Source organism: Pelecanus crispus, chromosome 2 (assembly GCF_030463565.1).
Source record: "Pelecanus crispus isolate bPelCri1 chromosome 2, bPelCri1.pri, whole genome shotgun sequence".
Lineage (NCBI taxonomy): Eukaryota > Metazoa > Chordata > Aves > Pelecaniformes > Pelecanidae > Pelecanus > Pelecanus crispus.
In genome coordinates this window covers 143,035,941-143,108,029 of record NC_134644.1, presented here as the reverse complement: position 1 = coordinate 143,108,029, position 72,089 = coordinate 143,035,941, and the positions used below count along the sequence as shown (strand labels likewise).

At 42.4% G+C, this 72,089-nt stretch overlaps 1 protein-coding gene across 1 annotated transcript; it reads left to right on the top strand.

Moving 5' to 3' along the window:
• The first annotated feature begins 42,966 nt into the window (after positions 1-42,966).
• Positions 42,967-56,732, top strand: PAG1 (phosphoprotein membrane anchor with glycosphingolipid microdomains 1). Its single transcript, XM_009492594.2, has 6 exons — positions 42,967-43,082; positions 45,585-45,636; positions 46,184-46,280; positions 49,226-49,821; positions 54,395-54,454; positions 56,388-56,732. Exons 1-6 carry the CDS (start codon positions 42,967-42,969, stop codon positions 56,730-56,732), a joined length of 1,266 nt encoding a protein of 421 aa, XP_009490869.1.
• Positions 56,733-72,089: the final 15,357 nt, after the last annotated feature.

Below are 72,089 nucleotides of genomic sequence, written 5' to 3'. Positions count from 1 at the left end.
CTCTACAGTATAGACATTGTCTGGTTTCGACTGACTTCATTAAAGATCAGAAGATATAACCACACTTCACTCCTTAATATGAACATCTTTGTTCATCATTTCCCTAAAAAAATTAAATTTGACAGTATGATTTTCTTTCATTATTCACAATTTTGATGGATTCCTTCTACTAAAAATGGTCCTGGCTCACATTTCAGCCTATTAAAAAGAAAATTACAGCAGAATCAAACAGAGGGCTAATAATATTTAGAAAGTCCAATCTGCACTTAAATTTTTCATTATCTTTGATGATGTGTTTAGAAATTCTGTGTTTGTAGTTTTGAGCCCAGATTTTCAGTAGGTGTCAATGAATATATTTATTGGGATTTACACGTACTTCGTACTTGGCGGTATTCTATCCCCACAGGAACTTTTTTCTGCTGGACATTCAAATAATTATTCTTTATTCACATAAATACTTACACAAATACTAAACATTCACATTACATTAAATAATGTGCTTACGTTAATGTAATATATTGACATTAATCTCAATACAAATGTAAAATGTTAATTGCACGTACTTGAATATTCTTACTGCAGCACTGTGTTAGGTGAAGGATGCTACCGGGTATCAGAGGGGAGCACTGTTCCCAAAACTCCTTGACCTGGTTCACTGCAAGAAAGCAGTTAAAAGCCAAACGAGGAGATGAAAATAATCTTTCACAGCTGTGACAGCACAACATATGTTACTACATTGTGTGAAAATGAGCAGAGACAATTTAAACTCTGCATTTGGCCGATTAGTTTTATGGTGTCTTTTCTTTGACAATAAAGATGCCTTTGGCAAAACCTGCCCAGAAAGGATGGAGTGGGTATTCCTGCAGAGGCTGCCTAGTAGATTGGGATGCTTCTGGCATACAGATATTTGTAGCAGATGTTTCCAATGAACTGTAATAATTCTGAAAAATAAATCAACTTTCTTCAGGATCTCCTCTACAAATATTGATGTGGCAGTGGTCTTCCCAGCCTGGAAGGGCTGACAGTACTGGCACTCGGGGTGGAGAGGATAAAAAATTGAAAAGTGATGATTTGGCTCAAAAGCTGAAGGTCCAGGTCCTTACAAGGGGGGAGAACGAGGAGAGAACTTTTGTCTCAGTTTCTCCGTATTTCCTGGCTTTTCTCCTCCAGCGAGCCCTCCCTCGTGGTCAGCCCCGAGCACCTGCCAAGGAGGGCAGCCTGGGTCCTGAGGCAGAGCCTGGGGACGGCGGCAATGCCACCACCAGTCCACGATGCACCACGCCGGGGTGTCACACCGAGGAGAGACACTAATTTCTGCAGGCTGGTGTGGATGGTTGTCTTAAGCCCCTAGGCGAGCTTAGTGCCAAAATTAAAGGATGTTTTCCTTGGGTGCTGGTGCTTCTGGAGAGCGCTCTGTCTGTAGGGACTTGTGAGCTCCTCAAGGGTCCAGCAGCTCTCGTGGAGCTGCGTGGTTTGCTTGGAAACATTTTCAGCGACGTATGGAAAGCTGAACTTGGAGTGACAGTGCTATGGGACACCAGAGTGAGTGTGGAGGTTTCTGGTACGGATCTCTTCAGGGCCTCGGGACTTTTGTTATCTGCTGTCTGCAAGCAGATGGGAAGCTGCACTATTTAAAAATAAAGAAAAAGGCAAAGAGACTTTCTCAACCTGCACACAATTTCATATGACTTTATTTTAGCATAGTTACATTTCTTGTCAAGTCCATATTGGTTTATTTTCTTCCTTATAGGTGTATTTCTTTTCATACATGTAGCTAAGTCTAAGTAGTTTTAATTTGAACTTGATGATTTAAATATTTTTATTGGTTTTTTTTGTTTTGAGTGCACCAGTATTTTTGCCAGTACTATTTTTCACTCTTTTCGTAGCTTTGTTGCAAGACACATCTTTGCTCTGATTTCACCTAGTTCTTCCTACACTTCTAAACTCTTACGTTATATACTTAATTTTTCAGCTCATATGGTAGATTCCACTTTTTGGCAGTGATTGCAATCATCTCTATTATCATTTCTTTGCTTTTATTTCTGCTCCTTTCAAAAGTTAAAGCCATGAATGAGATTATTTGAACTAGGCATGCTCTGTTTTAAGATTCCCAACACAGGCTCCATGAGAGAACGTGAAAGCTTCAGCCTCCTGGAGCTCCTGAGTGTTTACCAGGCAGAAGCTGGATCTCACTGGAGAAAGGGAACTGATGCAAGGTTATCCTGAGGTTTCTGAACTTTTGTTCCAGTGGAAGTTGTTTCAGGGCACTTTTTCCTAAACTGTGTCTGGAAGGCTACTGGACAGAAAGCTCTAGCCTGGCGAATCTCAGGTGGCCATCCAGCCTAGCCACCGAGTGTGTTGATCTCACTGCTTGTCGTTTTAGCAGAGATACCCATCTAACCTGCTTATCCTGAGTTGCCTCTCTCTAGAGGCTCAAAGATCCATCTTTCTCCTTCCTATCTGCCAGACCCTCCTGCAGCGCTCCAGGGAGTGCAAGCTTGCAGGAAACGTTTCCACACTGGCGATGGAGAAGCGATGGGCTGGTCCAATGGCCAGAATCGGGTATCCTCAAGCAACAAGGAGAGTGCTGCATCCTCATATATTTTCCACATTCAGCTCTCCAAATCCTCTTCATCTGTAGTGTTTGCGAGGTGTCCTGCTTGCCATGCCACAGAGTCAAGGTCCCAATTTGGAGTGGGGAGCCAACCTAGCCATGGGGAACAAAGCTTCCTGGCCGGTGTTGCTGCTCTGATGGTACAGCTGTTAACTGTAAAAGCACTAGGAATTAATCTTCCCTTTCATTCCTGTTTATCGCTCCTGCCCTTTTATGCGATGAGGGTATTAGTGCAGTTGCAATGCAAACCCGTTGTGCGGGATCCTGCCTGCTGCTGTCCTTTGACACGAGCCTTCAGCTACTCCACGCTTCTTCTTTTGGCTTCTAGAAACTCAGCTGCGCAAGCGGTAAAGGGTCCATGTAATGTTTCTTTAGAGAAAGCCCAACTGACTGTGTATGATCTTAAGCCACTTCATTTTCCGGTACTTGACTTCACATTATCCACTTTCAGTAGGGAATTGCATGTTTAAGAGACAAAAACTTTAACACTACCAAATAGTTCCTTGCAAGGCTTTTTTAAGGGAATTGTTCGCCAAGCAAACATACCCGCTAGTTTTCACTATGTGGGAGTGTCCCTCATTTACCGCAGAGTCAGTAAAGCACAGAAGATAAGGTCTCTGCACTGATAGGAATCCTTCACGTTGCACATGTGCAGGTCTGTTCTGTTTTCATGCGTTCATCCGCCCTTCAGACGCTATTAGTAAGAACATAAAATTATATGGAGGGGTAGGGCTTTTGCTTTTATCTTTTTTACGTTCAGGCAGAATTGAGGATAGCAAGATGATGCTGAGTCAAAATAATCATGTCTGTAACTCTCTTAGAGCTAGTGCCAAAATAAGAATGAGACATGACAAGGGATCTTGAGCAAATGGAAATGATAAAGCTGAAAACGAAAATGTGAAGGATAAGTGGTTCCTATGAACTCCATACGTATTGAAAAAGACTCTGTCAAGAGCCGGGTTTAAATTTTTTTGGCTGCACGCTTGCATGGGACAGAATGTAGTTAAAACAATTCCTGGAAAAGCTTCTTCCTAAGCAGGCAGATGTCTGGAGAAATAAATGACTGACAGGGCACTGCAGGCTCGTGGCAGGCAAAGCAGTGGTGCTCCTGCGTGCTGGATCAGGTTCTGGGCTTATCCACCTGCACGAAGCCAAAGCGTATCTAACGATTTCAACAGAGCAGTACTGTACAAAGATTTGTATAGGCAAAAATAGGATTTAAAGTGGCAAACATGATGGGAATACAACCTTTCAGATTATTTGCAGTGGTTTTTCCCATCCATTTTAACCACTTCCTGGCCAGAGTGCAGCGAGAACAAAGCCATGGCCATCTGAAATGATTTTCTAGGCATTTTGAGAGATGCTCTTGCAGCATAAGTGAAGCACTAACGTAGTTTTGCTTTGGTATGCCTGGGGGATTTATGTTGTGTTGATTCAGTGATGAATCAAGGAGGTAATATCCAGTGCTGTGAGAGGTACTGCTGACGCTGTCAGCGGAGAGGGCGGGGGAAGGACGGGGATGTGGCTGCAGCAGAGGGGTGGCTGAAGAACAGAAGCACAGAGCAGAAGTGGGAGATGGTAGGTCACAGGTAGCAGCAGACCTGAACTGGTCTTGTCTTTGTATCTGTTAACAGTGCTTTTGTACGTGCAATTACACTCGGTGGTAAATATGTACTTTGGAGGCATGACTTCAGTTGCTTGTCCTTTTATGCCCTAAACTATGTTAAATATTGTTATAAAAACCCCAAATAGCACTGTGAGTGTTTTACTTTTTAAAAAAAGACCTATTGGCAATTATTATTATATCAGTAAGAAACAACATAAAGATCAAGCCACTTGCCACCTCCTGTGCTTACTGATAACATTAAATTCATGCAAAGAATGGCCTCCTGTTTAAATGAGCAAATATCTAAATGACTGACTAACTTATTCATGTTTTTTGCATGAAGCTCTTCTTGGTCGTAAGCTCATAAAATACAAGCAAAATAAGTTCTGGTTTATCAGGATTTGGAATTACTGGAAAGACTGAACTTAAAAAAAAAAAAAAAAAAGCTGCTTCATAAAGAGAGGCAAGGAGATTTCTCTGTGTATACAAGACCTGTAATTTTCCAAAGCCTATCTGCCAGCCCAGTTATATCTCTGTGCTAATAGGATCTCTTGAAGAAAATCTGTATATGGCTGGTATTTCACATTCTCAATGTCTGTGTTTCAGTTTTGAAGGGGCTACATATGGGAGATAACCCACCCTTATTTGAGTTTATTTTCTCTATGTTCTAGAAAATTCAGAAAGTGAAAAAATCAGGAGGCCCACATTAGTTGGCCCAATTGGGATTATTGGCTGTGATGCTTCCAGTGGCAGGGAATAGGAATTGGTTTCCCAGGGCATGCTTTCCCAGCTGATGTTCCTAGGAGATTTTGAGCAAAGATTCAGGCTTTGACTCACCGTGACTTCTGGTGTCTAGTACAGAGAGGATGCTAACAGCCTCCCAGAAAATCTGATTTTAAAAGTGATGCAAAAAGAGAACTAATGTTTTGTCTTTCCCATCCTCGGACAGTAAAACCAAAGGTGGGGAGGGTATAGTTACCGTTTGTTGAACATTATTCCTGAAACACTTCAGAGAAGATGGCACTTTCCTAAACATATTGCGTGATTAATTCATTTCCTCTGCCCCACTGGTTTCAAATGAAATGTCTCTCCTGCTTGCAGTGTGTAAGGCACACTCATCTCCCCGGCTGTAAGGTGAGCAGCGCTTTGCTGCCCGAATTCCCATGGCAGCAGCAAGTGATCTTGTCTGAAGTTAAGATGCTCTCCATCATCGTGGGACTATCGCTGATGTCTCAGAGGCAGCAGTCAGGGTCCCCATGGGGAAGTTCACAGCTGGCTGCAGCTGCTCCGGCGTCTTCCTTGGGGAGGGAGGAATGTGCATGAAAAAGGAGAAGAACTGTAATGAAATCCATTAACAACTGTTAGGAAAGAAACAAGCTAGGGAAGATCAATTTTAGTAGAACAAAAACTATTTATACAAAGCCGCCTTCTGCGTTGCAATAACTGATGGCTGTGGTACAGGGCAGCCTCTCTTCCTGGGGCCGTGCGAGGTGGCAGGGCAATGGAGGTGGGCAGCCCCAAGCTTGCTCCCTGCTCCGACACGGCACGGAGCGCCCCAGGAACACTTCCCGGCTGTGGCAGAGGTGCTGGCAGGAGTAGTGCCCCGCTGGCTGCCTGGCTGCTGCTTTCTACACGCTCAAGGGAAGGGAGCTTTGTGAAAGCCAGGCTCTCAGTATAGGCGGGGGGGTGTGCTTTGGGCGTGGGGGAAGCACATGGGGGGCTTCTTTACTTGTTCATCACCCCTCAGGCTTCACAGAAAATGTTTTTCTCACGTCCCTGTCTGTCCATCTGGCTGCTTTGGTGTGGGAGAAAACACATGCTGAACCCCATACAATTCCCATGGATTTAATGCAAATACTGAAGAAGAATTTCAGGATTTGGTTAAGTGTGGTGTTTTTTCTAAAGGTAGGCTAATGCTAACCTCTGCGGTGTGCAATTATATCTTCTGGCAAAGCTTGCTTGATTAAGCACATCCCATCTGTGATCTCTGTTTCAGGCTTTTACGCTAGCACAGTTCAGTAAGTTGGCGTAGGCAATACTGTTTACTATCTTGTCCAGTGTATTTTGTCCAGCATGAAGTCTGGAGGTGGTGAATAGGCTTCTGCTAACCCACTGGCTGTCTCAGCAACTTATGTAAAAACGACAGAGGTCACATTCAAAGATTTAAAAAAAAAATCCTGTCATCCACAAGTTACTGCAGGATTCCTTAAGCGTCATGTTCAGTTCCCGCTGGCAGAGTGATTTAAAAGGTTATTTTCCAAACACAGAGACATACAAATATTCTGGGAAGTCCTCCTTGTCTGGGCGCTGGTCAGGGCAGTGATGCTCTGCACTCTCTATCCATCAGTCCGCTCCGTCTGCCACCTCCCACACACGGGAGGAAGGTGGTAGGCGATGGCACACAAGCAGCAGGTAGCTGCAAAGCTCATCCACTGAAATGAAGGCATCACGGTAGACGAAGGCTTGTCCGTGGTGGTCTGTCTCAGCAGCTTTGATCTGGTGTCACATGCTTTATTGGGCCACGGTCCTGTAGAGGTGTCATGGTTTAGCCCCAGCCAGCAACGAAGCACCACGCAGCCGCTTGCTCACTGCCCCTGCCCCGATGGGATGGGGGAGAGAATCGGAGGAGTAAGAGTGAGAAACGCTCCTGGGTTGAGATAAGAACAGTTTAATACTTGAAACAAAATAAAATACAATAGTAGTAGTGATAATAACAATATAATAATAACAATAATAATAATATACAAAGCAAGTGATGTACAATGCAATTGCTCACCACCCGCTGACCGATACCCAGTCAGTTCCTGAGCAGCAATCACTGCCCCCCAGCCAACTCCCCCCAGTTTCTATACTGAGCATGACGTCATATGGTATGGGATAGCCCTTTGGTCAGTTTGGATCAACTATTCTGGCTGTGCCCCCTCCCAGTTTCTTGTGCACCTGGCAGAGCATGGGAAGCTGAAAAGTCCTTGACTAGCATAAGCAGTACTCAGCAACAACTAAAACATCAGCATGTTATCAACATTCTTCTCCTACTAAATCCAAACCACAGCACTATGCCTGCTACTAGGAAGAAAATCAACTCTATCCCCGCCGGAACCAGGAAAAGAGGCTTTCTTGACAATTCCAGGGCAAAGTCTCCATTGCAGATACTGGCTTTTATATATCAAAGGCTGGTGGAGTGGAGGCTCGCCGAAAGCTGAGCCTCTGCTTGCTGGCTGTGAGTGATTCTTGATGCTCAAGATAGTTGTCATGATGCTGTTATTAGTTATTAAAAAAAACCCAACAACTACCAGCTTCTGTCATAGCCATGCTGTGTGATCAGGGCAAAACCTTTATGAACAGATACTTTGAGAGCTTTCAGAGAGCTCTCCTGGCGGTCCGGCAGCTCTGGCTTACTGGGCCACTTCACTCTCAGAAGTGTTTGTTGAAAGTATGCTTGAAAATCAGGGCAGAGTCCAGTTTCTCAGCACCCTTGCATAAGCCTGGCTTTATCTAACACTTGAGAGATTTGCTCTTTTAATTTTCTTTTTTAATTACTCTCAAAATTCTTTCAGTCCAGCCTTGTGAACCAAGTTTGGGTGAGGCTTTCAGATATGTGCCAATCCATCCATGGCAAGTACGTCCAAGTGAGAACAAAGTATCAAAGGACAATATAATATTAGATATAAAACCAAGTCTGATCTCTTACAGGTAGCGTGGAGTCCAGGCAAAAAGCATAACCCCAAGACAACAGCAGTAGAAAGAGCTTGGAAATGCCTTCTCTTACTGATCTGTTGTTCATCTGCTTCAGGAATTTGAGGTGCCAGCAGCTTCTTTAGGCTGTTTTTTTTTTTTCTTTTATACCAGTAACATAGGTCAAACTTCAGGCAGTATTGCTGGATTTCAGGCTAGTGCCACGTGAAGCAGGTGCACAGCCAGCCAGCTCTCTGCTCTGTCCTCTGGGTACTTAGGAGGACAGCACAAACAGCCTTGGTTACATTAAGAAATGTTTGACATAATTAACCAACTTTATATTTATGTTTTGGAGGGGGATTAAGGTTGTTCATCCTGGTTTTCCTGCTTTTTAAACCAGTTTTCACTGTGAAGGATACAGTGATAATCAAAGAGACCAAGAATTGTTAGCTGACAGTCTGCATCCCATCCTGTTTTTCCTGAAATGAGTCTTCCAGTATTAAACACTATCTCAGTTCACCATGGTTAAATCAAAGTTTCTAAGAGTCGTTTCTTTTTCTTTTTTGTATATCCCTGGTTTTATGAATAAATAAATACTACAGATATCTTTAGCACTGATTCAATACATATATGTGTTTCCAGCAGTTTCTACAGAGCAGTAGCTCTGGTAAGGGGACTTGCATAGTTTGTGCAAATGCTTGTACAGACAAAATTACATCTGAGTAATTACTTTCCATATAATGCAATTTCCTGAATACAAACAGTTTTATCTGGTATGCTTTTGCTGAGTATGATGCCGCCACTCCTGGCAGCAAATCCGGGATAATTCAGACAGGTCCGACAGGATCAGGACTCGGGAATGCAAGTCAGCTGTAAGAGGCAGGATGCAGAGCAGTCGTGGCTGGTGATGAGGTAGTGACACAGGCATCCTTCTTCCCAGCTGCTTTATCGCAGCTTGTCAACAAATGACAGGAGGATGTCATTCTTTGTCTCTTGCATTTATGAGCTCAAAATGAAATCCTCGAATCGTAATTAGATTTATATCTTCTTGTGAATGTTTTGCCAATTAACATGGTGTCACTTCCATTTCCAGAACCTCTGTCCACTAGTATCCTATAGTCTGGCCAATTATTTTGAGCACACTTTAACCAGATTTGACATCTTTTTAAAAAAATGTCAAATTCCCTTGTGCATTTAGAGTTAGCAATTTGATTTAGATAATCAGATCTTGTCCATATATCCAAGTAATTCAAGGGAGTTTCTCCTCGTTAGCTATGACAATACAGGATAATGGATTTGCACAATTTTTTAACTAAATCTGAAAACATTTGAATGTTGTGAGTCAGAAAGAGCTTTGACCTGAAATTCGATTAAGGAGTGGAAAATAGGAGAAGTGGGAGGATGCAGGAGGGGATTAAACTAAAAAGAGAATCCCTGGTCATTCAAGACTTTTCTCCTGTTAAATGATCTAAAGAGCTCTTGTCATAGAATAGTTGGGCCTTATAAATGGGATAAATTTGAAGATTAGGAAGAGTGGAAAATGAAAACTTAGTAATCTGGTTTCTTTCTTCATTTTTAATAAAAATGAGCAAGCTGCAGGCAAGAATAAAAGGCAGGCTGAAGTCAAAGGAAGCACATTTGTAGCCATCCATGTCCTAATGAGTAGCATTAGGAAACTATATGTAAGTATTTAATCTTGACTGTAGCAGATTGAATACATTTGGTCTTGTCTGGACTAAGCAAGCCCAAATTTATCAAGTATTTGGGTGAAAAAACAGTTAGAAATTCTGGTTACTACAAATGGAAACCAAAAAGCCATGCTCAAATGCTTGATAAATGCTGGAAGCAGATGAGGTGAAAGTTTCAGTTCCATTATCAGTGCTAATCTGACAGGTGGGAAGAGAAGAAAGAAATTTGAAAATGACATCAGGTGTTCTTAGAAAAATGCTTTGCTGAATGTATAGTAGTTCAGAATTACTGTAATGCTGTAAACCAATTTCCGTTAAAAAAATTTAAGAAAATAATTTGCATTCTTGTAATACAGAATATTAAACTTAAATTGTATTGATATGCTTTAAATCTTTATAAGGCTTTGACTTGTCTGCTCTAAGAAGGGCCTTTAGATACATGATAGGTATTGCCAAATTAAAATCCACATGGCCGTAAGTCTTCTGTAACTTGTATAGATGATGTCTTCACCTGAGCTAGTCAAGAGCTTTTAATAGAGAACAGACCATCAACCCAAATGATCAGCATCCAAGTAAAATACTTCAGTAAGATAGGTAGCTCGAAATGGAATACAGCCCTCTTCAGCAGTGGATGCAGTCCGGCGTGTGCGTGTCTTCAGCGTGCACAGGAGATACACAAGTGCTCCGCAAGACTGACAAGCTCCCAGAGAGACCAAAAGGTGATGCTTGATTAAGGGTAATTATGTGTTTAGTCCCTGGATCTCCCGTAGATGGAGAGAGCATGGTGCCATCCAGCATTGGATGGAAGGACTTGATGAGGTGCACGTACTGATGCCATGCAGTGCTGCAAATAAAATTGTCAGTGGAAGTAACTCTCTTAAAAAGTTAATGTGGGAAGAAATAGCAGTGACGAGTTTGACTGGAAGAACTGTAACTAAAGGAAGTCTAAAATAAACAGTGTTACCAAACTGGTTTTCATCAACAGCTAATGCAAATTTAACTAAGATCTCTAGGGTTAAGGCTTCATTGTCACCTGATGCAGGCTGAACACATCTATCTTGGACTAGTTGAAGATTTGATGTAATACCTATTTAGAGAAGTAATTTGCAAGTGTCACTCTTATCTGTATGGACAGAGATGTTCATAATTTGCTTAAAGATGTTTACTTTATATTTGTAAAGACTGAATTTGATATCAGGGTATTAGAGTGACAGTGACTAAGTCTTGGCATTCTTCACTGGAGAAAGAAACTCTTGGTCTTGTGTTTTCTGAAAACTGAATGTTGTATCCTTCTGTCTCTTAGTTGTAGATGTAAATTAGGAGTGTGAACGTGTGTGTGTTCTAAAACACACTGTGAGCAAACCAGATTTTTCAGAGTAGCAGCATACTAAGAAATCTAATAATCCTTCTGCAGCTCCAAAGACACATACTGTACCTTACTGTCCCTGCCAGAGTGTGCACTGTGCTTTTGTGTATTTTTACAGAAAAGATCTTCTCTGAAACTTTCATTCTGTGATTCCTTAATCCATCCCTCCACTGAATGACAAAACTCTTTTGCCACCTAAACTGCCCTGAGCAGTATTTTTGTGGTTTTATACTCTTTGAGAGCTAAGGATATGTGAGATAGAGGTGAGGGACATTTCAGGTGGATGGTGCACATCCAAAGATACTGGAAGTTAATGGAATTACTGTGGGGTTACACCGGTGAAAATGAGGTCATCTTCTGTACTTTTAAAATAATTGTTAGAATAGTCTGAAAGTATTCATTTTTCATGTGACACTAAAAAATAATGGCTGGATCTTTACATGCCATAGATGTGGGGCAAAAAAGACAGTAAGGCCTTTAAAAAATCAAAATCAAATAGGATCACAAAGATCTGGAGAGAGAAAGATCTCCAAGGAAAAAAAATTATAAACTATGTCATATAAACCACATATATGTAGAAGATAAATCTCTATACATCTGCTGACCAATGTAAATACTATGAATTTCAATTTTCACGTTTGAGTTTGTGTACACTAAGTATAACATGAGCCCTTAAGTAAAATCTAGAGGTGCAAATTGTTAGAGATGAAGTGAGATGGCACAGGCAGACTGTAGCACTCTCCTCTGCTCCAGACCCAAGATTACCAAGAGAAGTAACCATCATTAATGTTCTTGACCACCTCCAAGCCAAAGTATACCATGCATTAGACATTTTGCATTAGGTAGCCTATTGATGCTATGTTGTGGTTCCCAAACGCTGCACAGTGAAGGAGGAAAATGGTACGAGAAGAGTAATGCCAAGGACTACTGATTCACGTGGACTAGAAACTTCAGAGAAGCAGAAAAGGGAGGAGGAATAAAGCTGGCCTGTAGGACATTGCTCTTGATTATACTTGACCTGTTTTAGTTGAAGTAATTCTGCTTGCCTCTAGCAACAAGCATTTCCTAATGTATTTTACCATTAGATACTGCATCCTTTACTAGTTATTGAATGGTGTATGTAGGCTGGCCTCCATGCAGTTCTCATTTAGGGCATCCTTTTGACTCTAAATAACTGCCTCAGCACTTTTTTTTGAAGGATGGAAGTATATGGATTTTTGAGATTACTTGTGTAATTCTGCAGAGTAAAAAGAGATCACATTTGAGATCCATCAGCTGTGATACCCTGAAAGCTACTCTGAAATACGTTTTAGGTATTTACAATGTTCTGTCAAAGAACGTCTGATTTTGTTTATTGCCACAAAGTCATGGGGCTCTGCTGATACAAAACAATCCTGATCCTGCTTAAGTCCATTTGGCAAGATGCTTAAGACAAATAACTTGATCTTATTAATGGATAAAAGGAAAAAGTTTCCTTAAGAACTGTTATTAAAGAATAAAATTAGAAGAGGTGGTTGCTCATTTACAGCTCTCCTTTCCCAGCTTAATTTTGAGTATGAGATGCAGAGTCTTACTGGGATGTTACTATCCGCTGGCACTGCCGCCCATTCCTCCTGAAAATGATGTTGGAGTTTGGCCTCAGTGGAATGCTTTGAAACAAGTTATTTTCAAAAAAATGTTTATAAATTCCCTCTAGAAATCTTCCTCTTATTTTGCTGTCTCATGTTACAAACTCATATACATTAATTTGGAAGTGGCATATTGTTCGTTACTCAAGATAACCCTTGCCAGTCCCCCAAAAATTTAACAGCAAAAACGAGCCCTGAGAGCTGGGGCACCAGTGATGGCTGCCTGGCCCCACTGATGATCTTCAAGCCTGACCTGGTAGGACCTGCTAAAAGGGTAAAATAGGGCCCTGCGGGATTGCCAGCAAGTCACCAATTAATACTAATTGCATGGGAAATTATTGTAACGCTGTGATGGTTCATCAGGGACCTGGAATGAGTTCGTAGCTGTGCTGCACCCTAGGGCTGCGTGTCCGTTCCTTGGTGTTTGCTTCTAGAAGAAAGCGCGTTGCTGCTTGCTGCTCTGTTTCGGTTGCAGTGTTTTAAGATCTGAGCTATAATTAACGTGGAGGCATCTGACACAGCTACCATCTATCGTGGAGCTTGGCTTGGGAATACTTGAGTTAAACTGTAACATTCCAGTTGGTTTCAGCGGGGATCGTCACCGACTCTTCTGGAGCCGGGCCAGATTGCTTCTCATTTTCTGATAGGAAAGAAAACAAAGCTGAAGTTACGTGAAATGTGTGCAACATGAACGTGATAGTCCTTTCAAAACAAGAAAAATACAGATGTCTGATTTTAAAAGGGCTTTCTGCTTTGCCTCTCCGATTTCCAAGGGGAGCTTTGCAGAAAACTGGGATTTAAGATGCTGCCGTCTACCCCTCTTCCTAGTGACAGCTGTAAACATCTGCTGAGGATGTCATTCATTGTCTCATCCTACAGCCGCTCGTCAAGATCGTGAAGCATCGTGCCTCCTTGACAATTAAACTGGTAATGCTGTGGGGAGGGAGCGAACAGCCAGCGTGCCCAGAGGCTCTCTGGAGTGTGGTTTCCAAACGGAGCGAGAGCAGCCGCTGCATCCGTGCTCCGTCCTGGGGACAACGCCTCCGCAAGGAGGGGAGCTTTCCCAGCCAGTTCGGGAGGGCGGGCGGTGGCAGGTGGGATGCGTAAAGCACGCTGCTGTGTCATCGTGCCGAGTTTTCGCCTCTCCGTCCTGCTTTCGAAAAGGCAGACAAGGCTTCAAGTCATAAATTGCATTTCGTGTAACTCCTCCCCTATTTCGGCTGCTTGCTCACGCAGCCACCCATGGATCTGAAACAAAAATGTGCGAAGCGAGGCAGGGAGCGCTCTCACCAGCACAGATTTCACCTCCCCTCTAGGCACCGGGGTGCCCGTCCTGTGCCGACACTGTCTGACTCCTCCTGCACGTAACGAAGCTTTGGCTAATCACAAATACATAAGCGTTTTTCTCCCATCCGTTCTCATCAGCCTGTACTCCAAGAAGAAGAAGAAAAAAAGTCCAGGGCTGTACATGAGCGTGTCTTTGTGCCACTGTTCCTTCGGCGGGCTGACAGAGGCGGCATTGTTCGCAGGCTGTGGCCGGCTTGGCAGCCGGAGAAGGTGGGGATCTGCGCCGCGCATACGGAATCGGCGAGCGGCCGAGGACAGGGGTCGAGAAACTCCGCGAGCTGCAGCAATGACCAGAGGGAGCTTCACAGCACCTCGCTAATAGCTTCTCCTGGTGCCTTCTGCGCAACGCAAACGGGGTCCGGCACGAGGAGTCCATGTTAATCGAGGGTAAGGTTTTTATCTTTATAGTAGCGCGGTAGCGATTGCTGCTGTTCGGTTATTAATTAAAATATGGGTGATACAACCGGAGGAGAAGTTGTGAAGTCCGCCGTACTCCTTAGGAGAATAAAGCTTCATGGTGGCATCGTGCTGCAGCTGAGGGTTATTGAAGTTTGTCTGTTCCCCTTTATGTGGGCTTAGTTTGCATTACCAGTAAGGAGAAAATCTGTATGCGTTCCCATCAGAGGAAGAAAAGAGCATTTAGTCTCCTTCTCCAGCTCTCTTACTTCTTATGCCAGAAGCTACTACATACATGCAATATGAAATGGATTTTGCTAATAGAAATACATTAATGTGTAGCCATTAGGCAAGGTAAATACTTCTTCCTATTACCAGAGACAGTTCCTCCCCCCTGCAGGTACTCCCTGGGATAGAAAACATCCTGTACAGATTGAAAACATCCTGGCAGAAAATTAACATTTGTTCCACACACCTCAGCAGAAAGAAAAATCGTTGTTGCATTTACTTTTTCAGCTTCTTTGTAATAACTAAGATTACACAGGCTGTGCTAAACAGATTTGATGTTGTTGTGCAGATACTTCTCCTGTGTTCTTACTATTTCGTTGATATTTTTAATAGTTTTTAAATTACTATTCTTTTTCTAGTTTTAAAGTAAAGGTGTATTTTGTCTGAGCAGTTCTGCAGGTCTTTTGCTGTTCTTTTTGCTGTTCTGTCCTTTGTAATTGTTAACAATATTTTTGAGAGTGTGTACTGCTATTCGGGGATGATAACAAACGTGGTCTTAAAAGTGCATGCCTTGTGGCTGTGGCTGGTGTTCATTTTGTGTGCCCAGGTTGACGTGCTTTTGGGGTGAATGGGCTCAGCTGCGGTGGGGACCCCCCGACACAACTCCAGATCTGGGGCTCTTAATGTCGCAAGTGACGTTTGAAAGATATTGGGGGGTTTTTTGTTGATTTTTTCCAAGGGGGGGGGGGGGGGTAAAAAAGAGGAGCGTATAATTTGTGCGCTGAAGGACTTTACTCTTTTCTGCCAGTGCAGCACCGTTCGTTTTGTGTAATTTGGGAGAACACAGCTTGTGCCTCCTGTTTGCCCGATGGCACGTAGCAGCCCCAGAGGACACACGCTGCTTTTGTGCTCCTGTTCAATTTTTAATCTTTAGAGAGCAACTGTTTCAAAGAATAAACACATTGCCTTGTAGGAGAAACTCTGGAAAACATCCTGCTAGTGACAGTGGCAGCCGCTGCCCATCACGCTGGACGTCCCTCTGCCAAAACTGGCGGGGCTTTGCTAGCCGGCCGGCAAAGGCTGGGAGCCGCAAGCTGTGTAACCACGAGGTGATGGGCAACGTGGGCCAGCGAGCGAGGATGGCCGGGGGAAATAACGTTCCTCCATGGGAAACTGCTCGCCCAAAACGCGGTACCTGGGTTTATCCTGGCCCTCGCCCCGGGGGTGTACGGGCCCCCCTTGGTGCAGGCGCGTCAGCCCTGCTAATCCCTGCGCAGCCCCCCAGGCTGCTCGGCCGCGGGGCCGTGTCGGGCACCGGCGGGCAGGTGACGAGCCTGTTCGCTCCCTCCACGGAGGCTTTCCCCGTGTGCCCCCCCTCGCTGAGGGAGCGGGCTCCCCGGCCGGGCGGCAGGGCTGGAGGGATGATGCTGGACCCCGCATCCCGCCGTTTGGACATCAGGGTTTTAACGAAGCCCTTCTCAGCAGGGAGATGCGTTCCAGACAACACCTGCTACAACGAAGAAGGACATTTTAAAGTAATAATAAGCATATTTAGACCCGTTTAATTTTTTTTTTGGTCTGTCAAATGAGAGCTATTTATGGTCATTACCTCTAGGAGAGAGAGAAGTGAGACCCTGGCTTAGATTCTGTGCGTCTGAATGATTTTCTTGTGCTTGTCAGGGACCAGCAAATGTGGAAATCCCAAATCAGAGCTTGTCTACACAGGCAAAAAAGTGGAACCAGAATAATTAAAGGGCTTGCAGTTCACACACGTTTTTCAGCGGATGCTTTACTATAGGCATTCTTATCAGGAAATAAAATATATGTGGATAAATGTGGTTTTGTGTTAAATCAAAATTGGTCATTTATCATTGTGAATACGCTGGCTTACACTGGTGTAGAGCCTGTTATTTTACTTTTACTGCTGTGTTTTAACTGACAAACACAAAGTTTCATTTGCTGTTAGTTTAAAAAAGTGGAGGAAATACGTCTCCCACAAATAAAATGATCTTGCTTAAAGTTTGTTTGCTAAATGCTGCGTGCCTCATTTATACAGTGACTTTTATAACCCATTTCCTCTGGAGTATATGACACTTAGCGGGCAGGGTCAATTTAAAATAGATAGCTTTTGCTTACACAGTCAACTTTCATCTATTGTATATGTTTCTGTAAACAAAAAGATGCAGCAGTTTGTGATGGACGTAAGCACAGGCAGGGCCTTTGCGGTAACTTCTTAACCGGTGCTTCATCATTTTTTTCAGCACAGAAGCTTTTGCTGCCTCACTGGGAGAGCCTGTATGAAGACCTGCGTGGATGGTGCTGTAAGGTAAGGAATACATGTCCTGGTTTTGGCTGGGATAGAGTTAATTTTCTTCCTAGCAGCAGGCATAGTGCTGTGGTTTGGATTTAGTACAGAAGAATGTTGATAACACGCTGATGTTTTAGTTGTTGCTGAGTACTGCTTATGCTAGTCAAGGACTTTTCAGCTTCCCATGCTCTGCCAGGTACACAAGAAACTGGGAGGGGGCACAGCCAGAAGAGTTGATCCAAACTGACCAAAGGGCTATTCCATACCATATGACATCATGCTCAGTATAGAAACTGGGGGGAGGTGGCTGGGGAATAGCGATCGCTGCTCAGGAACTGTCTGGGTATCGGTCGGCGGGTGGTGAGCAATTGCATTGTGCATCACTTGCTTTGTATATTATTATTACTATTATCATTATATTGTTATTATTATTATTTTACTTTATTTCAATTATTAAACTGTTCTTATCTCAACCCAGGAGCGTTTCTCACTCTTACTCCTCCAATTCTCTCCCCCATCCCATCGGGGTAGGGGCAGTGAGCAAGCGGCTGCGTGGTGCTTAGTTGCTGGCTGGGGCTAAACCTCAACAGTACACCCACTGAGAGTTGGGGTTTTTAAGGTCTTCTTCCTCATTTTGCATTGCTACAGAGTTCCCACGAGAAGTTGCTTCACTCTGCATCTGAAGGACTTGCCTATGGTGGTCCTTCGTTGTTCGGTAGTAACAAATATGTGAGCAAAATGAACTGTTTACTCTGTAGATGATAATATGGCTTAAATAATGCTGAATTTCACTGTCATATGAACTTTTATATGTGTACTCTTTCTCTCCTGTGAGCTTCAAACAGTCCCTTTGCAGAAAGGATCATGCTCTGTGTCTGGTGTACCTCTTGGTGCAAGAGGTCCCTGTGCAGAATCACTCACAGTATTTTATTCAACTTTGAAGTGTTAAATTAAAACAGGAGAATCCGGTGTGTTTTCTGATTCCCAGAAATACCATCACTTTGTGGCCTTCCCCTGCCAGCTTTAGTGTCACCTTTGCTTCTCAACGTCACTTCTCTCTTCTCCTGCGGGGTGGCAGCCCCCATCATCTCTACACCCCTTCATACACGGTGCGCTCGAGGCTTTTATCTGCAGATAGACTGATTATCAGCAAACAGCATCATTCTTACCTCCTCTCCCAGGACCTACATCTGCTGTGTTTTACCCTACCTCATGCACCGAGTGAACAAATAAACGGTCAATAAATGAAGAATCTATTTGAAATGCAATGACTGGAAATTGTGTAGCTCTTCTGATTTGGCCGCGTAGAAGACAGGCTTTCATGCAGTGCTGGGCAGATTACGCAGCCCGCACGGATATTACAAAGTCCAGCAGTGTTAGTATAGTATAGCTGTGCTGCTTGTTTCCTTAATCTGCTTGTTTAGAGACACCCAGAATATTCATCTTAATCATCTGTTTCCGCTGCATAGTAGGTACAGGAGGAAATACCACAGAGAGCCCTGTCACTGGGAAAACGCGTTATTTGAATGTGCAATGTAAATATTTTAACTAACCAAATGTAAACACTGATTTGCCTTTAGGATGGGAAAAGACTGTCACAGTCAAAAATGAGCTGACATAAGAGTGACCCTGTATAGATGAGATACAAAATTGTGTTCACACATTTTGGTAATCAAAACAGAGCCCTTAATGAATTGCCTAGTGTGAAAGGAACTACAAATACAAATGTGCCTCACACAAGACGATGGGGAGTCACTGCTCTGTTAACGTTAGAAGGAAGGACTTTCAGGATTCATGGGGATCCGAGGTCCATGGGAGGGATGATGTGAGAGAAGAGAGATGAGATGATGAGAGATGTGAGATGGTAAGAGCTAGAGAGAGGCTGAAGACCCTGGAGGAGAATCTAAACCGTAAGTGTGCCTTGAATATCCATGCTCCTCCATGCCTCTGGCTATGACTTGTGTTCACCGTGCCAGGACAGTTAATTCAGAAGTTTCCAAGGGTTAGAAGATGGTAGAAGCAACAAAGATACTAGATACAGCAAGAAGCACCTTACTTCATTCACAGACGTGCTGTGGATTTTTCAGTTGGTGGATTCAAAGGGAAGCAGAGTTCTAGGGAGCCCCGAGCGGTTGCTCATTAGCTCTGCCTATATCGGCTTCTTAAGTGCTTGAAGACTTATGGTCAAGTGGTACTTGATAGAAACCAGACATGGGATTTAACTTTTGGTGCTGAATATGTTCCTGAAAAATAGTGCTATAGCACAGGATACAGAATCCTCCAGATACCACTTGACTTAATTGTGCAGTAGATGCTAAGAAGTAGAGACCCTAAATGCACTTTGGGTGTTCATCAGATTGCTAAGCGGAAGAAACATCTGGAGATTATTTCATTGGCCATAAGTTCTGGCCTGTGGATTGTTAATATCAGAAGAGGAAGAAACAACACAGAGGATTTGACTAGACTCCATGGATTGTGAGAAACTAGTTAGATCTTACTTCTGTAGGCACAGGTCTATGTAAATGTCCAAGTAAGCTTTCATTACTGGAATAGCTGGGGGATTTTTTAAAGCTGATTTTTGCTTGTATTACCAACAATGGGTAATATATTAACATCTGTCTCACATTTGCTATTTCTTTGTTCTTACAGCTGGAAATTTACATTTACACATAGGCCTCAGAGCTAAAAATGTCATTCCCTAGGTTAAAAAACCTGTACTGATTTTTGTCATTCTCCTTGTTAAGGAAAGGAGAACTCTAAACACAGGGAAAAGACAAACAGGAGGGGTAGCTCCCAGGTGATAAATGCTTTCAGTTGGAGCACAGATTAATCATGTATAGCATAGCCTAAGAGTGTCATTGTCTGCCATTACTACAGCAATTCAGCTGTAGCCAAGTGAGCAAATCTATTAAGAGTAAAAATTATCCAAAGAAAGTAGAAGAAACCAAATAAGTCATCAGTGAAGAGAAAAATACTATATCTTTTTTTTTTCAGTATAAAGGAAATTAAGAGCCTTTTTTGTGGGGATGAGAAGTGAGCGTAGGTGAGAATAACTTTGACGTTATCCTTGAGTAAAATTTCTGTTGCTAGAGAATCATTTTATGCAATAATTTCATATAACTATTCTTTCGAATATAGGAAATCCAAATCTTCTTTACCTCCCAGACAGATGTATCAATTTTCATGGGAAAGCACGAATATGTTCAAAAGTAAGAACTTCATTTTTTTTCCCTTTAGGATCAGGAAGCTCATATACTTTTGCTAAAGTGCTGTATTGTGTGTTCCCCCCCCCAAAAAAAAAAAAAAATCTCAAATGGCTTCTTTTAGCACAGGAGAAAAGGTAGGAACAGATTACTTTGTAGTGTTGAACTCATAGTGTTATTTTTCTAAAAGAGAATAGCATTATTTGAAGAAGGGGTTTAGACAGCCGATGAGAGATAGGGAATTTAAGAGGAGGGAAGAGAAGTGCAGTTGAAAAATGTTTGGAATGACAATGTAAACTTCAGGGTGAACAGGAATTAGATAAAAGAATCTGTGAGAGTGGGAATAATAATAATGTGAAGGGGAACAGACTGTGCTGGTGAGATCTTTTGGCCTAGGTTTTGACAAGAATTCAGAATATGAGCTGCAAACTCTGTCTTTGTTTGGGAGGGGGAATGGGAGTTTTTCCATTTGCAGTAAAGTGGAGTAATAATGTCATTGCCCCAGCTGTTAAAATATTTAAAAATCTACTCCAGACTGATTATTTATTGCAGTGTTAAAGTACAGACTGTTATAGTCAGAAGAAAGAGAAATTGGAGTTGATCCCCCAAAGTGGGGTGAAAGCGTAGTTTATGCTTCCCTGAGAGGGGATGAGACCGCTAGTCCAGTCTGGCTCGTTCTTGCTCAGCTCCCTAAGAGACTGGTTTTTAGGAAGCCTCTTTAGATAGAGCTGTAAGTGAACAAATCTCAAGGTTCAAATTTGCAAGGGGAACTTGGAAGGGATAAATAGGATGCATATTTTGAGTCTGGAAGTGCCATCTGAGGGTGGCTTTGCAAAGTGCGTGAGGACCATGGCATCCCAAACATCTCTGGCATACACTTGAGAACCGAGTCGTGTACGGCAGTGTTTCTGTGGAAGGTGGATGGGCTACACAGGAGCTCCCATGCCTACAGCTGCTTCAGAAGCTGCTTTTTCGTGGTGGTACAGGGTAATCTGTGATCTTTGCCTACTCAGTCATTTCCATGTAACACAGTCTTTGAATTCATATCTATGTACCACCTATTCCAGATGAACAGCAACAACTTTCAGCGTCAGGTAAACCTGTCTGTGAGATGAATTTATACTTGCGCTGTTGTAGGCTGTCAGTAGCCTTAGACAATCTGCTATCATCAGACTAACTTGGTTTCTCAGTTCTGCTCTTGTGGCACAGCCAATTCCATTTCAGTGTACGTCACAGAATCACAGAATCGTAGAATCATAGAACCATAGAATCGTTTAGGTTGGAAAAGACCTTTAAGATCATCCAGTCCAACCATTAACCTACACTACCAAGTCCACTCTAAACCAATCAAGGGTAGACTAGACTAAACCATGTCCCGAAGTGCGACATGTACCCGTTTTTTGAACACTTCTACCCGTTTTTTGAACACTTAACGTCAGTTAAGGGGAGTGTGCTCTAATAATATTTTACATTTACACAGCACCTCTCATCCCAGGGTACTTTGTAAGTCATGTATATTCCACACCACTGGCCTTTTGCAGTCCTGTGAGAGCAGGAGAGCAACTGTTTTACAAAAGCAATACAAACCATAGGAATTTTTTCTCTGTAATACTGGGGGGAACCCATTAATTACAGAATGGATTATATGTTCCCTAAGCTACAGTTTCAGTTTTTAAAGACCTTTATTGAAGATTTCTTCAAGATAAGGTGCCTGATCCTACATTTTATGTATGCCATGAACAAAGAGCTAATCCATCTTTCCAAGACTGGACCCCTGGGAACATTTCACTCTTGCCTTGAATGAACATAAAAGTATCACTACCTCTATACCTTGGCTGTCATTTTATCTGTAAATTGTCACCACTTCCTGCAGGATCTGCCCAAAATCCTATAGTCTGCATTCCCCCGTCAGCTGCTGAGGAGCCTCTCATCTCAGGGTACAGCAAAATAGATACATCAGAAAACCTATTTAATGGCTTTTGAGGGGTTCAAATGTAACTGATCTTCTGGGGTATCAAGCTGAACAAATTCTGCGTGGCTATGCATTGGGCCAGCATGTGCAGAGGGTAGATGAGCAAGACCAAAGGAACAAAGAGGAGGAGGAGGACGATGGCGATGAATTAATCTTCCTGGCATTCAGTGCCCCTTCCCGTAAACATTAAGTGGGGAATGGCAGTGGTCGGTGAGGGAGCGTGTGAGGTCCTTGGTCTGCTGGGGCATCCGTCTTGTGATGTGCAGAGGCTTGGCTTATGTGCAGGACTACCTCGGCGGGGACAGATTCCCTCTGTTTACTTAAGGAAAAAACTCCAGGGGAGCAGCTTTCCTTGTTTTGAAAGAAGAAAATAGATATGCAGCCTGTTCTAGTACAGTATTTGCCAAACCAGACGATCTGGAGGTTAATTTGGGCCTTATTTAATCTGTTGTTTTAAACAGAAGGACAGCAACATTTCTATTTTAGTTGTACAATTCAGCAAACAGATTACAAAACCACAGTTAACTGTGAATGCCGTGGATGGTAACTCAGTTAATAGTAGATTAAAAGAATCTTTCGGTTTTCAGTGTATTGTTTTGCCATTTATCTCTCTTCGTAGCTTGTCTGGGTTTAATATAGTTTATTCTATTTAGAAGCATTACTGAGACAAACCCCATTAAAGCAGGCATTATAGTCCTTGTTTTGATTAGCACTCAAGGCCACTAGATAACGATGCTTAAAAAAAAAAATCTCGTGTTTCGCTCATGGTCATTAGCACTCTGATCACCACCAGCCTTCTTATGACAGCAGAATCCTTTTTTTTTTTTCTCTTTAAATCCCAGAGCCAATTGTGAATGCCTTTAATATGGTCTGTGACATTTGAACTGTAACATTTATCTCAAAAATAACAATTCTTGCTCTTTCAGTGCTCATACTTGCAAGAAATCAGATCTTCGTATGTAAGACATGGTCAAAAACTATTGTTACTAGCTAGTATTTTGCAAAGCTATTTTATTGGGGCAATTTTCTTTCATTTTATTTTGTGGTGAGACTTTCTAGACATTCAGGTATGTACATGTTCTTCTCAACACCCTGACCAGAGAAAGGCATTTGCACTACTCCTACCAAGATAGCAACCCATATAGGACTATTTCAGTCCCAGACCGATACGGGCAATTAAAATAATTTCCTCACATAATGTTTAAACCAGCGACATGTAATTCTAGGACAAAGCCTCTCAGCACCTCTTTCCAACAGTCGTCTGCACTCAAGAGGATGAGCAGCTGCTATTACATGCTAATGTCTTTTGAGGGTGAATGGCCATTTCAGGACATGTTATTAACTCTGTGCAAATGGGTGCATTTTCCATCCTAGTGTACAGAGTTGACCTCACATGCTATTCCCTTTACAGGTTTTAGTTTTGTTAACCAAAAAGAAAAACGAGAAAAATTATGAGTTTGACGAGTTGGGCTTGGTATCTTGAAGGATGGGGACTGTCCACCTGTAATTACACACTCCAGCCGCAGGGACCAGACCCCTCACCTTACAGGCATGTGAAGTTGCAGGTCTCTAAGGGCAGAAGGCTAGCCAAGACAATTAACATTTCTAATAACACAGCCGACTCATTTTACAAGTATTGCTGCGTTTTACCTACTGTAGATGAACTGGTGTACCTGAAAAGAGGCACTCAAAGCTGTCCCTGCTCACTGCAGGGGGGTTGGGCTAGGTGACCTCTAAAGGTCCCTTCCAACCCAAAGCATTCTATGATTCTATGATTATGACTCTCCCCTATTAGTGCTGACAGTGTGTTTCTGGCTGTGGCCATGATCCCCCAGCCCCTGTTCCAGCATGTTGGGGATGAGTGGCCAGGAGTGCCAACTTTAGGAAATGTTAGTAATTTTTGATGGACTGTTTCTCCATTCTTTCCACCAATATAAACCTTCTAAGCACAGAAGCCCTTTCTGCCCTTTTATCGTATTGCACCTAATCTGTACTCCTTTGGCTTGGGCATTTTTTGATGAATTTTGCTCACTAGAGCATCCAGTTCTGCTCTATTCCTACTATTTGTTTTGTCTAGCCTTGCTCAGAGTAGATAACTAATGCAGTGGTTAAAATACCATCATGTTAACGCTCTATACCAGGGATGGAAACCTGCTTGTCTCAGAAGCAGTTACACATGAACCAGGCTGAAGAATGAGCTTCAGACTGGAGTAACACTGGATTTAGTATTTGGCCAGTCATGACACAAACTTGATTTGGCTTGTTACTATTTTTACCTAGATAGTTGCTGCAGTTAAATTAAAAGACATTTCCCAGTTTCTAAACAACAGAAGTGAACCAGATCTCTGGAAGATACTATCTTAATAAAATCCATTTAAAAATATGTAAATCCTTGCTTGTGAATTCCTGATAAACAGAGAATAAATTCCCACAGTTCCTTATTTATTTAATTTATATGCCATTATAACTGTGAATGAGGCTTTACAAAACCACAGGGACACAATCTTTGCCCTAAAGAGATTGTAGCTGAAATTAGACACAACATGTAACCAATGGCTTCAATAGACAAAGCAGGATTACACCGAATAAAAATTATTCATATTGTGTATATTGTATACGTTGTAAGCTTGTGATAATACAATTATTTGGAAAAGATCTATTTGTCACCCCTGAATGCGGTGATTAATAACAAAGCTCTGGAATAAAGCCATCATTAGTGTTTGCTGGTTTAAACCAGAAAACTTGAGACACTAATGACTAATCATTGCTTTCGTAGGGGTGATTTAATTGAAAAGCTGGGTTTAATGGAGGCAATATTCAGTGGCATATTTGACTTCCTAGATGCTGTGGCCTCCAAGGATCTTCACTCCATTTTTAGACACTTCTTCTAAGCTAATGACATTAAACTTGTCTTACGTGTTTTATTACATGATGAAGGTAGACCCTCTTGGAGGCTCTATCAGGACTTCCACGCTTTCTTCACCCTTCATTGTGGGTACATAGTGGATTATAAGATTTCTCTGTATTTTCAGTAAAGGAATGTCTTACTCCATACACGTAGAGCTCTCTTTCTACTATTCAGTTACAAGTACCTGTGTAATATTTTGTTTCTGGGAATAAGCCGTAATTGTGCAGTACATCATTGTTTGCGTGTTCCTCAGCAGAAGAGGCTACCATCCCCATGTAAATACTGCATGTACTTGTATCAAATCCTCAGGCTTTATTTTGACATTTGAATATCTAGACCTTTTGTTTAACAGGACTTTGGATAACGAACTGAGGTTTGGCCACTATTTCCAGAGGTCTGCTAAAATAGAGCTCATCTCCCCTTCCCTCTGGAAGAGAGGAGCAGGTAACACGCCGGCGGTGGGAGCAACACGGGCTGGGCGAGAGGCGTGGGGCTGGAAAAGTCCTCAGCTTCTCAGCCCCTTCGGCGGGCAAGGGTCGGGGTTTTTCTCCCCAGCAATTTGCTCAGATACGGAAGGTAGCTGCTCACCTACCTCGCAGGATTCTGGTGTGGCTAATTAGTCAATATTTGCACAGCTCTGTGAAAACGCTTTAGAAGTGCCAATTATGAATTATAATTATCTTGTGAAGATGACTGGGAGTCCACGTCTGCATGTTGATTCAGGCCATGGGAGCAAGCGTTTCAAATAACAGCTCTTATTTAAATGTCTTACCTATTCCTTATCTCTTGTTGTGTGCGTTTTTTTTAAGGATGATGAGAAACATTAGTTTACCCTCAGGAAAGACCAGGTCTGACTGTTTTTGATAATGAGTTATGTACTTAGTCACAGTAGGTAAATTTACAAACCAAGCAGGACACACTCAGAGATCGATTCTGTCTGTTCGGCAGATGGTTTTACACAATAGGCATCAGGACAAGCCTGCTGAGACTTTAAAACAAATACTTCTAAGTAACATTGCCATAAGCCTGTTAATACAGTGGCAATTCCTGTTTTAAACTGCAGAGCTCCTACTTTATTTATATCCCATCTATTTACCAAAGTATAATAGATTTACTCTGGGAAGAGACTAAATCTCAGCACTTTTACACTGAAGGCTGACATTTAAGTTTCAGCTTACTTCACAGAATAGTAACTAATGCTTAGCACTAACTGCAGGACACTTAGTTATTTTATTCATAGCAGCACACCAGTATTAAAGACAGAGCAAGAATAGCCTACAAAAGAAGTCTATGATTTGACTTGCACTTTTTGATATTCCTGGAAACTTTCCGTTGCAGCAAGAATGCTTTTGTATTTTTCTTAAGGTCTCTGCATTTTCTTGTAACTTAATAAATGTTGCTGGTCTCTTTAACTGGATAATAAAAGGCTTTATTATTTACTCTACTTCTATGTAAATTAGTTGGGCAAATAGTTGCCTGTAATGAAGGTTTAATATTTTAGCGTGTAGATGTGTATTTTAGTGTTGCATTAAATAAAAAGAAACCTAGAGTTGCCCATAATTCCACAGAGGGGACACCGTTCTCCCTGCAGTTATTATACAAGACTGACTGGGAGCAGAATTGGGACAAAAGTTCCCTGCATACCTATCTCTTTGCAGTAACATAAAATTTTAATGGCGAAAAATTACGGGGAAATGAACACTTTGTTTAAAAATGTTCATGAAGGGAGAAGAACTTTTTTTTTTCTGAATATGGATGTTTTGACGATTGTTTGCTAATCTTACGCTTACACATGCACTCTGTAGCTGCAAAGGGACATTTAACACAATGTTAATATGAGCCCACACATTGATGCACCAGCAGAGGGGTCTTAAATACTCATACGTGACTAGATTCATGTAGTTTTATTTGCTGCTTTTCTTCTCTACCTGGAGTTCTGAGCACCATCAGATAATTAAACATTATAGGGTCTGTGGTAGTAAAACGTTTCTGAAAACCTGGACATTCATTTTTTGTTGTGCCAGCTGGAAGGTGTGTGATGCTCTGGCGTTGTTCTGCTTGGAGAAAAGTGTTCTTTTGATATTAGACTAAAATGTTTCATCCCTGCATAAATCCTTACAGCTTTCTGAGAAGGATTTGGTGCTAAGAGCATTCAGCCCTTGTGTAGGAAATGATTGTAGAGGAGGATGCTTGTATCTGTGTAACAATTAAGTGTGACGTTACTGGTATGAGATTCCACTGCAAATGAAAACTCCTAAATTTAGGCAAGTACCTGCATGGCACCTTCAGGCCCCCTTATAGTCAGTGGAGATCAGGACCCCCTTCAGCTGCCCACCCAGGAGCAGCTGGTGCCATTTGAGATGCCCTGGGATATTTTTCATAGTCTCAAATCGCTATTTGAGAAGCATGAGAGTTTTCTATAGGTCCTGTGCCACATCTGCCAACCACATCCAGATGCAGGTTTCATCTGCCTAAAGAGAGGGCATTGAATGCTGTTTTAAATGCCATAGGCTATGCCCCTTGGGCTCCAGCTGCCTCTCCAGAAGGCCACAAATCTCCTGTAGTTCCTGCGTGAAGTTGTCCATCTCCGTGGACATATCCGCATAGACGTTCAGATAGCTTGGATGACCTCAGGCAACTCAAGTGGCCCTAGCTGCCTGCATTTAGGCAACTAAATGGCACCCCTGTGGGCTGGTCAGCTGCATCCATTGCCTGGTAGCCCCTGGGAACGCAGGAGGCTCAGACACATCCCTCACATGTAGACACACTCGGGTATCTCACAGATGTCACATGTGTGACATTTCACTGAGCCTGCAGTGCCGCCTGGGACTTTGTTGATAGAAAAGGAAAGAACTATGGAAGGGCTGAGAGGAAGAAAGGAGAGAAAACTGTAGTTGCTGCCCATGTTACTGCTCTGCTGTGCTCTGTAACTCAGCCGGTGGGACACACTGTGGATTTGACCCATGGTCTCCCAGTTCTCCAGCCTCATCTGCAGAGCCACGGAACAGCGATGTGGGCAATCAAGCCAAGTCAGAAAGCTGCACCAGGGGGAAATCAGTGTCCCTGAGGCTGATCGCTGGGCGGCACCACCACAGTGGGATAAACTGGGCATCCTGAAATGGGTCAAATGACTGTCCTCCTGAGACAGCAGTAGGTATTCTATAGTAACTAGCTTGTTTTCTCCATCCATTTGGGCTGACCTTTGAATTTTCCATCATCATTTTGCCTTTTCCTTGCCTTTGCTTCACCTGCATTTGCCAGCAGTGCTGTCTTTGCCTATTAGCAGTTGTGTACCAGCTGCTGTGCTTTTTCTGGCAGTTTCTGTGCAGATTTTGCTTGCTTTTTTTCCCCAAACCTTTTTGGTGCACGTCAGCATTTTATCTGTTTGCATGCACTAGGGAATGATAGGAGCCATGATCTATTTGGGTCAGTGCATGCCTGTGTGTAACCATTCCAAAATGAGGGATTTTCTAAGAATAAATTCTCCCACACCAATCTAGTTCTCATTCTTGCCCACATAATATCTGTTAGCTCCCTTCTGCTATTTTTAGACTTGTGAAACTGGGGTAAAGAGAGCAATGAGTCTTTCGGTTGTTTTTGCTTTCTTCCAGCCAAACTCAGTCTTGCGTTTTTTCCTGTTAGTTGAATAACTCATGGAAATACATAGCAAATCAAGTAGTTTAGCAGCTGCCCCAAAGTAAGGTCTACAGTCGTGTTACAAGTTAGCTGAAAATTTGAAAAGGATTCTCTAAAAGCATGGCACGGTTGTTTTTCTGACAGTAGCACTTCAATTTGATACTGCGTCTAAGTAAATGCAGAGCTGGATGACCTCTGCTCTTCAGGCAGTTAGCCAGCTGTTCATCGTAGTTGAGAAAGTCTTTCAACAAAAGGAAAAATTAATTTACTCTTGCTGCCATCAAAATAACCTGTGTTTCAGCTTTCAATAACTAATGGTCACCATCTTGATTTGTGAATGGTTTCTTCGAAAACTGTCCTATTAAACTGCTCCCTTCAGCAGAATCTGATTGCTTTACAATAAAACTGTCTCCCTAAGCGATGGGAAAGAACAAAAAGAGGTTTGTTCACCATATAGTGTTAGGTTATCCTTTAAAATGAGCCACGTTCAGGAGGGTATTACAGCAGGCCTGAGCATGGCAAATTTCTCAAAGAATAAAGATAAAGCAGATGAAATCCAGACTTCTCGGTGAAGGAAAATTAGACCTGAACAGGGTATTATAACAGTGATGTAATGGTAAACTGTAAAAGGTAACTAGCTGTTGAAATTGCTGAGGGGACGGGGGGGGTGTATTGTAGCTGCTCAAATTCTTGAGCTGACGTCTCATTATCACTTACATGTTTGTGTCTTGTAAGTCACTTAATGTTATTTCTCACATTTTAGGTAAGCAGTCCTATTACTTCATTCCTATCATTTCATTCTCATTCTGAGAGAGCGTTTTCAGGTATTTCTTCTCATCTGCCCTTTGTATTTCTGACATGCCCTGCCTTTTCTCACCACTTGGGCATCCTAATATTAGCAGGCCATAACCAAAGTAATCAATAGATGCTGATGTCAGTACTGGTAATTTTATAAGGAGTTTGTGTGAGTATGTTGGATTGGTATGTTATTATAGAAAAAGAATTCAGGTGGGAAGAACTGCTAAAACAAAAATGTTGCCCAGGGTGAGAAATACTCAGCTAATGGCAAGGGTGACGGTGCCCTGCTAGAAGGACCAAGCCTTGAGGTGGGTGGAGAACCGATGGCAGCTCATGGAGCCGTGGGGCAGAAGTCAGCCGCGGCAACACCGGCGTCGCCTCCGGGAAGGAGGCGGCAGCGGCGGAAGGAGGAGTGAGGCTCCGTGGGTGGCAGAGGGTGGGTGAAGGTACCAGAAGGAGCCAAGACGACAGAGGTGGAGGCTTCCTGGCCGTGCAGGAGCGGAGGCAGCAGCTGCCTTGGTGGTGTGCGTGCACGTGGACGTGGGCTCAGGCTTCTGGTGCGTGCGTGTGTGCAGGCTGTGGGCACATCTGCACCGCTGAAAGACTTCTCAGCTGCTGCGTGAGTGAGGCGTGCTTACTACTGACCGGTCATACAAAGGTTTTGAGCTTGCTGTCTGCTCCTCCCCTCGTACATGACCAGTGTAAGACTGCTCTTCTTCTTACCTGGTCTGTTTTGAGTGTCTCTCCTGCCCCTGGAGAGCAATTATCCTGTATCCAGTATGGGTTTTCATCAAATTCCGGTCTTATTCTTCTCCTTCAAAACCTTAACAGGACCAAGTTCTGTGGGGAAAAAGTAATGATTTGGGTCAGCACAAAACCAAAACCTGGAAGGAGAAAAGCCAGGCTGGTTATTGATTGTGTGATGTGATCCTCTGCTTGTCCTGCCTACCAGCAAGTGCTTCTCTGTCATCATGCTTTGGCAGGTCTTAACTCAAAGTAGTAGCAAAGCTTCCTGCAGCAGGCATGATGTATTTATCCATCTCTCTGCAGTGCTACCCATATTGTAGCGCTTCCTGCTAAAATAGTGCCAATGATAGTAACACGGGAAGGCACAGAGGCAGGGGAAGTCTCGCAGCATTAGTGATGCCTAAATTGCAGAAAAACTGATGCCAACAGGCAGCAAAAAGAACAGACTGGAGGAAAGGGAAAAAAGGATTTTTTTTTTTTTTTTTATTCAGCAAATTCAAGTTTACAAGCTACAGGCCAAATTCTGTCTTCTGATTCTTGCTTAGGTGCAAGAGGGGTGTATTTTTATTAGGGATCATGATTTATTCATGTTGAGGAAATGTTCTGTTTATACCAAGTTCAGATGCAAAGCGGTAGTTGGTAGATGACATTCAGGCTGGAGATTTCCCTTAAAATGACATGAGAAAGTATTTATTTTCTGAAGTCCATTTCCCTTCACAGATAGTTTCCTACCGTTAAATATCCAGCAGTCAGGAGAAAGAGCCCAAAACTGTGACAGGCAACTGCATTTGCTGGATATGTAAATGCAATATTCATACATAGCTTTATGGAGGGTTTCTTTTCCACAGAGTATGAACCAAACATCTCAATTAAATTGAGAAGGGGAAGACCTGGTTTTCATTAGCTGTGAAGACTTTCAGAATTACATTAGTTGCAGTTCATTAGATCTTATAATCGTATTTGCTGTGTGTCATGATGAGAAAGTGAGGGGTTTGGGTGTGCATGGGGGGAACCCAGTTCGCAGATCGTTCCCGTGGGACCTCTGATTAGCTTCTACTGCCTTAGTCCATCAGGATCAAGCCCTGAGCTTTATAGTTCCCTCTCCACAGCAGGAGAGCTGTGGAGATAAAATGCACCACGTGCCAGGACGGTGGTATGGGGGGCAGGAAGCACTTTGGTTTATTTTGCCTTGCTACGCCATGCTGCTCCAGCTGGCAAGCAGGCAGCACCAGTGCCTCGGTGGGGAAGTGAAGCCGCAGGATATGCTGGACTGTCACAAGCAAGTGGTGTTTTCATTTGCCCCAGCTCTGCTTCCAATTGAAAGGACAGGGTGACATGATAATGCTAGTCTCAGAGAGAAATTGCAATGGAATGGTGCAACAAACGTGAGGTCATGAAAAGACCTGGTCTGTCAGTGCTGCTCCTGCCACGCAAAGGCTTAGGCACATTTTCTGTTCTGATGTGTCAACCAAGAAAGTCAACTCAAAGGAGTGTGTTGGAAGACAAGAATTTGAACCATGTCTGTTGCACATCTCCTTTCCCAGACGATCACCGCACATTAACCTCCCGTGCTTTTGTCCATGATTTATAGGCACCTCCTATCCTAATTCTAGGTGTCTGAAAGCTTACTGGTCTGTAAGAGGAGACTAGGTATGACCAGCTTTGAAGGTCATACCTAGTCTCCTCTACATTTGAAGGTACCCCTCTCTCCACAGGCAGAAGTTAGTCTTTACTGACCACACAGAGCATACAGGCAGCCAGTTTAGATTATTTTTAGATGACTGAAGTTAAGGCAGCACCTCCCCTCAAGGACCACGTGGCTTTGTTTCCAACTCGAAGGAGAAAAGGAAGATTATGTAGATGCGGCACTGGCTGGGGACACCAGGTATCTGGGATCAGTTCTCATCTCTGCCACAGAGCTCTTCAAAAACCGGCAAATCCTTCTCTGTCTTGGACATTTTTTTCATTAAAAGGAAGTTATTTACACAGGGATTCTTGCACGTGCTGCCTTGGTCATATGTAGGTAAAACATAAACTCTTCAGGACAGGGACTGTCTCCAGCAATGAAGAAGGCTCTACATATATGCACCAAATATTTAAGAAAAGTTTACATTCCTAATGAAATACAAATGCTAAAAAGTTAAAAATCACTTTATTGAATCAATTAGACTGAATAACAAGAAATTTGAGCTTGAAATAGCTCTTCACCTTTACAAAGCACATGACAAGATCAACACTGTTTTCTTAGAATTGGTCTGTCACAAAGTTGAATGACTGACTTCTGCCTCTCTTGCTGTGGGATATTACACAGCTCAAGTCTCACTAATTCCTTTTGCTTCAAGATTGTTTAATCTCAAATATAACAGGCCCTTCTGATGTAATTTGTGCTCTACCTCCAACAACCATCACTTAGCTTCCCTGGAACACTCCTGTCTTCCAGACTTTTATATCTATAGATTATATGCTAGTGTTAATCCTCAGTAATCTGGGCTTTTTTAAGATTTAAAATTCTTTTGATTACGTTTTTCAAAATTGGAATGCTTCTGGTATGCTTCATTTTGGGGTGGTCTCACTCAAGGCACATTAAAAGGCTGTAATGTCCTCACAGTTGAATACAAGGCATTTTTTAAAAATTCTCAGTTTAGGTAATTTCACTGTAAGTACTAAAATTTTAGCAATCTAGAAGTTAAGTATCAGTGGAGGTCATTTAGTCTTCTCCTGTCATGAGAACAGAGGTGAGATCTCTTAGGTGGGATCCCACAGATAGCATCTGGGTGAATAGAAGCCTGTTTTCAGAGATGTAAACATACAGAAGTTGAATCCCACTCTAAGTAGGAGTCTTGTTTTTTTAAAAAAATCTTCTTCAGCAGCAGCATTTCATTGGGGATAATCAGAGCAGTGTGTTTTGCTGCTGCATATTTTGCAGTCTTCGTATTTTTATAAGTTCAGGGTCTTTTGGAAATTGGAAGTAGCCTCTGGAAAAGTTCTATCTATCCATTGTGTTTCGTGGGCCCAATTCAAACACTTTGAGAACAAGTATGATTGCCATGGCTTTTAGAGGTCTTTTAGGTCAGATGAGAGAGAAAATCTCTGTGTGCACCCCCTTCCCAGGCTTGGGGCAATTTTTCTGTTTCCATTATTATTACCTGAGTTTGCAAAAGGTTTGTTTGAAATGTTGCTGCACTGCAAACACTGAAAGGGAACTTGGCGTGGTAGAATTATATAAACAGCAAAGTGCAATTATAAACAGGCTGTGTTTAATATAAAATAGCATCTAGTTCCAGGAACAGCAAAACTATCAGGAGCAGTTGTGTCAGAGCTGAAAAACACTTCACAAAGACAGCTTTCATTTCTGTATGCTCTAAAGTATGCAGTAATCGTGGTCTAATTACCTCACTGCAGCCAGAAAGCAATATGGGATATTGTGGGGGTGTGGGAAAGAGAATAATATGCTACAATTAAGCTGTAATCTTTGGCATGGTCACTCATCAGATAAAGCTTTTCTGCTGTCGCTTTCGAGACAGTCATTATTTGGCTGCTAAAGCCTGGGGAAAATCTGTGGTGGTGTTCCGGGGAGCTGTTTCACAGAGGCTTCATTATCGGTTTCTTCCTCAGCAGCTGGCCAAGCCCGGCCGATGCTCTGCGTTTGCAAGCTGTGTCCGCAGTGCTCCGCTTTTCCCTGCTTGTGCTGGGCGGGTTTTGTACTGCTGGTAGTAAAATGAGGGCAACGTTATTACCCACTGTGGAATGAATCTGTGAGCTCTTAAGTTACTGGTTTAAAAACCTGTTTGCTCAGGGCCTGATTTATAATGGAAGCTACCTTTGGCGGAGATTTGCGAGCATGTGGTTTATACACAGAAAGACCTTGTGAATGTGGGAAATAAATGTGCTAGCTACGTGACAAGTTAGGTGCATAATTATGCACATGTATTAACCCCGGGATGCAGCCTGTTTCACTGGGACATAATCACGTTCACATGCAATTATGCTCACCTTCCTTTGAAAATCTAGTTTTACAGTCTGCTAGAAAACCTTGCTAGTGACATCTCTTATTTTCTAAAATGCTCCACCATTTTAATAGAAGCTATTCCGCCACCTTGAAGCAAGCTCTTGAATTCACACGGTTAATTGTTCATACAACTTTCCTGATTCTTCCTACTTTCCTAGATGTCTTTCCGGGGAGGAGAGGCAGCCTGCGATACAGGATCGTGTGGAATAGCTAAAGTTCTAGTAGGAATAGAGAGGAAAGCGTGGAATATGTTGAATATGTTTGAATATGTTGACCTTGAGGTGTCGTGGTCTGACAAGGCATGAATGAATTGATTGGAGTATGAAAGCAGATTGCAGTGTAGATCATCATTTACTACTGCAAAAAGCCTTTTTAAATTTTTCTGCAGTGCCACAGATAGATGGTTTCAGAGAGGCTTGGTTTCTCTTTAGGAGATGTTCAGACTTAGGAAGGGGTTAAAAGTGACTGGTGGTTTGGGACTGTTTGGTTTTGTCTTAGATCTGTTTTTGCGTTATAGAGCACACACATCCTTTGATAAGCCAGCTATGATTTCTGTAAAAGTAGATACAGTGGGAAATTAGATCAGAACCTCATCATTCTGCTGCTTCACAAAGCAGAAACGTGAACTATTTTGAAGGCTCACGGCATGCAGAGTCCCTGCAAGGCTCATCGGACAGCCTGCAACAGCAGTGCAGTCCACGTCAGTAATTCCTTCCAGCATCAGGCTTTCAGGACCAGGCCTTAATTATGTGCACATCTGGTCTCCTGCAGCAGTTCTTCACTGCTTGGAATAAGACGTGTCTGTCTTGAACTGTTCTTGTTGAATGGGTGCTCCCAAGTCAAGCAGCTCAAACACAATTGCACCACAAGAACTTTAATCTGTTGTAGGAAAGGATTTGTCCTGATTTAGTGCACGAGAACCCCAAAAGTGAAATGCAGTAGATACTGCATGAGAAAGGTGATCTTGGTCTTAAGGTTTGTGTAGTTCAGTACTGGATCTACATATAAACAGCTAGAAGCTGAAACAAGGCAACGCAGATGCAGAAGCAGTAACACAAATTGGTCTTACAATGTTTTTACAGTGTGTTTGGAGAAAACTCACAATCTTGATTCTGGTGACACTGTGGTGTTAGGAGAGGTTCTCCCAAGCAGGATCTCAGTCCAGACAGCTGTCCTGTCACTTCTCTCCAGAAGCATTTAATTGCAATTGATCTTATGCACCTAGCACCAATTTAAAGCAAGGATAATGTTTGTGTCTTCAGGCTGTTCCACAGTATCATCTATTTTAATGTAGCAATGCCTGAGAATTATCTGAATTTTGATAAAATTTCAACATCTTATATGTACTTTATTAGGTACTTGTGCATGCTTATTGCTATTTTGATATCTTAATATAGTTTTTGTCACCTATAACAGAGGTGATTGCCCCAGGCAGCAAAGAGAACTGGGAACTGGGAGAGAGACAGGAGGTGGTGAGAGGACCTGGAGTGGGTAAAGCTGGGCAAGTCCTGTGGTGGAGGAGTGCTGAGAGAGGAGAAGGAGCTCTAGCACAGGGGGATTGAGGTCAAAAGAACCCACTGTTACCAGATTCTCAGTCTGAGATACGAAGGATCTGGCTTTACCAAGTTAGAACAGCCTGAAGCATAATTTTGGCTGCAGTCAAAAGGCTCTTTCCCAAACAAGTCCCAAGCACCACTCAGGAGTTAGCTCTGGTCAGGGACCACTCCTGAAAGACAATTTGGATACAACCACCACTCTGTGGAGAATAAGAAAGTTTAACAGCATGGGCTTGGGCTGTACCATGCCAACTGGCTGCAGTACAAGACAATTATCCCCAACATGTTTAATTTACCGCTATGGATGTAGCCTTAATATTCAGAGCACAACTTCCCACCAACTTCTGCAGACAGGCTCCAAACCAGGACTTGCAGTTGGAGATACCTATGAAAAGTTTGGCCCAAGTATTTTGCCTACACAGGGACAAATGCAGCCCTGATGGTGTCACAAAATTTGGGTGTAACGCCGTACCAGGTTGTGCTGTCAGGAATCCACCAGCTGTGGCAAGCTGCAGAAAGGAGACACCCAGGAGCTGCCTCCAGCTGCTCTGCTGCCAAAGCGTGGTGAGGCCACATGGTGGAAGAGGTCAGAAAACAGTTTCAATTTAAAATTAAGAGGTTTAGAGAAGGGATGTTTGGGTGAAGGAAGGGTGCTTTAAGTTCATTTTAGCCCAGTTCACCATAGTGCTACACTTAGGCTTGTGCCAGGAGCACGAATGGCATTTTTCTGCCAGCGGCGTGGTATTCCCATGCATGCAGAGAACGGTCCTGATGTGGGAACGGTTCGGGATTGAGTAAAATGCATCTGCCACATCCTCCCTCTTCTCTAAATCAAGTGCATAGTTTGGCGTGAACTCTTGTTGGTGCAGGAGCTGTGGTAATGGCCAGCCTTCCTTCGGGCGTTCTCTTTAGGGTGGCCTGAGGATGTTACCTACAAGGGACGCGCTCAGCCTTCGGGCACTCGGAGATACGCGGCACCCGCTGCTGCCTGAGCTGGGTCTGAAGTTGCAGAGAGAATTTTCTGGAGAGGCAGTAAGGTAACAGGACCTCGTAAGGTCCCCTGTAGGACGCTAGCTTCATAGAGAAAGTCTGTTTTCAGGATTTGGAGGAACAGAAGATAAAAGGATCTACATCCAGGTGTGTTACTCACACCTGCAGGACTTGTTTCTGCCGCTGCCTGTTTCTTGTAGCCCAGGTTTCTGTTCTGGTTTTGTGTTTGAATGACAGTGTTTGCAGCTGGATGTAGACAAGTTTCATACTTCTCAGCCCCTGTCTCAATTTGTGGTTCCACATATCTTGTACTTCACCATTTTCTGGTTTAATGCAGCTCTCTGGGGGCTTGCTACCAGAGCATTAAAAATCTCATTTAAAAATTACGACCTTCCCCGCTCTCCCCTCTCCCTCCCAAGTCTGTGTTGTTGGGGTGGAGGGGATCTTCCAAACAACGATCTGACTGATCTGTCTTGCAGTTTAGCAGCAGATATCTGAAGGCACTGGGAGCAGGAGGGGTGGGAATGAGAAGAGAGCAGTAGGAGACCGAGCAGCTCGCAGAGGAGCCCTGTAACTGAAGCTCAGCAGAGAGGCAAGCACGTGAAGCTCCTGGGCAGTGTCCCTGTTAGCCGAACCTGGCCTGACAGCCCAGGACAGGGAGGCGTGATCCCGCAGCCCTCCCCAAATCTCTCCTGTCCTGTTGCGTTTGGCTTTTCGCATTCAAAGTCACCCAGTTGGCAGAACAATTTCTTCTCTTGCCTACGCTCCATCTATAATTCATTAAGGAATCCAGAGAGGTGAAGCCGTCGGCTTTTCCCACTCTTTCCCCTCTGGGAAGCGTGGGCCGAGCGTGGTTTGCAGCAGGACATGAATGAAGTAGCTATAAAACCCTGAAGCCAAGGGGAAGGCGGTGGGAGAGGGGCACGCTGCCGTCTCCTGCCAGGCCATCCAGGCATGGCGTCCGCCTCTCGCAAAGCACGTCTGTCCTCTGTGCGTTTCGCTGTAAGCTCGGCTGGATCTTTGCTCAGAAAACCCAGGTCAGATCCTGGACCCAGAGCATGCTGGATCTCTACGTTCCCGTGCTTCAGTGGAGTTCAGGTCTCAGTCCAAGCTTTTCCTCACTAGTTCATAGAATCATAGAATTGTCTAGGTTGGAAAAGACCTTTAAGATCATCCAGTCCAACCATTAACCTACACTACCAAGCCCACCTAAACCAATCAAGGGTAGACTAGACTAAACCATATCCCGAAGTGCCACATCTACCCGTTTTTTGAACACTTCCAGGGATGGTGACTCCACCACCTCTCTGGGCAGCCTGTTCCAATGCTTGACCACCCTTTCCGTAAAGAAATTTTTCCTAATTTCCAGCCTAAACCTCCCCTGGCACAGCTTGAGCCCATTTCCTCTTGTCCTATCGCTAGCTACTTGGGAGAAGAGACCAACACCCACCTCACCACAACCTCCTTTCAGGGAGTTGTAGAGAGCGATAAGGTCTCCCCTCAGCCTCCTCTTCTCCAGGCTAAACAACCCCAGTTCCCTCAGCCGCTAGTTGAATTTGTCCATCCATGTGCTCCCTAAAATTGCGCCTGTATCTTACACACAAAACTGCTTCACCCCAGATAGACTTTTTTATCCTTCAGTTTGGCAACAAATTTGTGCTTGCACGTCCTGTACTCCCATCACCACCGACTCAGGCTGAACTGCCTCAGCTCTGCTTTATCCCTGCAACAGCTGTAAGGAAAAATAACACGTTATTCACCGTGAAAGTGCAGGTCATGCAATGAAATATCCGTCTTTTTGAAACTGCACATGTAATTGTGCATTTAAGTGCAATTTTGAGGAAATGGCTACGGGCATTATTTACCATATAGGTTCCACTAATGGCAAATATTGATGTCTAAAAAGCAAGAGAAAGTTGCCACAAGAAGAAGAAATTTTATTCAATATAGTGTAAGGATTAGTTTTCTGAACTGATAACGGCTTTGAAACGTGAACGCGAACAGTGGTTTGCATTTTGCCTTAGATGAGATAACCAGTTTTCTTATCCAGGTATTCCAGGCGTGTCTCTATTACTCATTTTTTGGAGTTCGGCATCACCAGCAACTTGTGTGGAGATTTCTGTGGAAAGGGTACAACAAAAGAAATCTTCATCTTAAAAAGATCATCACGTAGCGGGGGCGGGGGGGGGACCCAGTTCAATTGACTGTTATTCTGTCTCAGCGACGTCTCTCTGCAAGGTTAAACTATTCAAGTCTGGCCGTCTTTCAGCGTTGGAGGTAGGACTTTCTTCAAGCCCAGCAGATGAAAGGCCCCGTGTAAGCTCCGTCTTTCGCAGCAGGGTTTGCATTCAGCTCTGAAACACCCTCGCAAGAGCCAGAAGTCCCTGTCCTCCAACGGGGAGATTCACCAGAGGGCAGCACAATATCACTTTTTATTGTAAAAGCAGGCGTTAACCATTTCAGCTGTCTAAGAGCTTTTTGAAATTAGCCGCTTGTTGTTCCACAGTTATGATTGCATATAAGTTTCTCTTTAAAGCTAGCCTCTGAAGCAGCTCCAAAACCCATTATATTAGGCGTACAGTAACGTTTTAGTGTCCAGGCATTCACCAAGTGGAAGCAGAGGGAGTCCAGACAGCTGTATTTTCAATGTCTCTCTCTGCCAGGTTTCTGTCCAGGGCCGCTCAGGGCAGCTGATGGGTGCTTGTCCAGCTTCAAGAATTTCAGAAACTCTCCTGTGTTAAAGGCACCAGCCCGAGTGAATACTATTTCAGCCTCATTGTTTGGGAGGCATTAAACAGTAGGAGTAAGCCCTCTGATGGCACTTCATGAGAAAGGTTCACAGAGGGTGAATGTAGGCATGCTTTTTTTGTATTATAATTATATTTACTTCTGGTTGTCCTGTATGCTGAGCAGCTTCTAGGTCCTCTAGCACTTATGCCAAACTCTCGCCATTCAAGGAGCTAAAAGGAGTCACTGGTCACATCTTGCCTGCTCAGCTTCCTCATGCAGGGCTTCATCTGTTGTCAGTCTGTTCCAATTTATTACTCTGTTCTGCTTGCACTGGTAACTGGTGTCTCCAACAGTTGCCTCCCCTGGTTCAAGTGCCACTGCACTTTTCTGACCTTTTCTGACCTCTTTCTCTCAACTCACTGTCAAAGCTCTGGTATCTGAATTCTTGCTCTTTTGCTGTAGATTAACTACATCTTTTGTCCTTGGTCGTTCTCTTTGCTCCGTTTGGCTTCCGCCTGGTGGGATGTCTCATGTCTGGCTTCAGTCTCGCCCTTCACTCCTGACACGCACACACAGGTCTCCCTCGGCTTTCTCCCTCTGACTCACTCCTTTTTAAGCTCAGTCTCAACTCCATCCGCTCCTGCTCATCCCAACACTTCCTAACTCTGAAGTCTTCAAAGATGCAGCTTTTCCATGGGGCTGCTCCCCATGCATTCTTAGCTTTCCTTAACTCAAATATTATCTTTATTTACAGGCCAGCAGCCTTAAGAATATATGTGTAGAATAAAAGAACAGCTTTTCCTACCATATTAGCTTTTGGTACATTACTTAGTCTTCTGAGAGGAGTGTGGTATTGTTCTTCAGAGTAGGTATAAAATCATGAACGTAGTAGTAGAAAGAATTTAATTATATCTTTCAAGACAACTTTGTGTCTGCTTAAAAAAAATAAACGTGTTTCTGTTTTAAGAAAAAAGAAAAATATTTTGAAATCCCTATTCTTTTTCTTATATTTTTCTTTGCCCAATATTGGGGCGGGGGGGGGGGGGAAGAAAAAAGGCTTCTTTTTCGTTTGCATTGTCTCTTTTTATTTCTTGGAAATACTAAGGAAGAAAAGACAGCAAAAATGCTGAAGAAAGATTTGATTCAGTTTTCATTTTTTTCACATTTCATTTTCATTTCATCCTTTTTTTTCCCCCAGAAAGAAGAAAATTAGTATTTTTTAAAGGCAAAAGGATGGGGAAAAAGAGGGCAAAAGATCTTTTAAGAATAATTTTTAAAAGCTTTAACAGAGCAGAAAATGTCTTTGAAAATTCATAAAAAATACAAGTTGAAAAGAAAAATATTTTCTATTCAAAACACTTAACAAAGGTTTGGAGCCAGTTAAGGCAGCCAGTGCAGTGTGCTTTGCAGTGTTTTCTAAATGAGGACAGTCCATCACCTCTGCAGGAATCCATCCCAGTGCACGGTGCCCTTGCGCCTAATCAGAGAGGTCTTTGCGGGCATTATACCAAGTTTTCTCCTGACTAAATCAGATTCCGCTTCTCTTAAGGTCTCTCCATTTCACAGTCAGTGATGTGACTATGACTCAGTGTAGAAGTAACCCGAGTTTTGCTTTAAAATAGGGATGAGGCAGGGCTGTATCAGATTCACATCTGCAGTATACATAATTTTTAGAGTGGTCTGCCATTGCTTTTAAATGTTTAATTTTTCAAGCTCTGCCAAGTTAACCACAGAGGCGTATTGCTCGGCAGCGGTCGTCCCCAGAAAGTGGTGGCTCTTTGATGTCCGTGCTCAAGGCTACCAGTAAGACATATCTGTGCTTTGGCAAGGTGTGCGACACCTGCTCTCCCCATCCTGTGTATTTATGGGTTTGGAGAAGTTACAGATTATCTTGCTTTCTTGTAACGTGGCCGAACTAGAAATAATTAACTACACTTTGAAGTTTGTCTGTCCAGGACTGGCAACTTTTTCCATCTTTTGTTTCTTTCTTCCCATTTCTAGTTATTGCCATGCCATTAATTATCTAAAAGAAAAAAAAGCTTTTATCCACCATGGATAAATTAGTAAGAATTGGTTCTTCTTGGAAGGTGTCCAGAAGTCTGATCCTGCATGGTAGAAACCAATGAGCCCATTTTATGTAGCAACAGAAATGTTACTTGTAAGAGCTACCCAGTCACATAGCTTAGTTGTTAAGTTTCTTCTGCTGACTCACCAGATTACCTTTGATGTGAATGGCCTTTTTCTGGAAATTAACCTTTTTGCTCCTAGGATTTTAATAACAAAATGGTGATATTGTGTTTTTTGATACAGATATGATATTAGTACCTAATTGAATTTGCTATTTCAAAGTGTGCTTCTCCTGCAAAGAAAAAAAAAATATGTACATACATATTTCATATATAAAAATACATATATGAAAATATATGCAAAATATTAAAATGTCTTAGTGGCTTTAGACATTATTCAGTCGTATGGCTGTGCTACTTTTTTATTCCCCAAAGATAACTGCTTATTTCTTAGCCATTATATTCTATTTCAGTATTTATCAATCTTGAAGTCTGGCTGAAGGCCTGCAGATAGACCTTGCATAACCTATTCCTCAATTACGGAGAAATTGCTATCTTCAGCAGTGCAGAATGAAAGACTTCTTTTCAATTTTGCCATGTCAACAATGTATTACATTAACAATATGTATAAAAGTTTAGAATATATTGTCTATGAAAACTTATATATCATAAATATCATTTGCCTGGGATGTTTCGCCAGGGGTGCTGTGCTGTAGCAACAGTTGTGTTTATTCGAGTTCTTAAAAAACACTCTGTCTACTTTTCTCATTAGCTGTTTTCTTAGACTTGGCGGGGGGAGAAGCAAAAAAGAAAGTTCAGTATTATTACTCTCCAGGCATACTATTAAGAAAATAAGCATTTCACACAGAAATAAGATTAGATCCACTGTGAGAAAGGTTTTTGTGGTATTCCTTATACCTAGACTTACCTAGTTTATTTGTCACTGTACTTTAAGCACCGAATCATGTGCAGGCAGGAGATGTTGAGAGGGAAGGTGGTGAACACCTACTGCAGCTCTCTTTCTGGCTTGTTAACTTCGCAGAAGTTATAGTTGGGTTTGAAAGCTCATTTTTCAATGAAGTTAACAAATATCACTGCAAAATAGACTACTCTGTCCCTTGAAGTGGATTTATACACTTTTTCCTCAAAATACGATTACAGAGATAAGGTACTACCTTTTATTCGTGTTGAGATTGTAGATCAGTAACAGCTTGCGTTAATATTGGACAAGGTTGGTTCTATGTCACCATCAGAAATGTAGCTGAAAATCTCTGGCTGGCTGGCTTGTGCTTGAAACTGGCTTTTTGTAAGATCTGGATTTGAAAATCTCTCCTGCCAGATTTGTAGCTGTCAGATTCATTATCTTCAAAATTTACATTAGCCTCTAACGGTGTTTTTCTTTCTGCAGAAACAGAAGGGGCACGCAGCACAGATGCCAGCCTTCTCCAAGGAATAACCTCTTCATCCCCAAGTGACGCCAGCTCCTGCTAGTACCATGGGGCCAGAGGGTGGTTTCTTAGGCAGTGGACAGATCCACGTCATCCTGTGGGGAAGTTTGGCAGCCATGACAACACTCTTGTTCCTGACCTTCCTCTGCTCCAGCTGCAACAGGTAAGGCTCAGGAGCTTAGCAAGCAGTAACGCTTCTTGAGTCAAATAGCGCAGGGATTGAAAGAGCTTCACTAATAACTAGTTAGCAAGAAATATGGAGGACTTAGCTGCAGAAATAAAAAGAGTACAGTACAAAATCTGTTTTCGGAGCAAATCTGAACAGTTCTGTTCATTCTAAAATCTAAATTTTTTTCCTTTTGCTGTGACGGAAAAACACTGTCGTGTTTGCTAGGTGCTTTCTCCTAAGCTGAAGCCTGGAGCGCAGGTGGACGCTGACTGTTAGCAGATCACACTGCTAACCTGAAACTGGGAAAATAAGGTGGGCTGAACAGGACCAAAAAAGTGTAGGTAAAAAGGAAAGGAAAATGATTTCTGTGTATTTCAGTTTTGCTTTGGCCATTCCTGAAGACTAGGGAATGGATCTTGCCGTTCAAGCCAAAATGAGTAAGAATTGAACGGTGATACTAATTAATGTCTTGTACTCATACCTTTTCCTTATTTTCTTCTCCGTAAGAGGGTTCAATTTCACCAATACAGGCACTTCTACTGACTTTGTTTATTCGCATTTCAAGGCCCCTTCATGACACCTAAGCTGAGCCCTGCTGATGGCACAGGGGAGCTGGCAGCCTGCGCTCAATCCACCAGGTCAGACCGCTCAGACCCTTCACGATGAGGAGCGGGACTGCTGTGGTCCATATCACTACATTTTGCCAGCATAGATCAATCAGCCCAGTGCATGGGGGGAAAAAAAAAACCCTATCCATAACTTAGTACAGCAGCAAAATCTTTGTTTTGGACCCTTATGCCTATAGGAGCATGTGCTTTCAGCCGTTCAGCATTGAGAGTGTTGAAGAAGCTGTGCAGCCATAGAATACGCTATATTGGCATAAGGTGTGTCTATAGTGGAAGGCCCTGTTTTTCAGCAGGATTTCTCTAATGCCCACATTGAAAAAAAAACAGTTGTGGGCAAGACCAGACCCCAGAAGTTGGTTGAAACCCTAAAAAGCATAAGTTGAAACTTGTAATTTCATGTGATTCAGGAGAAACGCTTTTGCTGATTGATGACATTTCAGTATCTTCATCACAGTTTCCTGTGATACCTGTGTAAAAATAGTATAAATATGTATTTTTTTATTTATTTAAAAGTATAAAACCTATTTTAAAAATCCTTAAGCCCACAAACATTGCGTTTAGGTACCGTGTTTTGCCTTGTAACAGTCCAGTCCTTGAAACATCTCTAGAAAGATGATTTTAAACCAGAGTCAAACCACTAAGTATGTCTTTGCAGTTACAGAGATGCATTGTCAGAAACTATCTGGTGATGCTCTTTAACAAATTCTCGTGTTGCTGGTCTGGACGCAGTATCTTTTATTTCAGGTCATTCTGTAGGGCAGGTTGTTTATGCATAAATGCAATTATGTAAAATTTCTTCCTAGCTTACTCTTCAAAAATGGTTAAGGACATGGAAAACTGAACAAAATCTGCTCTTTCTAAAATGTCAGGATCAGAAAAACTTCCAGAGAGGAAATTAAGTATTTGTAAACTTTAACTCTGCTCTACATTAGTGCAGCCTTACTTGCTCTGTTTTCTTATTTCCCAATTAGGCAGAATTTTAACAGTTGCTAACGTGGGAAGTATGGTGCATTGCAGACTTTAGAAGAAGGACTTGCTTTTTCATCTAGGGGAAGGACTATTATTATTTTAAGCTCATAGTTTATTACAGTATTTCAGAGTAAGAGCTGTATTTCCAAAGTGGTAAAAACCGGAAACGTGACCCATACTTTGAGTCCTGTGAAGTACCCAGTGAAGCAAGGTTCATTTTAAAATGAAGACCTCTGCTGCTATGAAATTTGTAGGCCGCCTTGAACTGATCATGCTTATTATTAATTATAACTAGCATCCTGAGTGGGAGTAGGCTGGATTTTGTGGGCCTTTTCTAATTCTTCATAGGATAAACACCTTTTACTGACACAGTTTAAGGAACTCCTCAGGTAGTCTGTCACCAAAACATGTCTCTCATGTATCTCTGAGCATTTCGGATATGATGAAATTGAGGATAATCATATTTTGATTATAGAATCATAGAATCGTTTAGGTTGGAAAAGACCTTTAAGATCATCCAGTCCAACCATTAACCTAACATTACCAAGTCCACCACTAAACCAGTTAAGGGTATAGTAGCAATTTCATGTTTCCTGGCTTGGTGGCTGGATTATTTATAATGCAAGTACATGAGTTACTCCTTACTGTGATCTTACACTGTCCAAGAAAAAGGTTTGTGTGTGTTTGTTGTACCTCTTCAGTTATGTTTATCAACACCCTGCCTCGATGGTGACCTTACACAGAGGTCATACCAGTCCCTGTAATAATTTTCAGTTATTCTATTTTCAGTATTATTGTGAATCACTGTTCTGTTCCCTGCAGGTGTGTAAGGTCTATGAATGACTGGAATTTGTATATTATCATAACCTGTAGTAACAGTTCATATGTTTTTTTCATTAAGGGAAAAGAAGGCCAAACACCAGAATGGAGATCATGAAAATCTGATGAATGTGGTAGGTATTTATTTCTGGCAGCTTGTGTCTGTCTTGTGGTTGATTTGTACCAAGCTCCTTGCAAAATACTGCAGATTGGAAAATAGCTCAGGAATTTGGAGATGGTTGAGCAAGGGAGACTCCAAAAGTCCTCCAAAAGGACAGGAAGAGGAGAACTAGTGTAGACCCTGATAATCTGCACCTTCTCAATGCTCTTTCTGCCACCGTTGTACTCCAGATCTCCTGCCTTTCTTTCACTCCGTTTGCAGTGCAAGCGCAGTGTACCTTTTGTTAGCTGCTGTCTTCTTATGGGTTAAAGCCATGGTAATGTCTATTACCATAAAGGTTGGAAGGGACATCACTCTGGACATACTTGAATTTATTTGCTTTAACATCTGTAAACACTAGTACCTAAATATTTGAGTATAGTTGGCATGGTTTGACTCTCCTGCCAGTAGTACCTGTGAGTCAGAGCTCCCAAGATCAGAATGAAATTCGTCGTGTATCTATTTATGCAACCATTTATTCTGATCCAATGGTGATCAGATCTCACCATTTTGTGTTGCAGCCTTCTGATAAGGAGGTGTTCAGCCACTCAATCACAAGTTCAGCTACAGAGCCCCCTCCGAGCAGCGACCAGAACGGGGCACTCAGCAACGGCGAGGGTGAGTAGAGCAGCCCCTGTGGTGGGATGAATGAGCTCACAGCTCCCTTGGTAACCGCACACCGATGATCCCTCAAGTCTTAGGTTTCTAGCTGTCAGCTTTCCAAGCACAGTCATGCCATTTGTCTGAATACCCTGTGTTTCCCTCTGCTCGCCTCTGGAGGTCTGACGCCAGATCAGCTGCTGTATCCCAGGGCAGCGGCCAGGCATGCAGCTCTCTGGAGGGCAGTCAGCCCTCTTCGCACAGGACATCATTCGCAAAAAAATTATGATCAAGTTAAAAAAATGCAGTGAGCACGTTGGCATTGCTGGGAAGTCAGTAGCCCATCCCATGGAGATGTTGGTGTCTTAGGCTGCATCTCCACTTCCCTGCCAGGCATGCTCTGGCCCAGCCCTACACCCCGGCTCCCAGTCCTCCACGCCAGCCAGCACTGGGAAGATGCTAAGGTCCTCTTCTGGGCCACCAAGCTACACCTGCAGATTGACCAGGCCATCAGGCAAAGACTGCGGCGTTCCCTAATCTCGGCCAGCTATGGAGTTGGGATGTGACCAGAAGATACAGTTGTACCTCAGAGCCTCACTCCTGGAGGCTGTGGAAATATTTCAGGTCCTTCTCCAGGGACTACAGCTTTGGATCATAGTCGGGTGCTGTACGAGGCTGTCGCTTGTATTTTTGTACTTTAGAAAACAGGCAACATAAATAGGTTTCCTTTTTTTTCCTTAGTCTTTGCTTTACTGAATGCTTAAAATGATTCACAGTGAAGTATCACTGGAAAATATTTTACTCAGCTGCACCCAAAAATAAACTTGGTCTCAGCTCAGAGCTGCTGGGAGCCAACTGTTGTCTCCACACTAGGCACTGACGCCATGCGCTGCGTTCCTCGTTTCCTACCTCCTCATCTCACTGTGCAGCCGGAGGCTAAGCTATTCAGTCTCTACCCCTCAGAAACAAGTATTCAAAGGGATTTTCAAACTTTTGTTTTTGCAGCTTATCGCTGTTCTTGTTGCATATGTAGGTGTATGGCTCACCAAGGGACTCGATGCACAGAGCCCTGCCGAAGGGAAGCATTTCTCTTTGCCACAAGTCACCACACATGCAGCTGTCAAAGCTGCTACTAAAAGGCATGCTGTCAACCAGCAGACAGTTTTCAGACTGTCTGATATTACTCAGCTTACACTCTGCAAAACAGCCCTTCTGAATAACAGGAACCGATGTGCTTTAATTTCTTATTTATACTTTATGTGTTCTTTTTGTTAATAGCTCTTTCTTTTGCTCTTTCTGCTAGCCTTTTGAGCCGGGGCAGGGCTATGGAAGCAGCACCATCAAATGTTGGGTTTTTTTCCGTTACCCAACCTGCCAGCATTGTGTTTATCTATGCCAACCCCTTATCTACACCAGCCCCTTCTGTGTCACTATCCGTAACCACAGGAGCATGGAAATGTGAGCTCTCATTGCTTCTTATTATCCCCCCCGCCAAGGCTGAATGGGGCGGGTGCTCTCTGGAGCCCATGGCGGTGCTCTGCATGGCACAAAAATCCCTGAGAGCACGCACCAAAAGGGGAAAACGTGTTCCAGCTTCTCCAGGCCGGTTCCTGATGTTCCTCAGGAAGTCTGCAGGCATCCCGGGTAGTGACTAGGGCACCTTGAGTCCCAGTCAGGATGCAGTAGGACACTTCTTCCTATTCCACCTATTCCTCCCCAGTTGTATGCAGGAGCCAAGTGAATGGGGAAGGATGTTTTCCTTTTCTTCTCCTCCCATCTCCCATTCAGACAGCGATTACCATCTCAAACCTTCAGTTCCATCCTGAGTTTTGCTGTCAGGGTGCGGCTCCCTGCGGGTGCTGACTGCGTGAGTCTGCATGCCCTGAGCACAAGAGAAAGCAACGTCCATGACAACCACCAAATCAAGGGTACTGATTGCTTCAGCAACACTTTATGTCATCATGTCAAACACGCTGAAGGAAATGGAAGAATAGGTTGATTTTGCTGAGAGAGTACCATAGAAACTGTATTAAGAAAAGTAAAGCTATTCAGAAGTGATTTTTCAAAGAAATGGTGTCACATAGTTACATACCATATACTACCTGAAACATGCTTGTATGTGCCCATGTACACATTGCTGAATGCAGTCATACGTGTGCACTGTAAGATGAGAAGTCCCATAGATTTCAGTCCCTAATAACCTCTAGTGACAGTGACATGTGACCCGCTTCTGGGACTTAAAATAACATGTTCTGCCTAATGCTACTTTCTGAAGTCTAGTCTTCTCTTTTGTGCATATGGCTGGCTCATTAGTAGGTTGTCAACCTACATTATGTGCTGCGAGACTAAGAGAAGTGTGGCATAGCCTTCCAGCGAGGAGCTTCTGGTGTAGCGTGCAGTGAGGCTGACTGCGGCAGGGCTGAGCAAGGTGTGATTCAGATGAGAATTCGGCCAGCATGTTAAACAAGGTGAGGGCTGGGTAGGGAGGAAGCAAGAATGCTTTCCTTTTTGATTCCAAAAGATAGGGAAATGGAAAGAGGAAAACCTAAGAAGGCCTTTTTTAAAGGCACCTGGTTCGAGGCCTCCCACCAGTGTTCCCCATCTGAGACTACTGAGCAGTCTGTAAGCATTCAATATAACCAAGTACAGCTGAACATCCCTGCACACCTGCACCTACCCACCCATCCCGTGTTCTTACTGTGAATGCTGTTGCTATGTAATGTGACTCGGGGGTGCACAGAGTATTCAAGATGTTGTGAGAAAGATATTTTAACCGTAGAGTGCAGAAATCTCTGTAACTGAAACCTTTTGGTAAACATGATGACCACTAGACGTTTCCAGGCATTAGTATCATCATCATTTTCAACGAGACACAAAACCAGAGTGATACAGAGAGTACCAAATCGCATTCACCTTTCTTAGTCATGCAATTGTTTGAAATACTTCTTTATAATTTTCCCTAGTACTCTCAGAGGACAGTACAACTGCCTGTATCCAGCCTTATGAAGAAGTACAAACATCCGTCTCTGATCTGCTAGATCAACAGGATAGTCTTGGAAAGTCCATAAAATGTCACCAGAGCCGGGAACTACCCAGTATTCCCCCTAACAATACTATGGAAACCATCATCTCCACTAGAAATGCAGAAAATGATCAAGGTCTTGGAATGGAAGGGCCTTACGAAGTCTTGAAAGACAGCTCCTCTCAGGAGAACATAGTCGAAGACTGCTTGTATGAAACTGTGAAGGAAATTAAAGATGTTGGAGCAGTAGCCAGCACAGAAGGGAGCTGTAACAGCAAATCGAAGGCTTCATTGACGGTTTCTGAAGGTCAGGATCAGATTCCTGAGTGCAGAATTGAATCAGCAGAATATGCATCTGTTGACCGAAATAAAAAAAGTCGCCAAAGTGCTAATTCAGAAAGCCCTCTTGACAACACACCAGATGTAGAGGATGAGCTTCCCCCTCCAGTACCCATGAAACTTCTTGATGAAAATGAGAATGTGCAAGAAAAAGAAGTGGAAGAAGACATGACAGAAGGAGCAAGTAAACCAGAGAAGGTAAATACTGCAAATACTTGTCCTTGTCAAACAGCCAAATAATGATAGAGAACATACGGGTGGGAGAGGATTTTTTTTTTAAATAATAAAAATATGCCAAGAAAAATAAAACACTCAAGGTGATGTAAGACTGTCAAATATGGAAATATGAAAATGTACAGTATAGTCTTTGCATTATAGGCATGTACTCATTCTGTTGCAGCCTCTATTTTGGATTGCTGCAGTATGCACTTCATAAGGCTTTTCCCAAATATTATCCAGAAATTTCACAGGAGACCTCTGCTTCTTTTTTTAATGGTATTATACTTGTGGGAGTGATTACAATAGGTATCCACTATCTCTGTCAGCATCTATATCTTGTTCAGAATCCCCCCCCTTGTTTTTTTCTAATGAAACCTTAATTTGCAAAAAGGAGAGGGGGGCATTCTTGGTGGATGCCCTAACTTTAGATGTGCCTCCTTTGTTGGGTCACCTTGGCTTAGCTGTATGAGTGTTAGGTATCTGCTCAAAGCCACTCACCTCGTCTCTCTCTGTAGGAGAGAGGGACAGAAGGAGAGAGAGATTGCAACTATAGGCTTTTATATTTGTCAAGTTCTGTATGTCACACGTAAACACAGTAATTAATTTCTACCTGCTGAAATCATGGCCAAAAGTTACGTTTTCTCAGCAGCTTATTCTTTCTGCCTGCCGAGGGAGTAGTGGTGAACTCCTTGAAAAAACAGTGATGACATTTTCAACAAGTTATTTTCCCATTTTTAGTTTTTCACCAGAATTAATTTTGAGGATGTTTTCAGATCATTGCATAGAGTTGTCACAAATTGTTGAGTTTGCATTTTTCAGAACTAGTTTAGATAATTTGTTAATTGTGAATGAAAGAACTGTGATTTTAGCAGGTTAATATAATCTTGGCGTTTGAGTTACCAAATAATACTAGGTATTGATGAAAATTTGAAGATCTTTAAGATCCTTAATCCTTAAGAAGTGACGTGACATTTTAATGTAAACATTTACCTGAAAAATCATAGCAGAGTTGAGGTATTGTTACTTGTTTCTGGTTGTTTTCTTATTTGAAGGATTTCAGCAATCCAGGCAGAGGGCAGAATTAATACTTTGTTAAATAACTGTCTAACCATGTGACGTATGAAGTGCAATGGAGTCATAATGAATAAACTGAAGACTACTTAGAATCTAAAAATTGTTTATCTGGACTCTTCAGTGCACACTCTTACAAATAACAAGGCTCGTTTAGTAGAAAATTAAGATGTGATTGTCAACAATAATCCACCAACACTCCTCCCTCCAAAATTCAGGTCATATGTAATTTCTAATTAAACTTTTAGAGAAACAGCTTTCCATAACAGTGACATTTTTCCTACCAGGTGTGAAAAGACTTGCAGAAAATCACTGTATTTCCCAGGCACCGATACAAAGGAAAAGCATTTGCTGCTCTGTAGCTCCCCAGCACACCGTGTATACAGTGTCAGTAACTGCAAGGAGTGGGAATTGATTAAAATGGTTCAGGTTTTGAAGGATTAATCAAGAGATGACACATGCAGTCCCCTAAGTGCCAGGAAAAAGGTGTTTGTCTAATTAAAATTTATTCAGAGCTAAAGCCATCCTGAGGTAAAGCTTCAGCAGCATCAGATCATTCCCGCGTTCGCTGCTAGGTACATGCATTATGCATCGAAGCGTGCACCTGTCCTGTCCTTGAGAGCTACAGCTGCAGCAGAGTTGGAAATGGTAATTGATGGAATATATAAATGTCATTACTGTTGGCATTGTGTGGGAGGTGGTTGCGGGATTGTTTTTCTGTTGTGATGATGATAATTTTTCCCTCTATGTTGCTGCTTCGAACAATGCAGAGCAATGCCTGTTTTTTCCGATGTGGCAACCAAAACCAAGATGTTTATGGAAATGTATGTTACGTTGATAACTCTTGGAGTTAAACAGACTCCATAGGTGTCTCTTTTTGCTTCCTCTCTTGTGAGGCTTCTTAGCTGCCTTGCTTAACATGACCCCTGTATCCCAAACTTTTCAACCTCCTGCCCCGACCCTGAGGAAGAGAGAGGCTGGGTGTAAGTTGTGCGAGTCTCTCTCACTACAATTAGGCTTTGCCTTAGGCGGGCACAAAGAAGAGACAGGCAGGGAAGCTGCTTGTGTAACCGAGACTGATACCTGCCAACAGGCAGAGAACAGACCGTGTCCAGGCTGTTTCAGTCTCACCCTGTAAAAGAGGGCAGCCAGGATGATCCCCAGCCCATGCCAGTTCCTGAAGCACACTCATTTGGGAGAGAGCTAGGTGGACCAAGCCAGAGACTGTTCCAGTATATAAAAGCATGAAAAGGATAAAGGATCCTTTCAAGAGCCAGACGTGCAATAAACGGGTGAAAATTAATTATCTAAATTGGTTATTGACCGTGACCCAGCCAAATCCTTTGGAAGGTTTTGGTGAAGAAGGACACCATTAATAGCATGAGGCCTCTTACAGGCCTCTAGCACCTGGAAAAACTTGCGTGTAATTCTCCTAATAAAACTGGAGAGACAGAACAGTTTTTCTTTAGTTCTTCCTTTTTAATTAAAAAAAAAGGAAGTACAGATCTCCTTCTTCACCCAGGTCTTTCCAGAGTGAGCACTGGTAGAAATGCTCTCCGTGTGCACATCTGGCGGCTGCCATCTGATTTCAGACTTGCGCAGCCTGAGGATGGGCAAAGCATCCCTTTCAAATGTACCAGAGGAGAATGGTCGTCTTGTTCTGGTGCCCGAGTCAGGAGCAGCAGCTGAGCCAAAGAGCAAAAAATCAAGTGCTGTCAAGGGACAAAAGGAAAGTGGAAGGCAAATAAGGACCCATGCTGTTTGTGTTGCTGCTGTGGAGGTTTCAAAGCATAATTTGTAATATTGCTAGGTACAAAATGTTAAGGAACAAGTATTTTTTTTCAGTTTAGAAGATGACAATATCCTTCAAAGTTGATGTGTCACAGTTTTCACATTTAGAAGAAAGAACGCTAGGTCCCAGGGAAACAAGAACACGATTTCAACACCCTGCGGTATTTGTCAGTACTTGGGAAACTGTAGAAGGGGTCCTGACATGTGGTGCTTATAGACGCTGATGAGAGAAAATAATTTCACTGAAGAGTTTTGCAAGCACATGTTTGTTTTAATGTGGGAGGATGAAATTAGTAACTTACTGCTCAACACAAAAAATATCCTGCAAGTAAGAAAGACCAAACTGAGCTGCTGTAGCGAAGCAGATCTAATAAAGGGCCAAAATATGTTTGGACTTCTCCTTCTCCTGTTTCTTTTTTTTTTTTTTTTTTTTTTTTTTTTTGTGAGTAAACAAACCACAGATTAAAGAGCGCATTCTCCAGGCAGTGAGAAAGAAGCAAGGGAGTTGTTAGGTGTGAGGGAAGCCGCCAGCAGACCTCAGTGCTCTTTGGATCAGGGTCTTCATCAGAAGTGCCCTGGGGAGTTGAAGGTTGCTATTTACCAGAAGTAAAAACACCCAAGATAAATGGACGTAGGAAAGAATCTGTTGTAATGAGCCTCTGTAGAAAAAAAAGTTTTGTGTGTCTCTGTCTGGAAGCTGTATTTGATTGACTGTGCTAAAAATAGCTTTACTCCTCCACCTTGGTCTGTACTGGAGGAGTTCTGAAGTATTTTAGGTGGAGAATTTGCATGAAGCTCCAAAATACAGCCCGTTACAAACAGTGCTGGAAGGCTCCCTCTGAATCACTGTGGAGCAGGAGTCCCACAAAGCCTTCTCACCCCAGGGGGGAGGAATCACACGGCCGCTGTGAGGTAGCCAGGGTCTTTGTTGCCATAAAGGTCCTAAGACATTTTTCATAAGAGCAAAATGCTTTTCCCCCAGTGCTTCGTGACCTAATTGGTACGTGATGCTTCACGTGCTTGAAGTTAGACTTGATACCATCCTTTAGTAACTTTGCTCTGTGAACTGGATCTGGCCAGATGCTTTGAGGGTTGAGCTGCCCGCCTCAGGGTGGGTTGCAGCCGACCGTGTTCGTGGTCTGAGCGGTTGTGAGGCAGTGCTGCTGTGCCCCTCTGCACAGCTGCTGCGTTTCGGCGGGGAGAAGGACGTGCCACCTGCCTTGCAGTACTTCCAGGATCCACTGAATGAAGGATAACAACCATCAGGAAGGTGCCAGTTGAGTGTTGTTCCTTTGTCATCTAAAAGCGTATCTGAAAATCACATGGAAGGCCAACTAGTGTGTCACAACAGCCGACTTTTAATTGTTCAAAAGCCTTTGCAGACTCTTTCTTGCTTCATCAGAAGTGTAAAGGTACAGGTACAGCGGAGCAGAGTTTGCTTTAACCATTACATTATTTTTACCCTTTTCAGGTCAGGACAAGAGCAGATACATTAAAAAGCTCTACTAACCTCAGGGCTGTTATCTCCAGAGATGTACGCTGGATATTAGGGATATTAGCTATGTAAAATGGAACTAGTGAGCAAATGACCATAAAATATAATGTATTGATTGTAATGGGAGGATTTTAATAGAGGTTTCACACTGTTGACTGGTAATGAGCCTTTTTTTCCTTTCTTTCTTTTTTACAGAGGCTTAGTTCAATGTCTTACAAGTCTCGAGAGGAAGATCCATCTCTTACAGAAGATGAAGTAGGTTGCTTTCACGAAATTCAATAACTAACTAGAGACCTTTTTTCAGGCAGAAATTAGCATCAGCTCTGCATGATTAAGCAGGATCTAAGAAAGGTGAAATTTGTCTGAAGGGAAAATGAAAGCCAAAGTTTCTCTGCACAAGTTTGTACTGCCACATTCCTAAAATCAGAAGTATTCTAGCATATGGCTCTATCAGGCCAATGGGTTAAAAAATGGTGTCGGAAGATAATAATTAGCTCATCATTAGGGCAGCTTCTTGATTTGGATGACGAGCTCTACTTAAGAATAACAATCAACAGCCTTTTGAAACATGCTCCACCTTGCCCATGCAAAGTGTTTGGAGCTGTGGGAAATAAATGGAAGAACAGTGAAAGCAGTGGAACATAAACTGTTCTTTAAAATGTCTGTTAGTCAAATAAATTGAGGAGACTGAAACAAAGACAAAAAAGTTAAACAGAAATAAGGTTGCTTGTGATCATCTCCAATACACCCATGCAATTTATAAATACGTTCTCTGGACGTAAAAGTAAACACAAATTTGGCAGTGAGCTGAGTGAGCTAATGCTTTCTGCTGGGAGAAGCGCTCCCAGACATTAATGAATAAATTGATCCTTGAACTGGGTTCACGTAATTTAATGCTGGAAAGGGTTGAAGTATGGATGAGCAGAAAAGACTTTTTTTTTGGTTGGCTGAAATCAGTAAAAAGTAAGAAGTATTGCCACCTGCAATTGGATGTCTCTCATAAAATTTAAAAAATACAGAATTAACAGAAGCAATCTGGTTCATCTGCATCAGTCAGTGTTGCTTAATGGTGATGGACATTTTCATGCCAATCTGCTATTTTAATTGGATCGATACAAATCCAGAGTGACCTTGCATGCTTGGGAAGGACTTCAAATGTAACAGAAGAGCTATGTTGCAATTGCAATATTAGGTACCAGAGAAGCAGCGCGGGGAATTTCATCTGTCTGCCCTGTGCTAGGGGTAGTATCCCCTTGGACTGGGAGAGGGAGTCAGAAGTGGCTCCATGCCCAGATGAGCCCTGAGCGGAGGGACGTGTCTGGACGTGGGCCCCTCCTTCACCTCTTCATTAGGGGCCACCTTCGTGCACTTGTTGAACCATGCCACCTCCTTAGAGGGGATTTTTAGAGCTAGGAGTGAGGCTCTGGCTTCCTCTCTTGTGTTTATAGTAGCTGTGAGGTTTCAGTCTCTAGTCTTAAGTTCTGATACGCAGCTGACTGAGATGCAGCTCCTCTTTGTAGGCAGAGTTTAGTCAACAGAACAGACCTTGCGTATCAAGATTGGCACTGATTATTTGCTGTTTTCTGGTGTGGGTAATTTATCTCCTGATTTTTAATGCTCTCTTCACATGACTTGGTGTCTCCTTGGTCCTGCCTATAAACACAACAAGTAACTACTGTCCTGTTGGGGTGTCTCTAAAAGCAGAAAAGTAGCTGCTACCATTAAAAATAATAGTAATTTTAGAACCCCCAAGGACCAGACAGCATCTTTCTCCTGCATTACAGCAGCTAAACCTGATCATCCCTTTGATGCCTGTCTCCCCATTGAGCCCAAGCTGGCTCCAGGACCATAGCAAAACTTTCAAGACCTCCTGCTCACAAAAACATTCCCTTTTGTCCCAGCTCTAATCTGCCTGCAGGGGATTTGTGTTCGAAGAATTTTTACATCTATAAACTTCTTTTATAAAGCATTTTATAAAGCATTCTTTTCTGAAAGAAAATCAATTTATAAATGAATGCCAGAAAAGAAAGGATTTGTAAGAAATCCTTTCTTTGTAAGAAAGGATATGTTTTCATTAGAAGATCCTGCCTTTTCTTAAGTAACCGACATCCTTGTGGTAGAAGGGGTACAAACTGGTACATAAGCTTTATGCCATGTTAAATACTCAGCAGGTGTCTCCTTTTCCTAGATCTCAGCCATGTACTCGTCGGTGAGCAAGCCGGGACAGGCCATCAAGGCACTGGATTCTCCTTACACCTGTATCCAAGAAATTGCATCTCAGAGGTCCCCGTCTATTTGCAGTGGCCTCTATGCAAGTGTGAAGGACTTTGAAAACACCCTAAATACTACCACTGTGCCTCAGTCAGCGGACAGACCAAACGGGGAGCTGGAGCCTGACTATGAAGCTATCCAGTCAGTGAGCCAAGAAGACAGGACCTTGTCTGTGCCTAACACAAACCACACTGCTCTTTCGGGAGAGAATGACTATGAGAGCATAGGGGACTTGCAGCACCACAATTTCACCAGACTTTAACTACTCTGGCAGGCAGATTGCAGCATTTATCTGATCTGCTGGTATTTTCAAAGGAACATGTGAAACATGGAGAGGGAAGTGCTTCTCCTTTTGAGGAACAAAGCTAAGTAGAGAACAAAAGTTGTGAAGAAGCAGCATACATTTCAGCCGGGGTGTGATACCTGCTAGGTTATTCTGGGTGGTGGATTGAGGCTCACAGGAAAGGGCATGTCAGGTCGGAATGATGACCAGGACAACATAAAGGCTTCTTCATTGTTAGCTCCACAATGAACAGAATTTGGGAAGGATTGCCAGGCTTGTCATCCCGATAGGATTACATACCAAAAAGACTGCCTTTACACAAAGCTAGCTTTTTGTTTTAAAAGATTCTTTTATGTTATTTGCTTCAAAGTGTTTTTCAAGCATCATTTTTCATTCAAGTTCGAGCATCCGCTTTGTTGAGCAAATCATGGATCATCATACCTCAACTCAGACTTACGCTGCAGGGCTGGGGAAGGCGTGCTCTCTTCTGTCTTTTGGGGAGCTCTGTGCACGTTCATTGCAACTAAAATGCAAACAACAGTACTTCATTTCACAAGGGACTTACTCCAAATGTACTTGAATTAATTCTGTTGGCTTTTTCTTCTTTTTTAATGTCAAGGGCTGTAGAATGTGACTTGCAATATTTGAGATGTGTACTGGTATTTGTAGGTTTTCTGTTTGATTATTTGTGAAATAACTGCTTTAAAATGGCAAGTGACACCCTTAGTGTTCTTGCTCCATTCCCCTCACGTGCACACATATACCTACGCATACACACACCAGACAATTGTCATGTTGCAAAAAGTTGTGCAGATGGATGCATTGTCATAATGTTTACTCTATCCTTAATAGTGTTGAGTCATCTTTTGAAGATTTTTGCCCTTTTTTAAGACTTAAAATATTTTAATATGTTTGTCTAGTTTATTATATAGGAAAATTTATGTACTGTGTTGAGTGGATATTTTTTATTTTTACAACATATTTTTCATCTTCAAAGTTTTTGTAGATTAACTTTCTGTTTTATGTAACAGGAGGAATTCTATTCTTTGACTGGGCTTATTTGGTTTTCCTTTAGTTCTATTTTAGAAGTATGTAAATGAACTTTGGGGTTTTTTTGGTCGTCTTGAGCAGGGATGTTGAACATGCCTTGCTGGTTTTAAGCTCAAAATAATGGAGTCTGTGTAAAAGAACATTGCCAACGGGCAAAAAAGAGGCAGAGAGAGAGTGGGATTCAGTCTCAGATAGCCACTGATCCTCCTTGTTCCTCTGCTAAAAGGAGCAGGAGGGCAACCAAGAACTGGGCGTCTGACAAGCAGTTTGAAAGCCACCATCTTTCAAAGATAGCAAGTTATTCTGTTACTGTTAAAAACAAAGTACAGTGTTTAGATGAAATAAGTAGGTACTGGGTTGATACTTCTGTTTTCTTCAAGAATAGTACAATAGTACAAGAACAGTCCAACAGTAGAGAACTGCCATTGTGTGATACGCATTTGTACACAGTTACGTGTACACATGTGCATATATCCCCATGTATATAAGCATACACATGTAATTTGGACACAAGCATAAATTATGGTCTGAACTTGGCAGCATTCAAATAACATTCACATATGTAATATTTGGCATGTGCTTGAAGAGTAGTTTATTTTCAATTTGAAATAAACAGTACATAAACTGAGGTTGGCTTATTCCATAGTAGCCTAGAACGGGTTTAGTTTCAGTTCAGTTGGTACTGGGTTTTGATATATTCCATTGAGTCCTTCTCAGATCACTGGCCAGCGCTCAGCATGACTTGGTATTATAAAGTGCAAACACAGGTCTGGTTACACACATTTATTAGAAATTACTTCATAACTGAAAGAAGTGTACTAATTTAGGGGCTTTGCCTGTAAGTAGTACAGCTCTGAGGAGCAGTGCAAGTGTGCAGTAAAACTCTGCCCGCAGGGTGATTCAGACTTTGTGGATCCTGACTTCGTGTGACAGTGCAGCACACTTGATCCATGACTCTCATCTCTCAAGGAAAAGCAGTTCAGATCAGTCTACATCCACTGTGTCCTTGACCATGCTTCCGTGCTTCCACAGCTGCAGCAAACCCTTTGCTTCCACTTCACTGCAATGCTTTTTAAAGCTGACTTTGGTCTTCCTTTCTGGAGTTTCTGTTTCTGTTCCCTTGAATGTGAATTCATGAAGTTCACCTTTGACTGTTTTCTCCTTCTGCTTCACACTGTTTAAGGCCAAAGATAAGATGCACCACGTTTCACAAGATCTTTTGTGCTAAGTCTGGAGAATTTCTGAAGTCTTTAACTATGTGTTTGCTGTCTGTTTCTTGCTCAGGGGTATGGGTTTAGATATGTAGTCCTCAGTCTGACTCCTGCAACTTAGTGGGAGGCATACCCCAACTCCTGAAATTGCCAAATACATCTCAAGATGGGATCTACAATCCCATCTACAATCCTTAAGGATTGTCTTACTCATTACATGGATAACTGCTTTTGGAGAAACAGTAGCAATGTGAGGTTTGTCAGGTTCACCAGATGCAATTTCAAGACCAGTGTAAAGATAAAAGATAATGCCAGTTAATGATAGTGAAGAATAACACTGAACTCTTGATTGTAAAATTTTAAGGTGCAAAAGAAGAAAATCAAACATCACTGTAGAAGTGCCCCCATCAAGATCAGCAAGTCAAAGGAAGGGGGAGAGCTGCCCGGTCGCTCTTTACAGTCTTTCAGAGCAGAATCAAGAATGTTGTTTTGGAGGAAGAGACATGAGACTCAGCTCCTTCCTTCCTTTCTTTCCCCCCGTTCTGACAGCTGCTCCTTGAGACCCTCAGACTTCCCTTTTCTTTCCCCCCGTTCTGACAGCTGCTCCTTGAGACCCTCAGACTTCCCTTTTCCACAGTGAAATCCCTCCCTCTCTCTTTTTTCTTTTGTTTCTATTTTTAACCTGCCTCATACAGCCTTGCACTGGGAGCTGGTACTGAGTTTGCAGTCCGGTGGTGCTCACACATTCCTTCCCATTTAAATGACTCTCAGGCTGGTCACAACCTTTTCAGCATCCACCAGACCCTCAGCCTGGTGGGGAAGGAGCTCAGATTCTGGATTGCTGCTTGTAACATGTATCTGCCCTCAGCTGTTGAGAGCCCCTCACACTGGACTCTTGGGAGCTGCAAATAGGAATTGCCCTCCTGAACAAGGATGCGTGGTGGAGTCTGTAACTCCCCTACAGTCTCCATTATATAGTCTAATGCTAAAGAAAAATGCGTTAGAATTCAGTCCAAGGCTCTTAAGTGAATAATTACATCTCTTGACAAAGAATCAAGCTTCTGTTTTAGTTCCCTCTTCCCAGAAGATCTGTTCCTTTATGGCTGTTGCCAATCCTTTCTTTTCACTAATATATTGGATGGAGAGATTTTTCCAGCAGTAATCCCCAAATAGATTAATCTCACTGTAAAGAAAAGGGAGTCTCTTTCACTTGTCTCTTCATTGCTATTTTTTCTCTTTCACCATATCCCTAAATAAAATGTCAAAATCCAAATTGAAGTATCTGTTACCTGGTGATCTTTTCTGAGGAAGCTTCACAGTCTATTTCTTTGCCTCCATTTTTTGGCACATCTGTATAATAAGATAATAAGATCTCACATCAAATTGCCATAGTAAGGCCAAGACAAGCTGTGTGTGTAACTACATTAGTGTAAAGGTCTTTTCTGATTTCATTCTGGGAACTGGTAGAAATAGGAAATGCAGTTTGCATGTCTCTTCCATGAATCTGCATCTCCTGTGGGAGTTGTTCTAACCACATACCTAAACCAGTTCTCACCACGTACCTAATCCAGTGCTAACCCAATACCTAAACCAGTTGCTCCTTTCTACCGTGGCACAGAATTGCTTTCTCAGTCATGAGAAACAGATTCTTTCCAGGTATTTGTAGCACAGACAAGTACCTAATTACCACAGTTAGATCAGTTATAGTGCCTTTTTTACTAAGTAGCTAGTACTTCCATACTATTTTCCATACTGTGTTTAATACAAAACTACAAAAAGACAACCCCCACTTTGTCTAAGTTGGAAACAGCTTTATAGAGACACATTAAATGTACTGGACCTCAATTAGCCCTACAATAGCAATAGTCTTTCACAAATGTCCTTTAAAAAGCCCAGTAATGTAGCTTTGCAATAAGAATTATCAGTCTTCTTTTGAGGAACCTAAGTTTTTCAACCGTGAGCATTCAGGGAAGTGGTGGTCTTGGTCCATGTCAACTGTGAACAATTAGTTGCTTCAGTCTTTGTATTAGTATCAATTGCAGGCTAGCTTACGTGTAGCAGGATTCATGGGGTGAGGGATGAGTAGGTGTGGGGATTCATATTCATGAGTCACCCAAAGCTGGACCGTCCCCATAGTGGCAACTGGCTGAGGACCAGCTGCCTTGTTCTCTAAGCCCTCGTCTATCGTGCCTTCAGGGAATCCATCCTGCAGGGATTCTTCTGGGCTGCATGCGTCTCCATAGCTCCCTGAACAGCTCCTGTCCGCTGTCTTGATCACAATTCTGTATACGCGGTGCTCTCTGTTCAACCTTTCAATGGTGCTTTTATAAGATGCTGGATAAATGGTTTCAGTGTGCTTTCTGAAAGCTGACGTGTAAAGCTGGGACACAGACTGCTCTCTCTAGTATTGTCTACTTCCCAGAACTTAGCGTTGTGTTACTCTGACTACAAAAGGCTGACAGTGCTGCCCTGTCTCTTGTTCATCCCACACACAGTCAGAATGGAGTCATCACGCATAACATAAAACCTAGGTTGGGCCACAGGTGTTTAAAAGCAGCCATTCAGGCCAAGTGCCTTGGCTTGAAAGCAGTTTAGAGACATGACTCTCATCTGTGCAGTGTGGGATTGGGAACATCATAGAGCCCAGCTCAAGGCCTTTATTCTGTCTCCTATTGTGCATGTACATTTGTTTGCAATATGACTGTAAGAAATCCTTCTGCAACAAACATTTTAATTTGGGCCACACTCCAATGAGGGATTTTTGCTCATAGGCAAATTACCAGTTATTTCAGACGAGTGTTATTAGAACATGCCTAAATAAGGCTGTTATGTGCCTCACAAGTAACGTGGTGTGTGTAGTCCACTGCAACACAGGAGAATGCAAAAAGATGCTCAGCCTGACAGATGCGCCTGTGGTGGTGTGCTGAAGACTTTCAAGGGCAAGTCTCTTCCTGGGAGCAGGGAGCATAATTGTTATCAGTATGATTTCATACCCTGATGCTGAAGTTGATTTGTAGCATCCCTTTTGGCATGGTCATGGCTGAAGACATTGCCAGAGCAGATCTCAGCCTCAAAAAAAAAAAAAAGTATTTTTATATCCCTTGCTAGCTAGCAACATATGTTGAGGATTATGCTAAAGATAAATGCTATGTATGGAACATCACAGAGATAAAAACACAGGGTTCCCTTTCTTCAAGGAGAGAGAACCCCCTTTGGTTGGGTCAGTATGAAAGAACCCAGGCTTACAAAAAGCATTAAACAAAAAAAGTATTCAACAAATTAATTGCCTATGTGGTAGTTTTCCAGGAGTGCATTAGGGTATCACATACACTAGACACTGTTCTTCTTTTCCTATGGACAACAGAAAGATGAAAGCTTATTTGTAATACAAGGTTGCCATTGACTAACTGATAAACTTTACTTTACATGTAAGCTAAAGGTCAGCAAGAGTGTCTACCCAATGTAGATATATTTAAGCGAAATCTAAATGATCCAGCTCAGCTGCTGTAAGCAGAATCACTAGAACAATTTAATGCTCTGCTTGGTCTCACCTGCTCACATAGCTAACTCTGGCACCCCAATTTCCATAGCAAATGCACGGGATATCTTTGTATTACATACCCATTGGCCTGTGCCCAGTCTATAGATAACATAAAACTTACAGTTCTGTTTTTTCAAGCTGTGAGGTTTTGTTTCTGGAGGTCTTCAGTTTCAAACTGGTCAGAAGGACAGTCACTGCAAACATGATAGCAAAGTGCCTAAAAACTAATGTAAAGGTAAAGATGCTCACTGTTACTGCACAGCAACTTGTCTACTGTATGTGGTAATCTCTTGCCATACACATTCCTCAATATTGGCTTTCATTTGTGATGTTCATTTATTGTTACAATAGCACAGTCTGACAAGGTTTCTGTCTCAGCAAATTCATTGTCTAATTTTAACTAGCATGTGTTTGTTACAGAAAATATAAAACAAGATTCTTTGTTCAGTTTAGAGGGCAGCTATGTTATTTCTTATATGTTATGATAATGCAACAACCTTCTTAGATGATTTACAAAGCATGTAAGTATCACTTGACTTTAAAATGCTTCATCTGAGATTTCAGAATGCCTCCCATTCCCTACAAGACAATGTTACCAACTCTTGTTAAAATTACAACATCTTGTAATATTGGGGAGGCGTTTTTAAACCTTACAAATCTTATTACTTAAAAAAAAAAAAATACAGCGCTGATGCTTTCACTTCTGTGAGGAGACTCTCATATTTTAACTTTCAGCATCGGTTGGATTTGGACTACCCTCTTATTTATGGAGCTGCTCCTCCCTGCCATGTTCAGCCATCACCATCTGAGTATCTCCTTTGTCCTTGATGAAATATGGCAGCTGCCCAGAGGGCACAGAAACTGCGTCACGTAACACTTCTCAATGGGACCTTTTTAATGTGCCTGTGGGATTTAGGAGCCTGGACTGGTGCTCTAAAGTCAGATGTTTTGGGGAAGTCACATCCTGTCTTGCAGAGGTCTTCACTTTCTTTCAAGGCAAGAAGTTCTGTAGCTTGCAAGCACTCAGCTGACATGGAAAGATGTACGTAAGAGGTAAACTGGTACAATGTTTAAATGTGTTAGTAAAAACCAGCTAAGAACACAAGAACCTTCCTTCTCACGTGCCTGAGGATACTGGAATTTGGTCTTTATCTCTGAGGCTGTTTGAGAACAGTCACGTAACCAGTCTCCGCAGAACATCCAACCAGCAGACAAGTCTTTGAATGAGCATCTGGATCACTCTGGCGGCTCCTGAGTTTCCAGACGTACCACCTTCGTGATTTCCAGCACAGCCTGTCTCTACTCTGTGGTGATGACTGGCCCTTTGCTTTACGGTCCTGACCCCTTTAACTTAAGAAAGGGAGATGTCAGCTGCTTCTCCTCAGTCTGACTAGTCTTTCTAGATTAAAGTGTGCTAAGAGCCCACCTGCAAACCCAGAAAAGAGTGTTTACTGTTGGGGCAAGACAGGTATAGCCTACTGCAGCAGCTAGGAAGAGAGAGGTAAAAGGAACAGTAGCAAAGTTTCATTTGCACTTCAGCCGTGTCACAGACTACCTGTTTAGAAAGATTTTTACAGTAGAAAAGATTACATTTAAGGGATGCGTTGCTGAGAATCTCACAGGAGATGGATAGAATTGTTTATTCTTCTCAGTATTCCCTATACCCAAACAGGCAGGGGCAAGTCCTCTCTGCCCCACCATGATGCAGTTTTCTGATCTCTTATCAGGCCTCCATATCAACAGAAATGAAATGAAAATAAATTCTAAATACATGGGGTTTTTCTGTCATAAACCCAAAATGGACAAATGTAGGTGCACTAAATGTAAGTACCATGTGCAGATCTGGACTTGCACAGATGGGTTTTAGCAAAAAAAAAACCCCAAACCCACAACCTGGATTACTTTATTTAAATAGATTTATTTGCATGAGACAAGGGTGCAAGGTTGGACCCTAAGACAGAGCTTAGAAGAAGTTTGGTTTGGTGCTAGGTATTTTTGTTTGTATTTTCAGTGAAATGTATTTTCTTTCTTTTATGTTAGTGAATCGATATGACTTCCATAGGAACAACAAAAAATAGTCTGGTATATGCATAATTATCTCTAATAGCTATTATTAAAATCATGTCTCAGTAGGAGTCACTTTAAATTGGATGCTATAGTAGCTTCAGCATAAAATTGCTTTATATATGGAACATTGCATACTTAGACCATAGTGGATAAATATTTGTTATTACAGACACTTTCATTTATTTTATCCATTGTTTTATAATGGAAAAAATATTTATTACTGGAATGTTTTTCCAGCAATGTTCTCTTACATAACGTTCTAGCAACAAACTGTATTTTCTGGACAACCATTCAATTCTCTGGTCACTGACGCAGAACTGCAAAACATCCTCGAACCAGTATGATCTTCTAAAAAGAGAGGATTAGAACTGTCTCTGGCTATCTTAGTGTGGATACAGTTAAATATACTGTGTAGTTCAGCTCTGTAGGCAGTGAGAACAGTTGGAAGAAATGACTGTACTATATAAACCTGGAGTCTGTGCATGTAGACTTCCGAGATGGCACTAGCTGAGGCTTGTTTGCTACATGATGGGTTATTTGGCTTGCTACCTTTTTGAAATCAATAGTTTTATTAACACCACTGCAGACACTGAAATACTGTAGTTTTGCAGAATGTATGTTCCATAAATTGTAGCTTGACTGTAACTGCAGGGCTTATGCTACTGGTAGAGCAGTTCAGATCCAACACTAAGTTGCATTTTGTAAATTGATAAATGCCATGACATTCTTCTCAACATTTTGTAGTAGTATACACAAGTTGATGTAATTTAGTCATACCATTATTCCAAGAATCTTCATCTGATATTTCTAGCCAAGTCAGCTTTTGGCTGCTGAAAGCACAGTAGGTAATTATGGTTATTTGCTGTAAATGTAGACAAGTTTTATGTAAATATTTCAGGGAAAAAAAATGCTATTTAAACAAATGAGGTAGTTATCTAAAAGTAAGAACATAGGTCAATAATATAAAATACAGGTTTTATTTATGTACAGTAGTATCCTAATATTTACTTGTTTATATGCAGAAAAAAAATCTTAAGATTCTGTACTGTATTCTCTGAAAGCTTTTAAGAGAGGCTCTGCCATTTTCTCTGGTTAATATATTTGCAAATAACTTTTGAATTTATTGGAAATCCATGTAAATTATGTCAAATGGGAACTACATTACATTGCAATGAAATGAGTTTAATTCAAATATCCTGGCAAAATTCCGTGGATTGAAAGCTATATATGAATTCAATAGCCAGACAGAATAAAACACAACAAATAAGCTTTGTCTTTTGTTTTGTTTTGTTTTGTTTTTTTTTAACGTGTGCCTCTTTTTGTTGTTTTCTTAATAAACATTTTATTCAGTCCTTGTAGTCACTTCCTCCTGCAGGTCCTAAAATCTGCATTATTTGATAGAATTTTGTTTATTCCAGGCATTTTGTGCTGATTTAATTATCTGACAAGAACTATTAAGTCTTCTTTGTGTTACATAGCACCTTACTCCTCCCAAAGCCACAATCCTGTCAAGATTCAAGCAAGCACACAACAGCACCAATTTCAAGTTGTCTCTAGACTAAAGGAGAAATTCCCATTAATATAGTGGCACTATGTTCTTTAATGCAGGTAAGAATATTGGATTTGAACCTTTGAAAGTTGCGCAGCTTTCAGCCTTTTTGAAGGGCTGCAATTACCAGCCTTATGGATTAATTTCTGAAATTGCCATGGCATTCGATTCCTTTTTCTTTGCTAAAGATGCTCTCTAGGCAATGTTCCCCAGCCATCTGCTGCGCTGCTCTGTCAATGGCAAGACTCTTAATTTGTGTAGAAATACTTTGAGAACATCCTGAAGCATTTCAGAGGCAGCTGAGTTAGAACCTGTCCTGGTTTCAGCTGGGATAGAGTTAGTTTTCTTCCTAGTAGCTGGTACAGTTCTGTGTTTTGGATTTAGGATGAGAATAATGCTGATAACACACTGATGTTTTAGTTGTTGCCAAGTACTGCTTACACTAAATCAAGGACTCTTCAGTTTCTCATGCTCTACCGACTGAGAAGGTGCACAAGAAGGTGGGAGGGGGCACAGCCAGGACAGCTGACCCAAACTGGCCAAAGGGACATTCCATACCATATGACATCGTGCTCAGTATAGAAACTGGGGGAAAGCTGGCCAGGGGTTCGCTGTTCCGCGACTGGCTGAGCATCAGTCAGCAGGTGGTTTGCAGTTGCATTGTGCATCATTTGCTTTGCATATTCTTCTATTATTATTATTATACTACTATTTTATTTTATTTCCATTATTAAACTATTCTTATCTCAACCCACGAGTTTTTTCACTTTTACCCTTCTGAGTCTCTCCCCTACCCCACCGCGGGGGGGAGTGAGTGAGCGGCTCTGTGGGGCTCAGTCGCCAGCTGGGCTTAAACCACAACAGGACCACAGCTGAATACCTAACACAGATTCTGCATGTAAATCTAACACAAGGAAATGTCATCTTTTAAGTGTGCCACTGGAGCAAGGCGTCTTTGTACGCTAGAGCATGAAGCTGAAATGGTACCTAGCCTGCTGGGACTTGCATTCTCCGTGAGTTGCACCTTCCCTCTCATTATCTTTAATTACAGATAAGAGCAGCTTTACCCATTTAATATCAAGTAGTTACTGATGAACAGGTTCCTGGGAAATTCACAGTGCAGCCATGGATTAGTTATGCTGAGCTGGGAGCCTGGAAAACTAGACTGGTACAGACAAATAGTATCTGTTCACTGTCAAGGTAATGGCTCTTTAATGTTTAATCTCGATAAGTATATTTTAATACTCAAAGTTATACGGTTATAGGTCAAATAGGGGACTTGTAAAAATAAGGAAAATGTCATGTGAAAAATCATTCAGGATCTGATAGTTTAAAATAAGATTGCTTTTTACTGAACATTTGTTCACAGACCAAGAAGCTGCAAAATACGTGATTTGATATTATTTTTTTATGAAGTAACTCCTTGAGTATTACTCAGTACAGGCCATTCTTCTGAAAAATACATGCATTCTTATTATCAAGAGAACTGTATCACAGCTACTGATTTTTTTTTCATTCATTCCAAACCGTTGCTATCAGCCATAAAATAGTTCTATTACAATGGCTAGCTTCACGTTTGAGGCCAACCATACAGAACTATAAATGTGGCTGGTTGAAATATTGAACGATTTGCTGAGATTCTGGCTAATCATGTAGCTGCATGCACACACTTGGGAATAGACAGTATAAGCATCTTTGTTCTCCACTGATCTTTGACATCGCTTAAAAGTAAAGCTTTAAGCTAACGGGAGCTTGGTGTGCAGTCAGGAGTATACTGCAGTGACACCTGGTGTTTGGAATAGAATTATTCCCTGTGAAGTGTGACTGTCAATTTACTTTTAATTGGGTACATATTCACTCAAAGGCTCACAGTTCACCCTGTGTTCATGGAGCATAGCATTATATTGAACTAGAAAGCATTGGAGCTAAAGAGTGGCTTGCCATTACTTGGTAGAAAACGTATCTGACAGGTTTGTTTCAAAAGCCCAAAATTGCAGTGACATGATCTTTCATGAATGGCTGTTCTTCCTAACGCTCTAGCTGATGAGGTACTTTATCACTACTTCTTCTCAGTTGGTTATTACACAAGTGAGATTGACCCTTCATATAACTCGCACAACCAGAATTTCCATGCAGCCTTTGTGGAAGGACTGATAGGCAAGAACAGAGAACTGCCAGTTCAGACAGAAACCAGGGATCCCGTGTGTGTCGTGGTGCTAGAAAGCATATTAGAGCTACAACAGATACTTCTGAAATAGTCCCTGCTAAAGAGCTTATTGACCAAAGTAGTCAAGATCTGCAAATTTACAGATGTGACTGAAATGGAATGTAAATCCCATCATCAGTTAATGTAATTAAGGATTATTAGGATAATGTAAGATAATAGTAACAAGGTTATTTTTATTATTAAGGATTAATATTATTATTAAGGATTACAGTTTGCCACAAGATCAAGAAAAATTAAGGAAGATCTGGCAGCAATCTGTATATTTAGACTGCAGGACGATTACTATTATGTAAAAGTTTTTTGTGACCTGGTTTGAGAAGCACATACATGCTCCACATTTATGTAATTAATCATTGAAATTTGGCAAGGACAAAACTCTAAGGCTAGCTTTGTGGTTTTCCTTTGTACCATAAAATTCTGTAAGGGTTTGGCTGAGCTACAAAAGCCAGATTATCCTAAAAGTCCTTGTTTCCCTTCTTTAATTTTTCTGGCAAATTATGAGAGCCTCCAAAAAAACCCCTGAACCTGAACTTTCTAAGGCTGCACTTGTGCCTCAAATCAAACAGCAGAGAACCAAGCCTTCTCCACCAGATACTGAAAGGCTAACACTCAAACTAGCATTCACTGTCTTTTTTCCTCTCTTTCCTGCAGCTTATTTTCAGCAGCAAAGTACAAAGAAAAAAAGATCTGGCAAAAAATGAAGTCTGGATTGGATCTGAAGGGAGCAAACAGCTGATGCTCCAAGTAATGAAATTAGTCTTGTTCCACTGCTCGGTTACCAGCATTGTGCTGTTTCTGGGTTAGATGGCTGCGGCTGTCACAGGTTGGAGAACAGTTATCAGTAGCTTCTGTCTTTAAAATAACTAGGAACTGATACGGAAAAGGCCTGTATTAAAATTTAAGTCTCAAATTCAAGCATTCAAAATATGAGGAAATGCTAGATTTCCAGTTGTTCATGTAAGCTCAATTCCTTCCACAATGCATTCAAAGAATGTTTGAGATTGGAAGGGACTTCTGGAGGCCATCTGGTCCAACCCCCCTGCTCAAGCAGGGACACCCAGAGCAGGCTGCCCAGGACCATGTCCAGATGGCTTTTGAGTATCTCCAAGAATGGAGACTCCACAACCTCCCTGGGCAACCTGTGCCTGTGCTTGGTCGCCCTCACAGTGAAAAAGTGTTTCCTGATGTTCAGAGGGCACCTCCTGTGTTTCAGCGTGTGCCCATTGCCTCTGGTCCTGCCACTGGGCACCACTAAGAAGAGCCTGGCTCCGTCCTCTTTGCCCCCTCCTTTCGGATATTTCTACACATTGATGAGATCCCCTCTGAGCCTCCTCTTCTCGAGGCTGAACAGTCCCAGTTCTCTCAACCTTTCCTCATAGGACAGATGCTACAGTGCCTTCATCATCTTTGTGTCCCTTCGCTGGACTCTCTCCAGTATGTCCATGTCTCCCCTGTACTGGGGATCCCAGAACTGGACCCAGCACTCCAGGTGTGGCCTCACCAGTGCTGAGCAGAGGGGCAGGATCACCTCCCTCCACCTGCTGGCAATACTTTGTCTACTGCAGTCCAGCCCCCATTCCCCTTCTTTGCCACAAGTGCAAATTGGCTGGCTCATGTTGAACCTGGTGTCTACCAGGACCCCCGTGCTTTTTCTGCAAAGCTGCTTTCCAGCTGGGCAGGCCCCAACATGTACTGGTGCCTGGGGTTGTTCCTCCCCAGGTGCAGGACTTCACATTTTCCCTTGGTGAACTTCATGAGGTTCCTGTTGGATCATTTCTCCAGGCTGTCAAGGTCTCTCTGTGTGGCACTATGACTGTCTGGTGTATCAGCCACTCCTCCCAGCTGTGTGTGATCTGCAAACTACTACAAATCACTTTCTTGTCCTTCATGTGCCTGGAACACAGTTCCAGGATTAATTGTTCCATCACCTTCCCAGGGACCAAGGTGAGGCTGATCAGCCTGTAGTTCCTTGGGTACTCCTTCAGGTTATTTTTGAAGATAGGAGTGACATTTCCTTTTCCCTAGTCTTCATGCAACTCTCCAAGTCACCATGATCATTCACAGATAATCAACAGTGGCCTTGCAATGACATCAGCCAGCTCCTTCAGCACTTTTGGGGCCCAGTGGATTCATGTATGTCCAGTTCGTTTAAGTATTCTGTAACCTGATCCTCTTCCACCAAGGGTATGTCTTCCTTGCTCCAAACTTTCCCTCTGTCTCCAGATCCTTGGATTGCTGGAGGCCAGTCTTACTGCTAAAGACTGAGGTGAAGAAGGCATTCAGTACCTCAGCCTTTTCCATGTCCTGTGTCAACAGGGCCCCTGCCACGTTCTGCAGCAGGCCCACATTTTCCCTAGTCTTCCTTTTGCCACTACTATACTTACAGAAACCCTTCTTCTTGCCTTTGACATCCCTCACCAGATTTAATTTCAGTTGGTCTTTGGCTTTCTTAACTGTGTCTCTGCACGCTTGGACAGTGTGTCTATATTCCTCCCAGGTTACCTGTCCCTCCTTCCACCTTCTGTATACTTCCTTTGTGTCTGAGTTTGCCAGGAGCTCCTTGTTCATCCATGTAGGCCTTCTGGCATTTTCGCCTGTCTTCCCACTCCTTGGGATGGACTGCTGTTGAGCTCGGAGGAGGTGAGGCTTGAGTATCAATCAGCTTCCTTGGACCCCTATTCCCTCCAGGGCCTTATCCTATTGGAGTCTTTCAAGCAGATCCCATCCAGCCACGTCATTCACCAAATAAGGGGATTCTTGTGGAAAAGTAATATTGTGAGCTTATTTTCAATGACTTCATTTGCTTGATCAGGTGCAGGGTTTTTTTCCCTGTAGAAACTGTCTCAGTGAATTTTAAGCATAAAACCAGCAAGAAACTGTATGAAGTACTTGAAGGTATATGTAAATCTGAGATTTCTTTCCCTCGAGATTTTGCAGCCTAGGTATCAATTAAAGGTTTGGTACATGATTGAAAGATGTTGATTGCCACATGCCTGTGACATGTCTGTAGGTGACACTATAAAGACTGCTAAGTGGAAAGGTAAGATGACAAGGATCCTGTCCTTAGTAATTTGCAACTAAAATACTCATTGGGCAGATGAGTGCAAAGAGATGAGGGGGAGTAAAGTCCATCCTCCCTTGTTCATTGTAATAGGATCCTTATGATACTCTAGACAGTGAGATTATTTTTTTCCATGGCTCCCAAATCCCCGCTAGGTCCTCCTGGGTTCATCTACAGTGCTCTCCAATACATGTGGTGTCTAGAGAGTGTCCTAGCTCAGACACAGCCTGCTTTTGCAGCCCATGTTACCAGAACATACAGTTGGCTCTGGCACATGGCGTAACATCCTCTGAGCTGCCTCAGCACAGCCCCAGCCTTGGTCCTGCAGGTCTAGCACCAACCCCCAGCTAATGAGCCTCCTTGGAGCCAAGCAAGCCTGTGCAGAGGGAACTGGTATGTCTCTACACCAACACTACGGTTTGGCCACAAACTAGGTAATTACCACACATAAGGGAGATAATTAGGTGGTTTTGTTTTATTTGTTTAAGTATGCGTGTGCATGTGTGTCAAGGGGGAGGGGAGAAGACAGAGAATCACAGGTTTGATACCATGTAACTTCCCTTCTCAAAGCTTTTCTTATGCACTTTTCCACTTTGAATTGTCTGAGCAATGACCTATAGTGAAAATTGT

Excerpts from the sequence above, each read along its gene's own strand:
- PAG1 (XM_009492594.2), top strand. The coding sequence starts at position 42,967 with ATGGGGCCAGAGGGTGGTTTCTTAGGCAGTGGACAGATCCACGTCATC. Across the intron at positions 43,083-45,584 it reads CTCTGCTCCAGCTGCAACAG|GGAAAAGAAGGCCAAACACC; the intron begins GTAAGGCTCAGG and ends TTTTTCATTAAG. Across the intron at positions 45,637-46,183 it reads ATGAAAATCTGATGAATGTG|CCTTCTGATAAGGAGGTGTT; the intron begins GTAGGTATTTAT and ends TTTGTGTTGCAG.